Source organism: Nematostella vectensis, chromosome 13 (assembly GCF_932526225.1).
Source record: "Nematostella vectensis chromosome 13, jaNemVect1.1, whole genome shotgun sequence".
NCBI lineage: Eukaryota > Metazoa > Cnidaria > Anthozoa > Actiniaria > Edwardsiidae > Nematostella > Nematostella vectensis.
Window position 1 is genome coordinate 7,522,663 of NC_064046.1, and position 71,156 is coordinate 7,593,818.

Here is a 71,156-nt window from a genome sequence, read left to right on the forward strand (position 1 = left end):
AGTGGTGTGCTGGGTGTGATCACATGTCTTGGTGGTGTGTTGGGTGTGAACACATGTCTTGATGATGCGCTGGGTGTGGTCACATGTCTTGGTGGGGTGTTGGGTGTGAACACATGTCTTGGTGGTTTACTGGATGTGGTCACGTCTTGATAGTGTACTTGGGTGTTTCCAAGTGTCTTGGTGGTGTGCTGGGCGTGGTCACATGTCTTGGTGGTGTACTGGGTTTGGTCACGTCTTGGTGGTGTGCTGGGCGTGGTCACATGTCTTGGTGGTGTACTGGGCGTGGTCTCATGTCTTGGTTGTGTACTTGGGTGTTTCCAAATGTCTAGGTGGTGTGCTCACATGCCTTGGTAGTGTACTGGATCTGCCACATATCTTGGGGGTGTGCTTAGTGTTATAATAGTGGCAGTTGATGACAGCTCACACAAACAAAATCTTTCCTGACGCTTAGTTCAGTGTGTATAGAGGAAATTATTACATGCAGAATAATTAGGGGAGACGATATAACTTCACTTAAAGTTAATACAAACTAAACCAGCCAAATTTTACGGTCCATTTTATTCGAATTTCAACACACAATGTCCGAGTTCATGAGAACACTTGGTTGAGCTGCATAGTGACCCTTATAAATGTAGTTCTCTTGGGAAGTTCTTTCAGTTTTGGTGCACCCACATAAGTACAAGTGGAGCGTACTCCTCCCAAAATGTCCCTCGCCGTATCATTGACATCCCCACGGTACGGGACTTCCACTGTCTTTCCCTCGGATGATCTGCAACGCCATTGGGAGACACATGCAAGGTAAGACAAGCTAATCCAAGTATTCATTCGCTTAATTCTAGTATGGTATAAAAAAAAAACTAAAAAATATTGTTGTTGATAATCTTACTGATAACCTAATTCCAATTAATTGAAAACGATACTTTTCTTGACTGTTATGGTATTTACAATACGCTTGAAGGCTTCTAAAGCCAATAACACATCATGCCGCCATCACAGATTTCAAAGCATATTATGCGATATCAATCGATAAATTCTAGTAACAGTTAACACAGGAGAGGATCAAATTAGTACAAGGAAAGTATATATGACGAGAAGGGAAGTAGATTAAAAAGTTAAAGCACGTGGGCAAAATGTAGACAAATACCAAAAGTAAAAGACAAAAGGGCAATTTGTTTGCACACGGTTTCGAAACATCAAAATGTTACCTTCTTTAAATAAAATTGATTGTATTTATTGTCTTGTATTGTTATATTTATTGTAGCTAGGGTAGTGTAAGAGCCTTATGATTGTATTGTTATATTTGTTGTAGCTAGGGTAGTGTAAGAGCCTTATGATTGTATTGTTATATTTATTGTAGCTAGGGTAGTGTAAGGGCCTTATGATTGTATTGTTATATTTATTGTAGCTAGGGTAGTGTAAGAGCCTCATGATTGTATTGTTATATTTATTGTAGCTAGGGTAGTGTAAGAGCCTTATGATTGTATAGTTATATTTATTGTAGCTAGGGTAGTGTAAGAGCCTGATTGTATTGTTATATATATTGTAGCTAGGGTAGTGTAAGAGCCTGATTGTATTGTTATATTTGTTGTAGCTAGGGTAGTGTAAGAGCCTTAAGATTGTATTGTCATATTTATTGTAGCTAGGGTAGTGTAAGAGCCTGATTGTATTGTTATATTTATTGTAGCTAGGGTAGTGTAAGAGCCTTATGATTGTATTGTTATATTTATTGTAGCTAGGGTAATGTAAGAGCCTTATGATTGTGTTGTTATATTTATTGTAGCTAGGGTAGTGTAAGAGCCTGATTGTATTGTCATATTTATTGTAGCTAGGGTAGTGTAAGAGCATGGTTGTATTGTTATATTTATTGTAGCTAAGGTAGTGTAAGAGCCTGATTGTATTGTTATATTTATTGTAGCTAGGGTAGTGTAAGAGCCTTATGATTGTATTGTTATATTTATTGTAGCTAGGGTAGTGTAAGAGCCTTATGATTGTATTGTTATATTTATTGTAGCTAGGGTAGTGTAAGAGCCTTATGACTGTATTGTTATATTTATTGTAGCTAGGGTAGTGTAAGAGCATGATTGTATTGTCATATTTATTGTAGCTAGGGTAGTGTAAGGGCCTTATTATTGTATTGTTATATTTGTTGTAGCTAGGGTAGTGTAAGGGCCTTATGATTGTATTGTTATATTTGTTGTAGCTAGGGTAGTGTAAGGGCCTTATGATTGTATTGTTATATTTATTGTAGCTAGGGTAGTGTAAGAGCCTGATTGTATTGTTATATTTATTGTAGCTAGGGTAGTGTAAGAGCCTTATGATTGTATTGTTATATTTATTGTAGCTAGGGTAGTGTAAGAGCCTTATGATTGTATTGTTATATTTATTGTAGCTAGGGTAGTGTAAGGGCCTTATTATTGTATTGTTATATTTGTTGTAGCTAGGGTAGTGTAAGGGCCTTATGATTGTATAGTTATATTTATTGTAGCTAGGGTAGTGTAAGAGCCTGATTGTATTGTTATATTTATTGTAGCTAGGGTAGTGTAAGAGCCTTATGATTGTATTGTTATATTTATTGTAGCTAGGGTAGTGTAAGAGCCTTATGATTGTATAGTTATATTTATTGTAGCTAGGGTAGTGTAAGAGCCTGATTGTATTGTTATATTTATTGTAGCTAGGGTAGTGTAAGAGCCTCATGATTGTATTGTTATATTTATTGTAGCTAGGGTAGTGTAAGAGCCTGATTGTATTGTTATATATATTGTAGCTAGGGTAGTGTAAGAGCCTGATTGTATTGTTATATTTACTGTAGCTGGGGTAGTGTAAGAGCCTTATGATTGTATTGTTATATTTATTGTAGTTAGGGTAGTGTAAGAGCATGATTGTATTGTTATATTATTTATTGTAGCTACGGTAGTGTAAGAGCCTTATGATTGTATTGTTATATTTATTGTACCTAGGGTAGTGTAAGAGCATGATTGTATTGTTATATTTATTGTAGCTAGGGTAGTGTAAGGGCCTTATGATTGTATTGTTATATTTATTGTAGCTAGGGTAGTGTAAGAGCCTGATGATTGTATTGTTATATTTATTGTAGCTGGGGTAGTGTAAGACCCTCATGATTGTATTGTTATATTTATTGTAGCTAGGGTAGTGTAAGAGCCTTATGATTGTATTGTTATATTTATTGTAGCTAGGGTAGTGTAAGAGCCTGATTGTATTGTTATATCTATTGTAGCTAGGGTAGTGTAAGAGCCTTATGATTGTATTGTTATATTTATTGTAGCTAGGGTAGTGTAAGGGCCTTATGATTGTATTGTTATATTTATTGTAGCTAGGGTAGTGTAAGACCCTCATGATTCTATTGTTATATTTATTGTAGCTAGGGTAATGTAAGAGCCTTAAGATTGTATTGTTATATTTATTGTAGCTAGGGTAGTGTAAGAGCCTGATTGTATTGTTATATTTATTGTAGCTAGGGTAGTGTAAGAGCCTTATGATTGTATTGTTATATTTATTGTAGCTGGGGTAGTGTAAGACCCTCATGATTGTATTGTTATATTTATTGTAGCTAGGGTAGTGTAAGAGCCTGATTGTATTGTTATATTTATTGTAGCTAGGGTAGTGTAAGAGCCTGATTGTATTGTTATATTTATTGTAGCTAGGGTAGTGTAAGAGCCTTATGATTCTATTGTTATATTTATTGTAGCTGGGGTAGTGTAAGAGCCTTATGATTGTATTGTTATATTTATTGTAGCTAGGGTAGTGTAAGAGCATGATTGTATTGTCATATTTATTGTAGCTAGGGTAGTGTAAGGGCCTTATTATTGTATTGTTATATTTGTTGTAGCTAGGGTAGTGTAAGGGCCTTATGATTGTATAGTTATATTTATTGTAGCTAGGGTAGTGTAAGAGCCTGATTGTATTGTTATATTTATTGTAGCTAGGGTAGTGTAAGAGCCTTATGATTGTATTGTTATATTTATTGTAGCTAGGGTAGTGTAAGAGCATGATTGTATTGTTATATTTATTGTAGCTAGGGAAGTGTAAGGGCCTTATGATTGTATAGTTATATTTATTGTAGCTAGGGTAGTGTAAGAGCCTCATGATTGTATTGTCATATTTATTGTAGTTAGGGTAGTGTAAGAGCCTGATTGTATTGTTATATTTATTGTAGCTAGGGTAGTGTAAGAGCCTCATGATTGTATTGTCATATTTATTGTAGTTAGGGTAGTGTAAGAGCCTGATTGTATTGTTATATTTATTGTAGCTAGGGTAGTGTAAGAGCCTGATTGTATTGTTATATCTATTGTAGCTAGGGTAGTGTAAGAGCCTGATTGTATTGTTATATCTATTGTAGCTAGGGTAGTGTAAGAGCCTGATTGTATTGTTATATTTATTGTAGCTAGGGTAGTGTAAGAGCCTGATTGTATTGTTATATTTATTGTAGCTAGGGTAGTGTAAGAGCATGATTGTATTGTTATATTTATTGTAGCTAGGGTAGTGTAAGGGCCTTATGATTGTATAGTTATATTTATTGTAGCTAGGGTAGTGTAAGAGCCTGATTGTATTGTTATATTTATTGTAGCTGGGGTAGTGTAAGAGCCTTATGATTGTATAGTTATATTTATTGTAGCTAGGGTAGTGTAAGAGCCTCATGATTGTATTGTTATATTTATTGTAGCTAGGGTAGTGTAAGAGCATGATTGTATTGTCATATTTATTGTAGCTAGGGTAGTGTAAGGGCCTTATTATTGTATTGTTATATTTGTTGTAGCTAGGGTAGTGTAAGGGCCTTATGATTGTATAGTTATATTTATTGTAGCTAGGGTAGTGTAAGAGCCTGATTGTATTGTTATATTTATTGTAGCTAGGGTAGTGTAAGAGCCTTATGATTGTATTGTTATATTTATTGTAGCTAGGGTAGTGTAAGAGCATGATTGTATTGTTATATTTATTGTAGCTAGGGTAGTGTAAGGGCCTTATGATTGTATAGTTATATTTATTGTAGCTAGGGTAGTGTAAGAGCCTCATGATTGTATTGTCATATTTATTGTAGTTAGGGTAGTGTAAGAGCCTGATTGTATTGTTATATTTATTGTAGCTAGGGTAGTGTAAGAGCCTGATTGTATTGTTATATTTATTGTAGCTAGGGTAGTGTAAGAGCATGATTGTATTGTTATATTTATTGTAGCTAGGGTAGTGTAAGGGCCTTATGATTGTATAGTTATATTTATTGTAGCTAGGGTAGTGAAAGAGCCTGATTGTATTGTTATATTTATTGTAGCTGGGGTAGTGTAAGAGCCTTATGATTGTATAGTTATATTTATTGTAGCTAGGGTAGTGTAAGAGCCTCATGATTGTATTGTTATATTTATTGTAGCTAGGGTAGTGTAAGAGCCTTATGATTGTATTGTTATATTTATTGTAGCTAGGGTAGTGTAAGAGCCTGATTGTATTGTTATATTTATTGTAGCTAGGGTAGTGTAAGAGCATGATTGTATTGTTATATTTATTGTAGCTAGGGTAGTGTAAGAGCCTCATGATTGTATTGTTATATTTATTGTAGCTAGGGTAGTGTAAGAGCATGATTGTATTGTTATATTTATTGTAGCTAGGGTAGTGTAAGAGCCTTATGATTGTATTGTTATATTTATTGTAGCTGGGGTAGTGTAAGAGCCTGATTGTATTGTTATATTTATTGTAGCTGGGGTAGTGTAAGAGCCTGATTGTATTGTTATATTTATTGTAGCTAGGGTAGTGTAAGAGCCTTATGATTGTATTGTTATATTTATTGTAGCTAGGGTAGTGTAAGACCCTCATGATTGTATTGTTATATTTATTGTAGCTAGGGTAGTGTAAGGGCCTTATGATTGTATAGTTATATTTATTGTAGCTAGGGTAGTGTAAGAGCCTCATGATTGTATTGTTATATCTATTGTAGCTAGGGTAGTGTAAGAGCCTGATTGTATTGTTATATTTATTGTAGCTAGGGTAGTGTAAGAGCATGATTGTATTGTTATATTATTTATTGTAGCTAGGGTAGTGTAAGAGCATGATTGTATTGTTATATTATTTATTGTAGCTACGGTAGTGTAAGAGCCTTATGATTGTATTGTTATATTTATTGTAGCTAGGGTAATGTAAGAGCCTTATGATTGTATAGTTATATTTATTGTAGCTAGGGTAGTGTAAGAGCATGATTGTATTGTTATATTTATTGTAGCTAGGGTAGTGTAAGGGCCTTATGATTGTATTGTTATATTTATTGTGGCTGGGGTAGTGTAAGAGCCTGATTGTATTGTTATATTTATTGTAGCTAGGGTAGTGTAAGAGCCTGATTGTATTGTTATATATATTGTAGCTAGGGTAGTGTAAGAGCCTGATTGTATTGTTATATTTATTGTAGCTAGGGTAGCATAAGAGCATGATTGTATTGTTATATTTATTGTAGCTAGGGTAGTGTAAGAGCCTGATTGTATTGTTATATTTATTGTAGCTAGGGTAGTGTAAGAGCCTGATTGTATTGTTATATTTGTTGTAGCTAGGGTAGTGTAAGAGCCTTATGATTGTATTGTTATATTTGTTGTAGCTAGGGTAGTATAAGGGCCTTATGATTGTATTGTTATATTTGTTGTAGCTAGGGTAGTGTAAGAGCCTTAAGATTGTATTGTTATATTTATTGTGGCTGGGGTAGTGTAAGAGCCTGATTGTATTGTTATATTTATTGTAGCTGGGGTAGTGTAAGGGCCTCATGATTGTATTGTCATATTTATTGTAGCTGGGGTAGTGTAAGAGCCTTATGATTGTATTGTTATATTTATTGTAGCTAGGGTAGTGTAAGAGCATGATTGTATTGTTATATTTATTGTAGCTAAGGTAGTGTAAGAGCCTGATTGTATTGTTATATTTATTGTAGCTGGGGTAGTGTAAGAGCCTTGTGATTGTATTGTTATATTTATTGTAGCTAGGGGAGTGTAAGAGCATGATTGTATTGTTATATTTATTGTAGCTAGGGTAATGTAAGAGCCTGATTGTATTGTTATATTTATTGTAGCTAGGGTAGTGTAAGAGCCTGATTGTATTGTCATATTTATTGTAGCTAGGGTAGTGTAAGAGCCTGATTGTATTGTTATATTTATTGTAGCTAGGGTAGTGTAAGAGCCTCATGATTGTATTGTTATATTTATTGTAGCTAGGGTAGTGTAAGGGCCTTATGATTGTATTGTTATATTTATTGTAGCTAGGGTAGTGTAAGAGCCTTATGATTGTATTGTTATATTTATTGTAGCTAGGGTAGTGTAAGACCCTCATGATTGTATTGTTATATTTATTGTAGCTACGGTAGTGTAAGAGCCTTATGATGGAATTGTTATATTTATTGTAGCTACGGTAGTGTAAGAGCCTTATGATGGAATTGTTATATTTATTGTAGCTAGGGTAGTGTAAGAGCCTTAAGATTGTATTGTTATATTTATTGTAGCTAGGGTAGTGTAAGAGCCTGATTGTATTGTTATATTTATTGTAGCTAGGGTAGTGTAAGGGCCTTATTATTGTATTGTTATATTTATTGTAGCTAGGGTAATGTAAGAGCCTTATGATTGTATTGTTATATTTATTGTAGCTAGGGTAGTGTAAGAGCCTTATGATTGTATTGTTATATTTATTGTAGCTAGGGTAGTGTAAGGGCCTTATTATTGTATTGTTATATTTATTGTAGCTAGGGTAGTGTAAGAGCCTTATGATTCTATTGTTATATTTATTGTAGCTAGGGTAGTGTAAGAGCCTTATGATTGTATTGTTATATTTATTGTAGCTAGGGTAGTGTAAGAGCCTGATTGTATTGTTATATTTATTGTAGCTAGGGTATTGTAAGACCCTCATGATTGTATTGTTATATTTATTGTAGCTAGGGTAGTGTAAGGGCCTTATGATTCTATTGTTATATTTATTGTAGCTAGGGTAGTGTAAGACCCTCATGATTGTATTGTTATATTTATTGTAGCTAGGGTAGTGTAAGAGCCTTATGATTGTGTTGTTATATTTATTGTAGCTAGGGTAGTGTAAGAGCCTTATGATTGTGTTGTTATATTTATTGTAGCTGGGGTAGTGTAAGAGCATGATTGTATTGTTATATTTATTGTAGCTAGGGTAGTGTAAGACACTCATGATTGTATTGTTATATTTATTGTAGCTAGGGTAGTGTAAGAGCCTTATGATTGTGTTGTTATATTTATTGTAGCTGGGGTAGTGTAAGAGCCTGATTGTATTGTTATATTTATTGTAGCTAGGGTAGTGTAAGGGCCTTATGATTGTATTGTTATATCTATTGTAGCTAGGGTAGTGTAAGAGCCTTAAGATTGTATTGTTATATTTATTGTAGCTAGGGTAGTGTAAGGGCCTCATGATTGTATTGTTATATCTATTGTAGCTAGGGTAGTGTAAGAGCCTTAAGATTGTATTGTTATATTTATTGTAGCTAGTGTAGTGTAAGGGCCTTATTATTGTATTGTTATATTTATTGTAGCTAGGGTAGTGTAAGACCCTCATGATTGTATTGTTATATTTATTGTAGCTAGGGTAGTGTAAGAGCCATATGATTGTGTTGTTATATTTATTGTAGCTGGGGTAGTGTAAGAGCCTGATTGTATTGTTATATTTGTTGTAGCTAGGGTAGTGTAAGAGCATGATTGTATTGTTATATTTATTGTAGCTAGGGTAGTGTAAGAGCCTTATGATTGTATTGTTATATTTATTGTAGCTAGGGTAGTGTAAGAGCCTCATGATTGTATTGTTATATTATTTATTGTAGCTAGGGTAATGTAAGAGCCTTATGATTGTGTTGTTATATTTATTGTAGCTAGGGTAGTGTAAGAGCATGATTGTATTGTTATATATATTGTAGCTAGGGTAGTGTAAGAGCATGATTGTATTGTTATATTATTTATTGTAGCTAGGGTAGTGTAAGAGCCTCATGATTGTATTGTTATATTATTTATTGTAGCTAGGGTAATGTAAGAGCCTTATGATTGTGTTGTTATATTTATTGTAGCTAGGGTAGTGTAAGAGCATGATTGTATTGTTATATTTATTGTAGCTAGGGTAGTGTAAGAGCCTTATGATTGTATTGTTATATTTATTGTAGCTAGGGTAGTGTAAGAGCATGATTGTATTGTTATATTTATTGTAGCTAGGGTAATGTAAGAGCCTTATGATTGTATTGTTATATTTATTGTAGCTAGGGTAGTGTAAGAGCATGATTGTATTGTTATATTTATTGTAGCTAAGGTAGTGTAAGAGCCTGATTGTATTGTTATATTTATTGTAGCTAGGGTAATGTAAGAGCCTTATGATTGTATTGTTATATTTATTGTAGCTAGGGTAGTGTAAGAGCATGATTGTATTGTTATATTTATTGGAGCTAGGGTAGTGTAAGAGCCTTATGATTGTATTGTTATATTTGTTGTAGCTAGGGTAGTGTAAGAGCCTGATTGTATTGTCATATTTATTGTAGCTAGGGTAGTGTAAGAGCCTGATTGTATTGTTATATTTATTGTAGCTAGGGTAGTGTAAGAGCCTCATGATTGTATTGTTATATTTATTGTAGCTAGGGTAGTGTAAGGGCCTTATGATTGTATTGTTATATTTATTGTAGCTAGGGTAGTGTAAGAGCCTTATGATTGTATTGTTATATTTATTGTAGCTAGGGTAGTGTAAGACCCTCATGATTGTATTGTCATATTTATTGTAGCTACGGTAGTGTAAGAGCCTTATGATTGTATTGTTATATTTATTGTAGCTAGGGTAGTGTAAGGGCCTTATGATTGTATTGTTATATTTATTGTAGCTAGGGTAGTGTAAGAGCCTTATGATTGTATTGTTATATTTATTGTAGCTAGGGTAGTGTAAGAGCCTTATGATTGTGTTGTTATATTTATTGTAGCTAGGGTAGTGTAAGAGCCTTATGATTGTGTTGTTATATTTATTGTAGCTGGGGTAGTGTAAGAGCATGATTGTATTGTTATATTTATTGTAGCTAGGGTAGTGTAAGACACTCATGATTGTATTGTTATATTTATTGTAGCTAGGGTAGTGTAAGAGCCTTATGATTGTGTTGTTATATTTATTGTAGCTGGGGTAGTGTAAGAGCCTGATTGTATTGTTATATTTATTGTAGCTAGGGTAGTGTAAGGGCCTTATGATTGTATTGTTATATCTATTGTAGCTAGGGTAGTGTAAGAGCCTTAAGATTGTATTGTTATATTTATTGTAGCTAGGGTAGTGTAAGGGCCTCATGATTGTATTGTTATATCTATTGTAGCTAGGGTAGTGTAAGAGCCTTAAGATTGTATTGTTATATTTATTGTAGCTAGTGTAGTGTAAGGGCCTTATTATTGTATTGTTATATTTATTGTAGCTAGGGTAGTGTAAGACCCTCATGATTGTATTGTTATATTTATTGTAGCTAGGGTGGTGTAAGAGCCTTATGATTGTGTTGTTATATTTATTGTAGCTGGGGTAGTGTAAGAGCCTGATTGTATTGTTATATTTGTTGTAGCTAGGGTAGTGTAAGACACTCATGATTGTATTGTTATATTTATTGTAGCTAGGGTAGTGTAAGAGCCTTATGATTGTGTTGTTATATTTATTGTAGCTGGGGTAGTGTAAGAGCCTGATTGTATTGTTATATTTATTGTAGCTAGGGTAGCGTAAGGGCCTTATGATTGTATTGTTATATCTATTGTAGCTAGGGTAGTGTAAGAGCCTTAAGATTGTATTGTTATATTTATTGTAGCTAGGGTAGTGTAAGGGCCTCATGATTGTATTGTTATATCTATTGTAGCTAGGGTAGTGTAAGAGCCTTAAGATTGTATTGTTATATTTATTGTAGCTAGTGTAGTGTAAGGGCCTTATTATTGTATTGTTATATTTATTGTAGCTAGGGTAGTGTAAGACCCTCATGATTGTATTGTTATATTTATTGTAGCTAGGGTAGTGTAAGAGCCTTATGATTGTGTTGTTATATTTATTGTAGCTGGGGTAGTGTAAGAGCCTGATTGTATTGTTATATTTGTTGTAGCTAGGGTAGTGTAAGAGCATGATTGTATTGTTATATTTATTGTAGCTAGGGTAGTGTAAGAGCCTTATGATTGTATTGTTATATTTATTGTAGCTAGGGTAGTGTAAGAGCCTCATGATTGTATTGTTATATTATTTATTGTAGCTAGGGTAATGTAAGAGCCTTATGATTGTGTTGTTATATTTATTGTAGCTAGGGTAGTGTAAGAGCATGATTGTATTGTTATATATATTGTAGCTAGGGTAGTGTAAGAGCATGATTGTATTGTTATATTATTTATTGTAGCTAGGGTAGTGTAAGAGCCTCATGATTGTATTGTTATATTATTTATTGTAGCTAGGGTAATGTAAGAGCCTTATGATTGTGTTGTTATATTTATTGTAGCTAGGGTAGTGTAAGAGCATGATTGTATTGTTATATTTATTGTAGCTAGGGTAGTGTAAGAGCCTTATGATTGTATTGTTATATTTATTGTAGCTAGGGTAGTGTAAGAGCATGATTGTATTGTTATATTTATTGTAGCTAGGGTAATGTAAGAGCCTTATGATTGTATTGTTATATTTATTGTAGCTAGGGTAGTGTAAGAGCATGATTGTATTGTTATATTTATTGTAGCTAAGGTAGTGTAAGAGCCTGATTGTATTGTTATATTTATTGTAGCTAGGGTAATGTAAGAGCCTTATGATTGTATTGTTATATTTATTGTAGCTAGGGTAGTGTAAGAGCATGATTGTATTGTTATATTTATAGGAGCTAGGGTAGTGTAAGAGCCTTATGATTGTATTGTTATATTTGTTGTAGCTAGGGTAGTGTAAGAGCCTGATTGTATTGTCATATTTATTGTAGCTAGGGTAGTGTAAGAGCCTCATGATTGTATTGTTATATTTATTGTAGCTAGGGTAGTGTAAGAGCCTTATGATTGTATTGTTATATTTATTGTAGCTAGGGTAGTGTAAGACCCTCATGATTGTATTGTCATATTTATTGTAGCTACGGTAGTGTAAGAGCCTTATGATTGTATTGTTATATTTATTGTAGCTAGGGTAGTGTAAGGGCCTTATGATTGTATTGTTATATTTATTGTAGCTAGGGTAGTGTAAGAGCCTTATGATTGTATTGTTATATTTATTGTAGCTAGGGTAGTGTAAGAGCCTTATGATTGTATTGTTATATTTATTGTAGCTACGGTAGTGTAAGAGCCTTATGATGGAATTGTTATATTTATTGTAGCTACGGTAGTGTAAGAGCCTTATGATGGAATTGTTATATTTATTGTAGCTAGGGTAGTGTAAGAGCCTTAAGATTGTATTGTTATATTTATTGTAGCTAGGGTAGTGTAAGAGCCTGATTGTATTGTTATATTTATTGTAGCTAGGGTAGTGTAAGGGCCTTATTATTGTATTGTTATATTTATTGTAGCTAGGGTAGTGTAAGAGCCTCATGATTGTATTGTTATATTTATTGTAGCTAGGGTAGTGTAATAACCTTATGATTGTATTGTTATATTTATTGTAGCTGGGGTAGTGTAAGAGCATGATTGTATTGTTATATTTATTGTAGCTAGGGTAGTGTAAGAGCCTTATAATTGTATTGTTATATTTATTGTAGCTAGGGTAGTGTAAGAGCCTTATGATTGTATTGTTATATTTATTGTAGCTAGGGTAGTGTAAGAGCCTTATGATTGTATTGTTATATTTATTGTAGCTAGGGTAGTGTAAGAGCCTGATTGTATTGTTATATTTATTGTAGCTAGGGTATTGTAAGACCCTCATGATTGTATTGTTATATTTATTGTAGCTAGGGTAGTGTAAGGGCCTTATGATTCTATTGTTATATTTATTGTAGCTAGGGTAGTGTAAGACCCTCATGATTGTATTGTTATATTTATTGTAGCTAGGGTAGTGTAAGAGCCTTATGATTGTGTTGTTATATTTATTGTAGCTAGGGTAGTGTAAGAGCCTTATGATTGTGTTGTTATATTTATTGTAGCTGGGGTAGTGTAAGAGCCTGATTGTATTGTTATATTTATTTTAGCTAGGGTAGTGTAAGGGCCTTATGATTGTATTGTTATATCTATTGTAGCTAGGGTAGTGTAAGAGCCTTAAGATTGTATTGTTATATTTATTGTAGCTAGGGTAGTGTAAGGGCCTCATGATTGTATTGTTATATCTATTGTAGCTAGGGTAGTGTAAGAGCCTTAAGATTGTATTGTTATATTTATTGTAGCTAGGGTAGTGTAAGGGCCTTATTATTGTATTGTTATATTTATTGTAGCTAGGGTAGTGTAAGACCCTCATGATTGTATTGTTATATTTATTGTAGCTAGGGTAGTGTAAGAGCCTTATGATTGTGTTGTTATATTTATTGTAGCTGGGGTAGTGTAAGAGCCTGATTGTATTGTTATATTTGTTGTAGCTAGGGTAGTGTAAGAGCATGATTGTATTGTTATATTTATTGTAGCTAGGGTAGTGTAAGAGCCTTATGATTGTATTGTTATATTTATTGTAGCTAGGGTAGTGTAAGAGCCTCATGATTGTATTGTTATATTATTTATTGTAGCTAGGGTAATGTAAGAGCCTTATGATTGTGTTGTTATATTTATTGTAGCTAGGGTAGTGTAAGAGCATGATTGTATTGTTATATATATTGTAGCTAGGGTAGTGTAAGAGCATGATTGTATTGTTATATTATTTATTGTAGCTAGGGTAGTGTAAGAGCCTCATGATTGTATTGTTATATTATTTATTGTAGCTAGGGTAATGTAAGAGCCTTATGATTGTGTTGTTATATTTATTGTAGCTAGGGTAGTGTAAGAGCATGATTGTATTGTTATATTTATTGTAGCTAGGGTAGTGTAAGAGCCTTATGATTGTATTGTTATATTTATTGTAGCTAGGGTAATGTAAGAGCCTTATGATTGTATTGTTATATTTATTGTAGCTAGGGTAGTGTAAGAGCATGATTGTATTGTTATATTTATTGTAGCTAAGGTAGTGCAAGAGCCTGATTGTATTGTTATATTTATTGTAGCTAGGGTAATGTAAGAGCCTTATGATTGTATTGTTATATTTATTGTAGCTAGGGTAGTGTAAGAGCATGATTGTATTGTTATATTTATTGGAGCTAGGGTAGTGTAAGAGCCTTATGATTGTATTGTTATATTTGTTGTAGCTAGGGTAGTGTAAGAGCATGATTGTATTGTTATATTTATTGTAGCTAGGGTAGTGTAAGAGCCTTATGATTGTATTGTTATATTTATTGTAGCTAGGGTAGTGTAAGAGCCTTATGATTGTATTGTTATATTTATTGTAGCTAGGGTAGTGTAAGAGCCTTATGATTGTATTGTTATATTTATTGTAGCTAGGGTAGTGTAAGAGCATGATTGTATTGTTATATTTATTGTAGCTAGGGTAGTGTAAGGGCCTTATGATTGTATTGTTATATTTGTTGTAGCTAGGGTAGTGTAAGAGCATGAATGTATTGTTATATTTATTGTAGCTAGGGTAGTGTAAGAGCCTTATGATTGTATTGTTATATTTATTGTAGCTAGGGTAGTGTAAGAGCCTTATTATTGTATTGTTATATTTATTGTAGCTGGGGTAGTGTAAGAGCCTTATGATTGTATTGTTATATTTATTGTAGCTAGGGTAGTGTAAGAGCATGATTGTATTGTCATATTTATTGTAGCTAGGGTAGTGTAAGGGCCTTATTATTGTATTGTTATATTTGTTGTAGCTAGGGTAGTGTAAGGGCCTTATGATTGTATTGTTATATTTATTGTAGCTAGGGTAGTGTAAGAGCCTCATGATTGTATTGTTATATTTATTGTAGCTGGGGTAGTGTAAGAGCCTTATTATTGTATTGTTATATTTATTGTAGCTAGGGTAGTGTAAGAGCCTTATGATTGTATTGTTATATTTATTGTAGCTAGGGTAGTGTAAGAGCATGATTGTATTGTTATATTATTTATTGTAGCTAGGGTAGTGTAAGAGCCTCATGATTGTGTTGTTATATTATTTATTGTAGCTAGGGTAGTGTAAGAGCCTTATGATTGTATTGTTATATTTATTGTAGCTAGGGTAATGTAAGAGCCTTATGATTGTGTTGTTATATTTATTGTAGCTAGGGTAGTGTAAGAGCATGATTGTATTGTTATATTTATTGTAGCTAGGGTAGTGTAAGGGCCTTATGATTGTATAGTTATATTTATTGTAGCTAGGGTAGTGTAAGAGCCTGATTGTATTGTTATATTTATTGTAGCTAGGGTAGTGTAAGAGCCTTATGATAGTATTGTTATATTATTTATTGTAGCTAGGGTAGTGTAAGAGCCTGATTGTATTGTTATATTTATTGTAGCTAGGGTAGTGTAAGAGCATGATTGTATTGTCATATTTATTGTAGCTAGGGTAGTGTAAGGGCCTTATTATTGTATTGTTGTATTTGTTGTAGCTAGGGTAGTGTAAGGGCCTTATGATTGTATAGTTATATTTATTGTAGCTAGGGTAGTGTAAGAGCCTGATTGTATTGTTATATTTATTGTAGCTAGGGTAGTGTAAGAGCCTTATGATTGTATAGTTATATTTATTGTAGCTAGGGTAGTGTAAGAGCCTGATTGTATTGTTATATTATTTATTGTAGCTAGGGTAGTGTAAGAGCCTCATGATTGTATTGTCATATTTATTGTAGCTAGGGTAGAGTAAGAGCCTGATTGTATTGTTATATTATTTATTGTAGCTAGGGTAGTGTAAGAGCCTCATGATTGTATTGTTATATTTATTGTAGCTAAGGTAGTGTAAGAGCCTGATTGTATTGTTATATTTATTGTAGCTAGGGTAGTGTAAGAGCCTGATTGTATTGTTATATTTATTGTAGCTAGGGTAGTGTAAGAGCATGTTTGTATTGTTATATTTATTGTAGCTAGGGTAGTGTAAGGGCCTTATGATTGTATAGTTATATTTATTGTAGCTAGGGTAGTGTAAGAGCCTGATTGTATTGTTATATTTATTGTAGCTGGGGTAGTGTAAGAGCCTTATGATTGTATTGTTATATTTATTGTAGCTAGGGTAGTGTAAGAGCCTTATGATTGTATAGTTATATTTATTGTAGCTAGGGTAGTGTAAGAGCCTTATGATTGTATTGTTATATTTATTGTAGCTAGGGTAGTGTAAGAGCCTCATGATTGTATTGTTATATTTATTGTAGCTAGGGTAGTGTAAGAGCCTTATGATTGTGTTGTTATATTTATTGTAGCTGGGGTAGTGTAAGAGCCTGATTGTATTGTTATATCTATTGTAGCTAGGGTAGTGTAAGACCCTCATGATTGTATTGTTATATTTATTGTAGCTAGGGTAGTGTAAGAGCCTGATTGTATTGTTATATTTATTGTAGCTACGGTAGTGTAAGAGCCTTATGATGGAATTGTTATATTTATTGTAGCTAGGGTAGTGTAAGAGCCTTAAGATTGGATTGTTATATTTATTGTAGCTAGGGTAGTGTAAGAGCCTGATTGTATTGTTATATTTATTGTAGCTAGGGTAGTGTAAGGGCCTTATTATTGTATTGTTACATTTATTGTAGCTAGGGTAATGTAAGAGCCTTATGATTATATTGTTATATTTATTGTAGCTAGGGTAGTGTAAGACCCTCATGATTGTATTGTTATATTATTTATTGTAGCTAGGGTAGTGTAAGAGCCTGATTGTATTGTTATATTTATTGTAGCTAGGGTAATGTAAGACCCTCATGATTGTATTGTTATATTTATTGTAGCTAGGGTAGTGTAAGGGCCTTATGATTGTATTGTTATATTTATTGTAGCTAGGGTAGTGTAAGAGCCTGATTGTATTGTTATATTATTTATTGTAGCTAGGGTAGTGTAAGAGCCTCATGATTGTATTGTTATATTTATTGTAGCTAAGGTAGTGTAAGAGCCTGATTGTATTGTTATATTTATTGTAGCTAGGGTAGTGTAAGAGCCTGATTGTATTGTTATATTTATTGTAGCTAGGGTAGTGTAAGAGCATGTTTGTATTGTTATATTTATTGTAGCTAGGGTAGTGTAAGGGCCTTATGATTGTATAGTTATATTTATTGTAGCTAGGGTAGTGTAAGAGCCTGATTGTATTGTTATATTTATTGTAGCTGGGGTAGTGTAAGAGCCTCATGATTGTATTGTTATATTTATTGTAGCTAGGGTAGTGTAAGAGCCTTATGATTGTATTGTTATATTTATTGTAGCTAGGGTAGTGTAAGAGCCTCATGATTGTATTGTTATATTTATTGTAGCTAGGGTAGTGTAAGAGCCTTATGATTGTATTGTTATATTTATTGTAGCTAGGGTAGTGTAAGAGCCTTATGATTGTATTGTTATATTTATTGTAGCTGGGGTAGTGTAAGAGCCTTATGATTGTATTGTTATATTTATTGTAGCTAGGGTAGTGTAAGACCCTCATGATTGTATTGTTATATTTATTGTAGCTAGGGTAGTGTAAGAGCCTGATTGTATTGTTATATTTATTGTAGCTACGGTAGTGTAAGAGCCTTATGATGGAATTGTTATATTTATTGTAGCTAGGGTAGTGTAAGAGCCTTAAGATTGTATTGTTATATTTATTGTAGCTAGGGTAGTGTAAGAGCCTTATGATTGTATTGTTATATTTATTGTAGCTAGGGTAGTGTAAGGGCCTTATTATTGTATTGTTATATTTATTGTAGCTAGGGTAATGTAAGAGCCTTATGATTGTATTGTTATATTTATTGTAGCTAGGGTAGTGTAAGACCCTCATGATTGTATTGTTATATTTATTGTAGCTAGGGTAGTGTAAGAGCCTTATGATTGTGTTGTTATATTTATTGTAGCTGGGGTAGTGTAAGAGCCTGATTGTATTGTTATATCTATTGTAGCTAGGGTAGTGTAAGAGCCTGATTGTATTGTTATATTTGTTGTAGCTAGGGTAGTGTAAGAGCATGATTGTATTGTTATATTTATTGTAGCTAGGGTAGTGTAGGAGCATGATTGTATTGTTATATTTATTGTAGCTAGGGTAGTGTAAGAGCCTTATGATTGTATTGTTATATTTATTGTAGCTAGGGTAGTGTAAGAGCCTCATGATTGTATTGTTATATTATTTATTGTAGCTAGGGTAATGTAAGAGCCTTATGATTGTGTTGTTATATTTATTGTAGCTAGGGTAGTGTAAGAGCATGATTGTATTGTTATATATATTGTAGCTAGGGTAGTGTAAGAGCATGATTGTATTGTTATATTATTTATTGTAGCTAGGGTAGTGTAAGAGCCTCATGATTGTATTGTTATATTATTTATTGTAGCTAGGGTAATGTAAGAGCCTTATGATTGTGTTGTTATATTTATTGTAGCTAGGGTAGTGTAAGAGCATGATTGTATTGTTATATTTATTGTAGCTAGGGTAGTGTAAGAGCATGATTGTATTGTTATATTATTTATTGTAGCTAGGGTAGTGTAAGAGCCTCATGATTGTATTGTTATATTATTTATTGTAGCTAGGGTAATGTAAGAGCCTTATGATTGTGTTGTTATATTTATTGTAGCTAGGGTAGTGTAAGAGCATGATTGTATTGTTATATTTATTGTAGCTAGGGTAGTGTAAGAGCCTTATGATTGTATTGTTATATTTATTGTAGCTAGGGTAGTGTAAGAGCATGATTGTATTGTTATATTTATTGTAGCTAGGGTAGTGTAAGAGCCTTATGATTGTATTGTTATATTTATTGTAGCTAGGGTAGTGTAAGAGCATGATTGTATTGTTATATTTATTGTAGCTAAGGTAGTGTAAGAGCCTGATTGTATTGTTATATTTATTGTAGCTAGGGTAATGTAAGACCCTTATGATTGTATTGTTATATTTATTGTAGCTAGGGTAGTGTAAGAGCCTTATGATTGTATTGTTATATTTATTGTAGCTAGGGTAGTGTAAGAGCCTTATGATTGTATTGTTATATTTGTTGTAGCTAGGGTAGTGTAAGAGCATGATTGTATTGTTATATTTATTGTAGCTAGGGTAGTGTAAGACCCTCATGATTGTATTGTTATATTTATTGTAGCTAGGGTAGTGTAAGAGCCTGATTGTATTGTTATATTTATTGTAGCTAGGGTAGTGTAAGACCCTCATGATTGTATTGTTATATTTATTGTAGCTAGGGTAGTGTAAGAGCCTGATTGTATAGTTATATTTATTGTAGCTAGGGTAGTGTAAGGGCCTTATTATTGTATTGTTATATTTATTGTAGCTAGGGTAATGTAAGAGCCTTATGATTGTATTGTTATATTTATTGTAGCTAGGGTAGTGTAAGACCCTCATGATTGTATTGTTATATTTATTGTAGCTAGGGTAATGTAAGAGCCTTATGATTGTATTGTTATATTTATTGTAGCTAGGGTAGTGTAAGACCCTCATGATTGTATTGTTATATTTATTGTAGCTAGGGTAGTGTAAGAGCATGATTGTATTGTTATATTTATTGTAGCTAGGGTAGTGTAAGAGCCTTATGATTGTGTTGTTATATTTATTGTAGCTGGGGTAGTGTAAGAGCCTGATTGTATTGTTATATCTATTGTAGCTAGGGTAGTGTAAGAGCCTGATTGTATTGTTATATTTGTTGTAGCTAGGGTAGTGTAAGAGCATGATTGTATTGTTATATTTATTGTAGCTAGGGTAGTGTAGGAGCATGATTGTATTGTTATATTTATTGTAGCTAGGGTAGTGTAAGAGCCTTATGATTGTATTGTTATATTTATTGTAGCTAGGGTAGTGTAAGAGCCTCATGATTGTATTGTTATATTATTTATTGTAGCTAGGGTAATGTAAGAGCCTTATGATTGTGTTGTTATATTTATTGTAGCTAGGGTAGTGTAAGAGCATGATTGTATTGTTATATATATTGTAGCTAGGGTAGTGTAAGAGCATGATTGTATTGTTATATTATTTATTGTAGCTAGGGTAGTGTAAGAGCCTCATGATTGTATTGTTATATTATTTATTGTAGCTAGGGTAATGTAAGAGCCTTATGATTGTGTTGTTATATTTATTGTAGCTAGGGTAGTGTAAGAGCATGATTGTATTGTTATATTTATTGTAGCTAGGGTAGTGTAAGAGCATGATTGTATTGTTATATTATTTATTGTAGCTAGGGTAGTGTAAGAGCCTCATGATTGTATTGTTATATTATTTATTGTAGCTAGGGTAATGTAAGAGCCTTATGATTGTGTTGTTATATTTATTGTAGCTAGGGTAGTGTAAGAGCATGATTGTATTGTTATATTTATTGTAGCTAGGGTAGTGTAAGAGCCTTATGATTGTATTGTTATATTTATTGTAGCTAGGGTAGTGTAAGAGCATGATTGTATTGTTATATTTATTGTAGCTAGGGTAGTGTAAGAGCCTTATGATTGTATTGTTATATTTATTGTAGCTAGGGTAGTGTAAGAGCATGATTGTATTGTTATATTTATTGTAGCTAAGGTAGTGTAAGAGCCTGATTGTATTGTTATATTTATTGTAGCTAGGGTAATGTAAGAGCCTTATGATTGTATTGTTATATTTATTGTAGCTAGGGTAGTGTAAGAGCATGATTGTATTGTTATATTTATTGTAGCTAGGGTAGTGTAAGAGCCTTATGATTGTATTGTTATATTTGTTGTAGCTAGGGTAGTGTAAGAGCATGATTGTATTGTTATATTTATTGTAGCTAGGGTAGTGTAAGAGCCTTATGATTGTATTGTTATATTTATTGTAGCTAGGGTAGTGTAAGAGCCTTATGATTGTATTGTTATATTTATTGTAGCTAGGGTAGTGTAAGAGCCTTATGATTGTATTGTTATATTTATTGTAGCTAGGGTAGTGTAAGAGCATGATTGTATTGTTATATTTATTGTAGCTAGGGTAGTGTAAGGGCCTTATGATTGTATTGTTATATTTGTTGTAGCTAGGGTAGTGTAAGAGCATGATTGTATTGTTATATTTATTGTAGCTAGGGTAGTGTAAGAGCCTTATGATTGTATTGTTATATTTATTGTAGCTAGGGTAGTGTAAGAGCCTTATTATTGTATTGTTATATTTATTGTAGCTGGGGTAGTGTAAGAGCCTTATGATTGTATTGTTATATTTATTGTAGCTAGGGTAGTGTAAGAGCATGATTGTATTGTCATATTTATTGTAGCTAGGGTAGTGTAAGGGCCTTATTATTGTATTGTTATATTTGTTGTAGCTAGGGTAGTGTAAGGGCCTTATGATTGTATTGTTATATTTATTGTAGCTAGGGTAGTGTAAGAGCCTCATGATTGTATTGTTATATTTATTGTAGCTGGGGTAGTGTAAGAGCCTTATTATTGTATTGTTATATTTATTGTAGCTAGGGTAGTGTAAGAGCCTTATGATTGTATTGTTATATTTATTGTAGCTAGGGTAGTGTAAGAGCCTTATGATTGTATTGTTATATCTATTGTAGCTAGGGTAGTGTAAGAGCCTGATTGTATTGTTATATTTATTGTAGCTAGGGTAGTGTAAGAGCCTGATTGTATTGTTATATCTATTGTAGCTAGGGTAGTGTAAGAGCCTGATTGTATTGTTATATTTATTGTAGCTAGGGTAGTGTAAGAGCCTTATGATTGTATTGTTATATTTATTGTAGCTAGGGTAGTGTAAGAGCCTGATTGTATTGTTATATTTATTGTAGCTAGGGTAGTGTAACAGCCTCATGATTGTATTGTTATATTTATTGTAGCTAGGGTAGTGTAAGAGCATGATTGTATAGTTATATTTATTGTAGCTAGGGTAGTGTAAGAGCCTTATGATTGTATTGTTATATTTATTGTAGCTAGGGTAGTGTAAGAGCCTCATGATTGTATTGTTATATTTATTGTAGCTAGGGTAGTGTAAGAGCCTTATGATTGTATTGTTATATTTATTGTAGCTAGGGTAGTGTAAGAGCATGATTGTATTGTTATATTTATTGTAGCTAGGGTAGTGTAAGGGCCTTATGATTGTATTGTTATATTTGTTGTAGCTAGGGTAGTGTAAGAGCATGATTGTATTGTTATATTTATTGTAGCTAGGGTAGTGTAAGAGCCTTATGATTGTATTGTTATATTTATTGTAGCTAGGGTAGTGTAAGAGCCTTATTATTGTATTGTTATATTTATTGTAGCTGGGGTAGTGTAAGAGCCTTATGATTGTATTGTTATATTTATTGTAGCTAGGGTAGTGTAAGAGCATGATTGTATTGTCATATTTATTGTAGCTAGGGTAGTGTAAGGGCCTTATTATTGTATTGTTATATTTGTTGTAGCTAGGGTAGTGTAAGGGCCTTATGATTGTATTGTTATATTTATTGTAGCTAGGGTAGTGTAAGAGCCTCATGATTGTATTGTTATATTTATTGTAGCTGGGGTAGTGTAAGAGCCTTATTATTGTATTGTTATATTTATTGTAGCTAGGGTAGTGTAAGAGCCTTATGATTGTATTGTTATATTTATTGTAGCTAGGGTAGTGTAAGAGCATGATTGTATTGTTATATTATTTATTGTAGCTAGGGTAGTGTAAGAGCCTCATGATTGTGTTGTTATATTATTTATTGTAGCTAGGGTAGTGTAAGAGCCTTATGATTGTATTGTTATATTTATTGTAGCTAGGGTAGTGTAAGAGCCTCATGATTGTATTGTTATATTTATTGTAGCTGGGGTAGTGTAAGAGCCTTATTATTGTATTGTTATATTTATTGTAGCTAGGGTAGTGTAAGAGCCTTATGATTGTATTGTTATATTTATTGTAGCTAGGGTAGTGTAAGACCCTCATGATTGTATTGTTATATTTATTGTAGCTAGGGTAGTGTAAGAGCCTCATGATTGTATTGTTATATTTATTGTAGCTAGGGTAGTGTAAGGGCCTTATGATTCTATTGTTATATTTATTGTAGCTAGGGTAGTGTAAGAGCCTTATGATTGTATTGTTATATTTATTGTAGCTAGGGTAGTGTAAGACCCTCATGATTGTATTGTTATATTTATTGTAGCTAGGGTAGTGTAAGAGCCTGATTGTATTGTTATATTTATTGTAGCTAGGGTAGTGTAAGACCCTCATGATTGTATTGTTATATTTATTGTAGCTAGGGTAGTGTAAGAGCCTGATTGTATTGTTATATTTATTGTAGCTAGGGTAGTGTAAGAGCACGATTGTATTGTTACATTTATTGTAGCTAGGGTAGTGTAAGAGCCTGATTGTATTGTTATATTTATTGTAGCTAGGGTAGTGTAAGAGCCTTAAGATTGTATTGTTATATTTATTGTAGCTAGGGTAGTGTAAGAGCACGATTGTATTGTTATATTTATTGTAGCTAGGGTAGTGTAAGAGCCTGATTGTATTGCAGTTATATTTATTGTAGCTAGGGTAGTGTAAGAGCCTGATTGTATTGTTATATTTGTTGTAGCTAAGGTAGTGTAAGAGCCTTAAGATTGTATTGTCATATTTATTGTAGCTAGGGTAGTGTAAGAGCCTGATTGTATTGTTATATCTATTGTAGCTAGGGTAGTGTAAGAGCCTGATTGTATTGTTATATCTATTGTAGCTAGGGTAGTGTAAGAGCCTGATTGAATTGTTATATTTGTTGTAGCTAAGGTAGTGTAAGAGCCTTAAGATTGTATTGTTATATTTATTGTAGCTAGGGTAGTGTAAGAGCCTTATGATTGTATTGTTATATTTATTGTAGCTAGGGTAGTGTAAGAGCCTGATTGTATAGTTATATTTATTGTAGCTAGGGTAGTGTAAGAGCCTGATTGTATTGTTATATCTATTGTAGCTAGGGTAGTGTAAGAGCCTTAAGATTGTATTGTCATATTTATTGTAGCTAGGGTAGTGTAAGAGCCTGATTGTATTGTTATATTTATTGTAGCTAGGGTAGTGTAAGAGCCTTAAGATTGTATTGTCATATTTATTGTAGCTAGGGTAGTGTAAGAGCCTGATTGTATTGTTATATCTATTGTAGCTAGGGTAGTGTAAGAGCCTGATTGTATTGTTATATCTATTGTAGCTAGGGTAGTGTAAGAGCCTGATTGTATTGTTATATCTATTGTAGCTAGGGTAGTGTAAGAGGCATGATTGTATTGTTATATCTATTGTAGCTAGGGTAGTGTAAGAGCCTAGCTCACCTGTACTCTGCCACGCCCCCAGCATGCTTCCTCATCGCTGTATTTGAGCTCATTCCATAAAATATCTTGTATTTTTTTCCATCTCTCTCAATAATTTCGCCTCCTGCAAAAGAGCGATAACAGAATTGTAATCTCTTTAACAAGTGAGGTAATTCTTACACAAGTCACGAAAACCCTTTAAACAGTGATCAATTCTAAACTGGAAAAAAAACCTATTAAGTGGAAACATCTTAGGGTCCTGACCCCGTACGCAGTTCTGCTCAAGGTTAAACCAATCAGCTATCGAGCTATGATTTGGGGTTTGCACGGCGCAGATCTGCGCGGTTTGAGCCAATCAGACGTTATAGATCTCGGTGACATCAAGGAGGTGTTGACATACAATAACCAGACTACTCTGTATGGCATAAATATCTGGTTATTACATGTCAACAGGGGTAAAGCCTTTGTTAATTCTCAAACAAAAGGTAAAACAAAACCTCTGAAAGTCTGAACGAAAACATCTTCCTTTGACTAAATACAATAAGCTAAAAAGGAGCGACATTATTTTCACAGGTCCTCTTTTATTATTATAGTTTCTCAAATTGATACTTTTTGTGTTTGATATGTGTATTATTTTTAGCTTACTTGAAGGGTGCTAATTTGGCGGGATTGTTTTGGCGCGTTAAGAACAGTGTTCTCAAATACTGGAACTTCCTTCGTGTATCTCCTCCTTAGAGTTAATCGATTAACTCCAATATAATGCCTTCCTTATTTTCGGAGTTTATGATATTTCTTTGAATACCTTGTATCCCAGAAGAGTCCTTGCGTTATTTTCCAATTTCAACTGGAAGCTTGGCAAGCCTTAATCGGCCACGGCGGACTTGTTACTTTGCTTTCGTTGTAAATGCGTATGCAACCATACAAATATCCATCTTTGGTCGCTTAATAGTAAACTCGGAATGATCAAGCCGGCTATAACGCGAGGCAACGCGAGTTGGAGTGCTTATCATTGCAAGTGGTCACAAGACACAAAGCGCAGTCCTGCGCTTGCATTAGCCAATAATGATACAATTATTCACTTCCTTTAGCGCAGGACTGCTCATGTATCAGCGAATCCCGTATTTAGCGTGATATCGGAACCCACGTGAACTGCTACCTAGCGCCTGGTTAATTAACCTGGTTAATCTACTCGGCTTAGTTTCGTATTTTAACTCAAACATATTGATTAAAAATAAACTTCTCACTATATCCAGAGTACTTTTCAATTATCTGTTAAGGACTCGCTTACTTTGAGAAATTTCGGGCTCGTTATGAAAGTAACGCGAAACGGCAAAACTTGAGCGCAGCCCTGCGCTCGCATTAGCCAATAATGATACAATTATTCACTTCCTGTTGCGCAGGACTGCTCATGTATCAGCGAATCCCGTATTTAGCGTGATATCGGAACCCATGTGAACTTCTACCTAGCGCAGAGCAGCTTATGCCCTTGTACCTGCCACTTGGTTAATCTACTCTGCTTAGTTTCGTATTTTCAATCAAACATGTTGTTTTAAAGTAAACATGTCTATAGTTATGAAAGTGATGCGAAACGGGAAAACTTGTGAGTTAATTACGAGTTTCGCGCACGACTGCACCGTTTTGTGCTTATCTTTCAAGATATTTTTTACTTCACTGTTAGCAAAGCGGCTGTTATCTTATCAAATCAAAAATAACAATAGTATGATAAAGCCGGCTATAACGTGAAGCAACGCGAGTTGGAGTGCTTATCATTGCAAGTGGTCACAAGACACAAAGCGCAGTCCTGCTCTTGCATTAGCCAATAATGATACAATTATTCACTTCCTTTAGCGCAGGACTGCTCATGTATCAGCGAATCCCGTATTTAGCGTAACATCGGAACATATTGATTAAAAATAAACGTGTCACTATATCCAGAGTACTTCTCAATTATCTGTTAAGTACTCGCTTATTTTGAGAAATTTCGGGCTCGTTATGAAAGTAACGCGAAACGGCAAAACTTGAGCGCGGCCCTGCGCTCGCATTAGCCAATAATTATACAAGTATTCACTTCCTTTAGCGCAGGACTGCTCATGTATCAGCGAATCCCGTATTTAGCGTGATATCGGAACCCACGTGAACTGCTACCTAGCGCCTGGTTAATTAACCTGGTTAATCTACTCGGCTTAGTTTCGTATTTTAACTCAAACATATTGATTAAAAATAAACTTCTCACTACATCCAGAGTACTTTTCAATTATCTGTTAAGGACTCGCTTATTTTGAGAAATTTCGGGCTCGTTATGAAAGTAACGCGAAACGGCAAAACTTGAGCGCAGCCCTGCGCTCGCATTAGCCAATAATGATACAATTATTCACTTCCTGTTGCGCAGGACTGCTCATGTATCAGCGAATCCCGTATTTAGCGTGATATCGGAACCCATGTGAACTTCTACCTAGCGCAGAGCAGCTTATGCCCTTGTACCTGCCACTTGGTTAATCTACTCTGCTTAGTTTCGTATTTTCAATCAAACATGTTGTTTAAAAGTAAACATGTCTATAGTTATGAAAGTGATGCGAAACGGGAAAACTTGTGAGTTAATTACGAGTTTCGCGCACGACTGCGCCGTTTTGTGCTTATCTTTCAAGATATTTTTTACTTCACTGTTAGCAAAGCGGCCGTTATCTTATCAAATCAAAAATAACAATAGTATGGTAAAGCCGGCTATAACGTGAAGCAACGCGAGTTGGAGTGCTTATCATTGCAAGTGGTCACAAGACACAAAGCGCAGTCCTGCTCTTGCATTAGCCAATAATGATACAATTATTCACTTCCTTTAGCGCAGGACTGCTCATGTATCAGCGAATCCCGTATTTAGCGTAACATCGGAACATATTGATTAAAAATAAACGTGTCACTATATCCAGAGTACTTCTCAATTATCTGTTAAGTACTCGCTTATTTTGAGAAATTTCGGGCTCGTTATGAAAGTAACGCGAAACGGCAAAACTTGAGCGCGGCCCTGCGCTCGCATTAGCCAATAATTATACAATTATTCACTTCCTTTAGCGCAGGACTGCTCATGTATCAGCGAATCCCGTATTTAGCGTGATATCGGAACCCACGTGAACTGGTAACAGAGACGTGGTTCTTAGCGCAGAGCAGAATTTTACGTGTGTTGCTACTTTGGTCTTGGGACTACACATCTCAATGTTAACCAGAGTGAAGTTAGTTCCTTATTCGCAGTTCCCTTTTCGTCTGTTTCCTTATTCGCTCAGTTCCTTATTCAAATCCGTGGGGGGGGGGGGGGTACTTACATGATACCTTTTAATTCGAGTTGAAACAGTATTTAGGCATAACAGTTTATTCAGAACAAGTCCAACAGCATTTTCGTCGGGTAAATTTGGATGCTTTAACGTGCTCGCTGCTCGAAGCTTGGTGGGAGTCCTTCATTCAGAACGAACGACACAAGTGGCAATGTTGGGAGGCAATGACTGATGAAGAATACCAGGAAGCTGGCGCTCTTGCATTCGACATCAGCAATTTGAAATACAAGGAGCCTCCCCCAAAACAGGAAGAAGAAGACGACCGGATAAATCAGGCAGAGGAAGCAATATTGAGACAGATGAACAAGGAACTAAAATTTGCTGGGGTAATTATGAAACTTCACTTATTTAGTGGAAACTAGCTCTCACAATTCCTGATTTGATTGGTTACGCTGTTGGGTATATATAACAACATTAGAATTTTAGTTTTCTGTGAGTCTCTAGATGGTCACCTAGAGAACGAGAATGGTGATCTAACAATTTTAGCATACATATAGTTTTGACAAGAGCGCGAGGTGTACGGTTAATACGCTTAGGTCTTCGTCCTTAAACTCGAATGATTAGAGTCGACTAGATGAGCATATCAGATTTTGATTACCGTTATAGTTTAATAATTTGTATAAAGTTCTTATATTTTTTGTCAAACAGGTCAAATCAACAAATGCCCCTCCAAAGAAGCCTAAAAGAAGAAAGCTTAATAAAGAAAACAAATGAATGGTGTACGCCGATCTGGAGCTTAGTGGAGAGGACGCTTGTTGGAGTTTATTACTACCGATTGCAGTGTCAAAATGTACCCTTTGGATTGCCGGAGTAGACCAATTTATAGCGTAGCCAGAAACCCCATAGGTATAGAGAAATGGTATATAACTTTGAGACTGAGTTTTTTGGATCCCTGTGGTTTTGCATCGTCTGCCTGCCCGCGAAGCTGATAACCACGCTTTGCTGACACGGTCGCCTTCACAGAGCAGTGCTGCGCTGAGATTGGTTTGTCGGCATTTTGTCATGTTTTATCGATAGAGCTTGTCACCTGTAACTAGGGCGAGCGCAGAACTGCGCACCGGTTCTGTTATCGATTTAACATTTAGATGTGTACTCCCCAGAGCAAAGTAGCAACACTAATAAAATAAAGAATGACTGACAGTGATAATAAGTTTGTTAAGCACTACGTTTTATGATAGAGCTTCTCGACTCGAATACTCTGGATTTTTAATCAATGTGTTTGAGTTAAAATACGAAACTAAGCCGAGTAGATTAACCAAGTGGCAGGGACAAGGGCATTGCTGCTCTGCGCTAGGTAGTAGTTCACGTGGGTTCCGATATCACGCTAAATACGGGATTCGCTGATACATGAGCAGTCCTGCACAAGAGGAAGTGAATACTTTTATCATTATTGGCTAATGCGAGCGCAGGGCTGCGCTCAAGTTTTGCCGTTTCGCGTTACTTTCATAACGAGCCCGAAATTTCTCAAAATAAGCGAGTCCTTAACAGATAATTGAAAAGTACTCTGGATATAATGACAAGTTTATTTTTAATCAATATGTTTGAGTTAAAATACGAAACTAAGCCGAGTAGATTAACCAGGTTAATTAACCAGGCGCTAGGTAGCAGTTCACGTGGGTTCCGATATCACGCTAAATACGGGATTCGCTGATACATGAGCAGTCCTGCGCAACAGGAAGTGAATAATTGTATCATTATTGGCTAATGCGAGCGCAGGGCTGCGCTCAAGTTTTGCCGTTTCGCGTTACTTTCATAATTCCTCAACCCAACATAAACCACTGACACTGTTTTGTGTTTGGCATAAGAGAAGTTTATTATAAAATCACTACAAACTGATAAATGAAAAACTAAAATAATAATAATAAACCTCTCTGCCACCCTTCACACAAAGCCCAGGGTGGGAGGGCGGGAAAAATATGAGCTTGATATATAAACGTTGAAAAGAACAAAGAATTATAGAGTGAAGCTGTGAACGTGTGCTAGCAATCAAGACTAGAGATAACTGAAATACAATATGCTGGCTTGAGCAATTAATCCCTTTAAGCTAGGTGCCCAAAGGGGGGTAAACGAGCCCGAAATTTTTCAAAATAAGCGAGTACTTAACAGATAATTGAGAAGTACTCTGGATATAGTGACACGTTTATTTTTAATCAATATGTTCCGATGTTACGCTAAATAGGGATTCGCTGATAAATGAGCAGTCCTGCGCTAAAGGAAGTGAATAATTGTATCATTATTGGCTAATGCAAGAGCAGGACTGCGCTTTTTGTCTTGTGACCACTTGCAATGATAAGCACTCCAACTCGCGTTGCTTCACGTTATAGCCGGCTTTATCATACTATTGTTATTTTTGATTTGATAAGATAACGGCCGCTTTGCTAACAGTGAAGTAAAAAATATCTTGAAAGATAAGCACAAAACGGTGCAGTCGTGCGCGAAACTCGTAATTAACTCACAAGTTTTCCCGTTTCGCATCACTTTCATAACTATAGACATGTTTACTTTTAAACAACATGTTTGATTGAAAATACGAAACTAAGCAGAGTAGATTAACCAAGTGGCAGGTACAAGGGCATAAGCTGCTCTGCGCTAGGTAGAAGTTCACATGGGTTCCGATATCACGCTAAATACGGGATTCGCTGATACATGAGCAGTCCTGCGCAACAGGAAGTGAATAATTGTATCATTATTGGCTAATGCGGGCGCAGGGCTGCGCTCAAGTTTTGCCGTTTCGCGTTACTTTCATAACGAGCCCGAAATTTATCAAAATAAGCGAGTCCTTAACAGATAATTGAAAAGTACTCTGGATGTAGTGAGAAGTTTATTTTTAATCAATATGTTTGAGTTAAAATACGAAACTAAGCCGAGTAGATTAACCAGGTTAATTAACCAGGCGCTAGGTAGCAGTTCACGTGGGTTCCGATATCACGCTAAATACGGGATTCGCTGATACATGAGCAGTCCTGCGCTAAAGGAAGTGGATACTTGTATAATTATTGGCTAATGCGAGCGCAGGGCCGCGCTCAAGTTTTGCCGTTTCGCGTTACTTTCATAACGAGCCCGAAATTTCTCAAAATAAGCGAGTACTTAACAGATAATTGAGAAGTACTCTGGATATAGTGACACGTTTATTTTTAATCAATATGTTCCGATGTTACGCTAAATAGGGATTCGCTGATACATGAGCAGTCCTGCGCTAAAGGAAGTGAATAATTGTATCATTATTGGCTAATGCAAGAGCAGGACTGCGCTTTGTGTCTTGTGACCACTTGCAATGATAAGCACTCCAACTCGCGTTGCTTCACGTTATAGCCGGCTTTATCATACTATTGTTATTTTTGATTTGATAAGATAACAGCCGCTTTGCTAACAGTGAAGTAAAAAATATCTTGAAAGATAAGCACAAAACGGTGCAGTCGTGCGCGAAACTCGTAATTAACTCACAAGTTTTCCCGTTTCGCATCACTTTCATAACTATAGACATGTTTACTTTTAAACAACATGTTTGATTGAAAATACGAAACTAAGCAGAGTAGATTAACCAAGTGGCAGGTACAAGGGCATAAGCTGCTCTGCGCTAGGTAGAAGTTCACATGGGTTCCGATATCACGCTAAATACGGGATTCGCTGATACATGAGCAGTCCTGCGCAACAGGAAGTGAATAATTGTATCATTATTGGCTAATGCGAGCGCAGGGCTGCGCTCAAGTTTTGCCGTTTCGCGTTACTTTCATAACGAGCCCGAAATTTCTCAAAATAAGCGAGTCCTTAACAGATAATTGAAAAGTACTCTGGATGTAGTGAGAAGTTTATTTTTAATCAATATGTTTGAGTTAAAATACGAAACTAAGCCGAGTAGATTAACCAGGTTAATTAACCAGGCGCTAGGTAGCAGTTCACGTGGGTTCCGATATCACGCTAAATACGGGATTCGCTGATACATGAGCAGTCCTGCGCTAAAGGAAGTGAATACTTGTATAATTATTGGCTAATGCGAGCGCAGGGCCGCGCTCAAGTTTTGCCGTTTCGCGTCACTTTCATAACGAGCCCGAAATTTCTCAAAATAAGCGAGTACTTAACAGATAATTGAGAAGTACTCTGGATATAGTGACACGTTTATTTTTAATCACTATGTTCCGATGTTACGCTAAATACGGGATTCGCTGATACATGAGCAGTCCTGCGCTAAAGGAAGTGAATAATTGTATCATTATTGGCTAATGCAAGAGCAGGACTGCGCTTTGTGTCTTGTGACCACTTGCAATGATAAGCACTCCAACTCGCGTTGCTTCACGTTATAGCCGGCTTTATCATACTATTGTTATTTTTGATTTGATAAGATAACAGCCGCTTTGCTAACAGTGAAGTAAAAAATATCTTGAAAGATAAGCACAAAACGGTGCAGTCGTGCGCGAAACTCGTAATTAACTCACAAGTTTTCCCGTTTCGCATCACTTTCATAACTATAGACATGTTTACTTTTAAACAACATGTTTGATTGAAAATACGAAACTAAGCAGAGTAGATTAACCAAGTGGCAGGTACAAGGGCATAAGCTGCTCTGCGCTAGGTAGAAGTTCACATGGGTTCCGATATCACGCTAAATACGGGATTCGCTGATACATGAGCAGTCCTGCGCAACAGGAAGTGAATAATTGTATCATTATTGGCTAATGCGAGCGCCGGGCTGCGCTCAAGTTTTGCCGTTTCACGTTACTTTCATAACGAGCCCGAAATTTCTCAAAATAAGCGAGTCCTTAACAGATAATTGAAAAGTACTCTGGATGTAGTGAGAAGTTTATTTTTAATCAATATGTTTGAGTTAAAATACGAAACTAAGCCGAGTAGATTAACCAGGTTAATTAACCAGGCGCTAGGTAGCAGTTCACGTGGGTTCCGATATCACGCTAAATACGGGATTCGCTGATACATGAGCAGTCCTGCGCTAAAGGAAGTGAATAATTGTATCATTATTGGCTAATGCAAGCGCAGGACTGCGCTTTGTGTCTTGTGACCACTTGCAATGATAAGCACTCCAACTCGCGTTGCCTCGCGTTATAGCCGGCTTGATCATTCCGAGTTTACTATTAAGCGACCAAAGATGGATATTTGTATGGTTGCATACGCATTTACAACGAAAGCAAAGTAACAAGTCCGCCGTGGCCGATTAAGGCTTGCCAAGGACTCTTCTGGGATACAAGGTATTCAAAGAAATATCATAAACTCCGAAAATAAGGAAGGCATTATATTGGAGTTAATCGATTAACTCTAAGGAGGAGATACACGAAGGAAGTTCCAGTATTTGAGAACACTGTTCTTAACGCGCCAAAACAATCCCGCCAAATTAGCACCCTTCAAGTAAGCTAAAAATAATACACATATCAAACACAAAAAGTATCAATTTGAGAAACTATAATAATAAAAGAGGACCTGTGAAAATAATGTCGCTCCTTTTTAGCTTATTGTATTTAGTCAAAGGAAGGTGTTTTCGTTCAGACTTTCAGAGGTTTTGTTTTACCTTTTGTTTGAGAATTAACAAAGGCTTTACCCCTGTTGACATGTAATAACCAGATATTTATGCCATACAGAGTAGTCTGGTTATTGTATGTCAACACCTCCTTGATGTCACCGAGATCTATAACGTCTGATTGGCTCAAACCGCGCAGATCTGCGCCGTGCAAACCCCAAATCATAGCTCGATAGCTGATTGGTTTAACCTTGAGCAGAACTGCGTACGGGGTCAGGACCCTAAGATGTTTCCACTTAATAGGTTTTTTTTCCAGTTTAGAATTGATCACTGTTTTTAAAGAATTGCGTACTCCCTGTAGCAAATTGCGTAATCCTTTAACAACTTACGTAATCCCTTTAAAGAATTACCCAATCCTCTAACAAATTGCGTAATATCTGTAGCACGTAATCCATTAACAAGTTGCATAATTCCTTTAACAATCCGCGTAATCCCTTTAACAAGTTGCGTAATCTCTGTAACAAGTCTCTGTAATATATAGATTTAGCCGGAGCTCCCAAATACATATTTTTTACAAAGAGACAACTCTATAATATATGAATATTGTCAAAAATAATTAACGCAAAATCAAATAAGCAATAAGCGCAATTATAACTAAACTGGCCAAATTCCATACAAACAGTAAGTTTTTTTAAAGAAAAAGATGAATGTTTTATGCAAACAAATAAGTATAAGAACTAACTCGACATCCAATGTTTCCTCCTTTTGATATTTTACACATCCTCCTTGTTCTATACTTTGATCACATAGATACTTTGATCACATGCTATTTACACTGTACAAAAGAGGCAAAAGACATACACATACCAATACTAAGCCATCACATAAAAATAACATTATTCTGCTCACATATTCTTCCAAATAACTAAGTCACCCAATTTGTTATTCAGTTTTTCCCAGTGAAGAATATTGACCGCAACCAACAGGGAAGAGTGGAGGACTTTAGTTGAGGCCTTCAAGGTGCGTAGAAAATAATTTAATCTTATCATACCTGACTGATCATGGCCCGCCAACATGCCCCCAAGCATAACAAAATCTGCTCCAGCACCTAAATCAAGGATCAAACTCAGTGCAGGGGAAAGAAAATTGACGTGGATTGATCAGGAAAAAGTTAAAATAGCAAAATTGCAGGAAAGGTAGAAACTTGCTGTTATAATGTATATTAGCTACTTACCAAACGCTTTGGAGACATCACCAGGACAAGTACAACCTCCATCCTGCAAAAGCAAACTCACTTTTTAACAGGGAAAATAAATCAACACAGTGGCATGTTTACACCTTTGTGAAACCAAATAGTTTTATTGATGCTTTGAGTATTTGACCTCAGTCAGAACAGTATATATTTCAGCTGTTTTTTTTGAGGGGGGGAATGGAGTACTTATTGCGTCGTACTTGGTGTTGTAGGCGATCAATAGATAGTTGTAGCTGTAAAAATCGACAAAGATCTTTTTATTCAAAGGCAAAAACATCCAAATAGGGTAAATTTAATTGTGCCGTATATTCAACTAGAAGTAAAATTGCAATCGCCAAAAGATTAACTTCTACAGATGGAAACAGACAAAAAGAATCCGATATTTGTAATTTATGCCATAATTTGTGTTAAATATCGACAAAATAATTTGTTTTATAATTTGTTTTCAAACATTATCTAACCAAATTTAGAAGTGTATACATCTTCAAGTTTAATACAGTGGAGTCATGTTTTTTGCATTGAGTCAAGATTTTTTAGATTAATTTCTTATAAGTATCTTTCAATAAGAACATGTTTCCAATTTCAGGCTAAATAGTGTAACACAACCAGTGACTGACATGTATTGTGTGATCTTATGTAAATGGGGTCTTAATTGAGGTTTTTAGGCTAACAGGTTTTTATAGGTGGGGAAGTACTGTATTACACTTACAGATATTATATGCACTGTATTACACTTGCAGATATTATATGCACTGTATTACACTTGCAGATATTATATGCACTGTATTACACTTGCAGATAATATATGCACTGTATTACACTTACAGATATTATATGCACTGTATTACACTTACAGATATTATATGCACTGTATTACACTCACAGATATTATATCCACTGTATTACACTTACAGATATTATATGCACTGTATTACACTCACAGATATTATATCCACTGTATTACACTTGCAGATATTATATGCACTGTATTACACTTGCAGATATTATATGCACTGTATTACACTTACAGATATTATATGCACTGTATTACACTTGCAGATATTATATTCACTGTATTACACTTACAGATATTATATCCACTGTATTACACTTACAGATATTATATGCACTGTATTACACTCACAGATATTATATCCACTGTATTACACTTACAGATATTATATGCACTGTATTACACTTACAGATATTATATGCACTGTATTACACTCACAGATATTATATCCACTGTATTACACTTACAGATATTATATGCACTGTATTACACTTACAGATATTATATGCATTGTATTACACTCACAGATATTATATGCACTGTATTACACAGATATTATCAGCACTGTATTACACTCACAGATATTATCAGCACTGTATTACACTCACAGATATTATATGCACTGTATTACACTCACAGATATTATCAGCACTGTATTACACTCACAGATATTATATGCTCTGTATTACACTCACAGATATTATATGCTCTGTATTACACTCACAGATATTATCAGCACTGTATTACACTCACAGGTATTATATGCACTGTATTACACTCACAGATATTATATGCACTGTATTACACTCACAGATATTATATGCACTGTATTACACTTACAGATATTATATGCTCTGTATTACACTCACAGATATTATATGCACTGTATTACACTTACAGATATTATATGCTCTGTATTACACTCACAGATATTATATGCACTGTATTACACTCACAGATATTATATGCTCTGTATTACACTCACAGATATTATCAGCACTGTATTACACTCACAGATATTATATGCACTGTATTACACTCACAGATATTAGAGAGCTTAAGCAAGTCAACACGAACGGCATCAAAAACGGCGCGCGCGGTCACGAATTGCTGAAAAACGGCGTTGACGTCCGTGACAGGAAATCTAGAACGGCATTTTCCCTATTTTTACGTTCTACGTGCGCGGTCACGGACGTCAACGCCGTTTTTCCAACAATTCGTCAGAGCGCGCGCCGTTTTTGATGCCGTTCGTGTTGACTTGCTTAAGCTTTCTATTATATGCACTGTATTACACTCACAGATATTATATGCACTGTATTACACTCACAGATATTATATGCACTGTATTACACTCACAGATATTATATGCACTGTATTACACTCACAGATATTATATCCACTGTATTACACTCACAGATATTATATGCACTGTATTACACTTACAGATATTATATGCACTGTATTACACTCACAGATATTATATGCACTGTATTACACTTACAGATATTATATGCACTGTATTACACTTACAGATATTATATGCACTGTATTACACTCACAGATTTTATATGCACTGTATTACACTCACAGATTTTATATGCACTGTATTACACTCACAGATATTATATCCACTGTATTACACTCACAGATATTATATCCACTGTATTACACTTACAGATATTATATCCACTGTATTACACTTACAGATATTATATCCACTGTATTACACTTACAGATATTATATGCACTGTATTACACTTACAGATATTATATGCACTGTATTACACTTGCAGATATTATATGCACTGTATTACACTTGCAGATATTATATGCACTGTATTACACTTGCAGATATTATATGCACTGTATTACACTTGCAGATATTATATGCACTGTATTACACTTGCAGATATTATATGCACTGTATTACACTTGCAGATATTATATGCACTGTATTACACTTGCAGATATTATATGCACTGTATTACACTTGCAGATATTATATGCACTGTATTACACTTGCAGATATTATATGCACTGTATTACACTTGCAGATATTATATGCACTGTATTACACTTACAGATATTATATCCACTGTATTACACTTACAGATATTATATCCACTGTATTACACTTACAGATATTATATGCACTGTATTACACTTGCAGATATTATATGCACTGTATTACACTTGCAGATATTATATGCACTGTATTACACTTGCAGATATTATATGCACTGTATTACACTTGCAGATATTATATGCACTGTATTACACTTGCAGATATTATATGCACTGTATTACACTTGCAGATATTATATGCACTGTATTACACTTGCAGATATTATATGCACTGTATTACACTTGCAGATATTATATGCACTGTATTACACTTGCAGATATTATATGCACTGTATTACACTTGCAGATATTATATGCACTGTATTACACTTGCAGATATTATATGCACTGTATTACACTTACAGATATTATATGCACTGTATTACACTTGCAGATATTATATGCACTGTATTACACTTGCAGATATTATATCCACTGTATTACACTCACAGATATTATATCCACTGTATTACACTTACAGATATTATATCCACGGTATTACACTTACAGATATTATATCCACTGTATTACACTTACAGATATTATATGCACTGTATTACACTTACAGATATTATATGCACTGTATTACACTTGCAGATATTATATGCACTGTATTACACTTGCAGATATTATATGCACTGTATTACACTTGCAGATATTATATGCACTGTATTACACTTGCAGATATTATATGCACTGTATTACACTTGCAGATATTATATGCACTGTATTACACTTGCAGATATTATATGCACTGTATTACACTTGCAGATATTATATGCACTGTATTACACTTGCAGATATTATATGCACTGTATTACACTTACAGATATTATATGCACTGTATTACACTTACAGATATTATATCCACTGTATTACACTTACAGATATTATATGCACTGTATTACACTTACAGATATTATATGGCCCTTTAGACCATGGGCAGCATCCCCGCATTCAAGAACAGCACTGATTTGTGGGTAGCCAACACCAGTCTGTCGACGAGTAGTGCATACTGAACCTGATATCAATCATAATAAAAGTACACGTCAAAAGCTCATCAGTACACATGTTAGAAGCACATCAGTACACATACAAGAAGCTCATCAGTACACATGTCAGAGGCTCATCAGAACACATGTCAAAAGTTCGTCAGAAGCTTATCAGTACACATGTCAGAGGCTCAACAGTACACATGTTAGAAGCTCATCAATTTACATGTTAAAAGCTCATCAGTACACATGTCAGTAGCTCATCAAGCTCATCAGTACACATGTTAGAAGCTATATAGACAGTCCCGTGTAGGAATGTTTTTGGTGTACAGTATACAGACACGTGTAGGAATGTTTTTGGTGTACAGTATACAGACAAGTGTAGGAACGTTTTTGGTGTATACAGACACGTGTAGGAACGTTTTTGGTGTATACAGACAAGTGTAGGAATGTTCTTGGTGTATACAGACACGTGTAGGGATGTTTTTGGTGTATACAGACACGTGTAGGGATGTTTTTGGTGTATACAGACACGTGTAGGAATGTTCTTGGTGTATACAGACCCGTGTAGGAATGTTTTTGGTGTATACAGACACGTGTAGGGATGTTTTTGGTGTATACAGACACGTGTAGGGATGTTTTTGGTGTATACAGACAGGTGTAGGGATGTTCTTGGTGTATACAGACACGTATAGGAATGTTTTTGGTGTATACAGACACGTGTAGGGATGTTCTTGGTGTATACAGACACGTGTAGGAATGTTTTCGGTGTATACAGACACGTGTAGGGATGTTCTTGGTGTATACAGACACGTGTAGGAATGTTTTTGGTGTATACAGACACGTGTAGGGATGTTTTTGGTGTATACAGACACGTGTAGGAATGTTTTTGGTGTATACAGACACGTGTAGGGATGTTTTTGGTGTATACAGACACGTGTAGGGATGTTCTTGGTGTATACAGACACGTGTAGGGATGTTTTTGGTGTATACAGACACCTGTAGAGATGTTCTTGGTGTATACAGACACGTGTAGGGATGTTTTTGGTGTATACAGACACGTGTAGGGATGTTCTTGGTGTATACAGACACGTGTAGGAATGTTCTTGGTGTATACAGACGCGTGTAGGGATGTTTTTGGTGTATACAGACACGTGTAGGGATGTTCTTGGTGTATACAGACACGTGTAGGGATGTTTTTGGTGTATACAGACACGTGTAGGGATGGTTTTGGTGTATACAGACACGTGTAGGGATGTTTTTGGTGTGTACAGACACGTGTAGGAATGTTCTTGGTGTATACAGACACTTGTAGGCATGTTTTTGGTGTATACAGACACGTGTAGGGATGTTCTTGGTGTATACAGACACTTGTAGGCATGTTTTTGGTGTATACAGACACGTGTAGGGATGTTCTTGGTGTATACAGACACGTGTAGGAATGTTCTTGGTGTATACAGACACGTGTAGGGATGTTCTTGGTGTATACAGACACGTGTAGGAATGTTCTTGGTGTATACAGACACGTGTAGGGATGTTCTTGGTGTATACAGACACGTGTAGGGATGTTTTTGGTTTATACAGAAACAATGGATGGTTCTAAATTTCCCTAATGCATAAAAGATGAGAGAAATTTAATTTCTAATTTTCCCTTATGCATTAATGTTGACAGAAATTAAGAAAAAGACAAAATAATATTTTGTCTTCTAAATTTCCCTCTACATTAGTGCTTGAGGGAAATTTCCACCAAGCACCTGCTACTTTTTTTTTTAGTTTTATTTGAATTAAAAAGATAAAATAACTTCCAACCCCCCTACTTATCAATCTCCATCGCCTACTCTGAAAGTCAATAAAAGTCCTGGGGTTGTCTCTAGAAAATCATAATGCATACAAAGGTGTCAATTCATTAAACAGTGTTTGCTCATCCAACCTAAGATTTTATGTATTTTTAAGTTTATTTACTTGGTGATCATGGTATTACAAAGTTATAGCATTGCATCTTGGAAAATTAAGTGATTAAATGCCTCAATCATCCCTCGGTTGCAGGAATATTTTAATCACTAAATTCCTCCAGATGCCATGCTATAATTTATAATAATCACCCCAGAACACATCTTAAAACCACATCTAAAAAATTCCACTAAATACAGTGCACATTCAGACAAACTATTAAAATGGTTTTTGTGTTTGTCACTGCCAGCCCATGCCTACCTGGGCCTATGCCGACTTTGACAATGTCTGCACCACTGAGAATGAGCTGTTCAACCATCTCTCCCGTAACCACATTTCCAGCCTGAGGAAAAACAGAATCACTTTTCAGGTTATCAGGTAGCTGCATTTTTTGTAAAAGCAATAAATCATTGTTTAAAGGCTCACTCAAAAAGACAATCCCCCCCCCCCAAATAGGATTGTTTAAAGTACATTTACTGTGGTATATGTGTTTTGTGTTTTATTGGAAGCAGCTTTTTTGAATAATAAACTATAAAAGCTACCAGTGACACTTACGATGATAATGTGCTCTGGAAACATGCTCCTGACTTTTTTAACAAAATCAACAAAATGTTCCGAGTAACCATTGGCAACATCCAGACAGATACCAGGCACTGTTGGGACCAGCTCTAGAATCTTTTGCAACTTTTCCAAATCTTTGTCGGCCATGCCTGCACTGGCAATGGTATACTGAAAAAAAAGGTCTGTTAAGGAGAAAAGTGATGCTTTTAAGCCTATAGTGATGACTTGAAATCAGCCATTTCGGTTCTGTGCAAACTTTGGGGTTGGAACCTATCCTAACGGCTTGCATGCATATGACCTTTGTTATACTCATCTTTTGGCATCAAAAACACCTTAGTGCACACTTATTTCCATGGCTATTCAGAATCTTCTAAGAGATTCAGGCGAACTCCTGGCCCTAAGACCAATAAGAATCTATTCCCAAAGAATGAAAAAAAAATTGCATGACATGATTTATAGATTTCTCTTTAAGAGACAACCCTGAACAGTTTTATTTACTCTCAAGGTGGGTGTGGCTGTTGGCAATATTATAAAACTTGTATTACCACCTAGTTGAGTAATTAAATATCTGATAAACTCCCCTTTTAATGCTCCTAGTTGAGTATTTAAGTACCAGATAAAATGTTCTTTCTGTGCCCCTAGCTGAGTATTTAAGTACCTGATAAAATGCTCTTTCTATGCCCCTAGAGCAATTGAAAATGTTACTTAAATTCTTGGCACCACTGCATGCCTGCGGTTGAGCATGCTTAGCACCTAACAAATTGGCTTACTCACCGGTAGAACGTCTGAATGCTCTGAGGCAAACTCTGCCCAGGCCTCTATAGGGTAATGCTTATGGATTGCTGTTAGCAATTTGTGCTGTGAAAAGTAAGTGTGTTAGTAAAATAAAGAAGATGTTCTATAATATATGCAGTGGAACACCCCAATGTCACAAGTCACAGCCCTTGATCATACTTTTTGTGGCAGAAGGTTTTACATAACACTATTTTAGTGGCTTAACGCAGTCCTATGTAAGTACTGTAAACATGTATGGAAGTAAAGAAAAAACAATGTTCGACATTAAGTGGGAAATTATAGCCAGAGCATGTGGGCACTCGAACTCCACCAAAAATTGTAATCTGTGCTTCCTGCCAGATCTTACAACAAAAGACCAAAGCCCATACAAACAAATTCTTGCTAGGAAATTCATCATACTCTGAATACTGTAACTTGGTAACAATCTGTAAAATACACTCCAAATACGTCCATGGAGAGTGGGGAGCATTGTTTGCCCATCAAAACAAATTTGTAGGTCATGGAAAAGAAGTTCATTTGATCACATTCTCAGGAACCCAGGGCATTGAGTTTAGCGTGACAAGGCAGCCGAGGGGGAAGAGAACGAAGAGAGAAGATGCCCAGGGAGTCTGTTTCATTATAGCCAGTTCTAACAGGGTTCCTAAATCCAATAAGTAAATTTGACATTTTGATATGTTTGACAAATGTAGATAATTAAATCAGTATGTTTACAAAGTATAAAGCCCATATTCTCATTTTCCAGAGGGAAATAACAAGTTTTGGCCATTATCTTATAGTGGCCCTTTTAGGCCCTAGACATGGTACCAAATATAGTCCCATTATCCATGTTGGCCATACAGGACATAGCGACAACAGGTCCCAAAATGATACCAAAACATAGTTCTATAATTCTATGCACCTTGATCAAATGGCGAAAATTTAAGCAAGTACTAATTTTTTTTTTTAAATTACTAAGAGAGAATGATTAACACAGTTACACACAAACACAAGTTATACACAGTTACACTCAAACACAAGTTATACACAAGGCCCGTACCCAGGATTTTTCTTGGGGGGGGGGGTGCGAAATCCGAAAAAGTGGACATAATTTTTCAGGGGGGAGGAGTTCTTTGATCAAAATCTGATAACCCCCGAAAGAACAAAAAGGGATTTTTTTATGCCTTTTCAGCTCCACAGGAGGTTTATTGTTGGATTTGGCTACGTACATGCTTTATAGTTTTGTCTACAGATAGCACGTCTATTGAGAACTGAAAGTGGACTTTTGGTTCTTGTGGAGGGGTGCGTTCGCATGCCCTGCACCCCCCTGGGTACGGGCCTGTACACAGTTACACACAAACACAAGCTCTACACAGTTACACACTAACACAAGTTATACACAGTTACACACTAACACAAGTTATACACAGTTACACACAAACACAAGTTATACACAGTTACACACAAACACAAGTTATACACAGTTACACACTAACACAAGTTATACACAGTTACACACAAACACAAGTTATACACAGTTACACACTAACACAAGTTATACACAGTTACACACAAACACAAGTTATACACAGTTACACACAAACACAAGTTATACACAGTTACACACAAACACAAGTTTTACACAGTTACACACAAACACAAGTTATACAGTACACAGTTAAACACAAAAACAAGTTCTGTTGACTTTAAAATACTTATCACACAACAACTTAACCCCCCTCTTATTTAATCCCCCTGGTTTGAGACTCTTTCCTGTATGGGTTACCTGTGAAAGTGCTTGAGCAAGTTCAAAGGTACCAATAGTGTCCATGTTGGCGGCAATGATAGGAATGACATCATCAGGAAATCTCTTTGCAGCGTAGCGAAAGGTGAAGTGACGAGACAGGTCCACCTGCCAGGAAGATGGCAAGTCATGCTCATGGTGTAATGGAAGGAATAAAATATCTTTACACTTAATTTTCGCGTCACTTTAATTTCACGATTTCAAAAGATTTGCGAAAATAGAGTGACGAGAAATTAAGTGTCGCGGAAATTAAAATGCACAAAAATTAAGTGAGTATACAAGAAGCCTTTGGGGAAATATTAAGCTTTATGGAAACACCATGTCTATTTAATCATCTAATGTACATATAGTACAGTAAAGGAGTTGAGCTGGACTTGCATTTTCATGAAACCAAATTTAACCCATGCATCTTTTGTTACAGATTGTTTTAGTTTGATGATTACAGCACATTTTAATTCCACTTGTTTGCCTCGATGAAAGTCCTGAAAATTGTCACAAATTGCGGCGAAAAAGCAAAAGTAACTAGATTGGAAAATTCTATGTTTTAACTGATGAAAAAGGTTGTTTTGGGGATAACAATCATATAAAAGATTGTGTATGGGTAGAGTGATACTTCAAGTGATGTATGGTTAAAAAAATTTTGTCTTTGCCGCTTAATTTAGAAATAAATAAGAGGATACATTTGACTAAATAATTGTTTCGTATGCATTTCAGTCTGTTTACGTTTATTTTCTGAACTCTTCAGACCCTTTGAATGGTCTGAAAAACAAGACGAATGCCTTATACAGGAGGTACTAACTCTCGAACCATTCAAGGAAAAGAAGGGAAGCATAGGAAGGGGAAGAATCTGGGAAGAGATCTCAGAAAATCTAAACTCACTGCATGTGCCAATTTTTAAGTAAACAAGAGGTCGGTACGAGAGCGTTTCCAGCTGCTGAGCGAGAAATATAAGAAGAAGATGAGTGAGGAGCGAAAAACATCAGGCATAGAGACAGACCTGTCAGAGGTGGAAAGAGGCTTAGAAGAGGTTACGGAGAAGGAAGTGTGGGCAAGGCAAAAAGCAGCTGTGAAAAAAAGCAAGCAAAGGAGATGAGGACGAGGGCGATTGAGGGGATGGCGAAACGAAAGCGAGAAGTAGGCGACCTAAAAAAAAAAAGTCCCGAGGATCTGGTAGAGATACAACGGAGTTTCTCAAAGAGAAAACAAGTATAATGAAGGAGTTAAAAGAAAAAGAGCTGGAAATACAGGCCAGAAATGTGGAAGCTCAGGAGAGGCCTCAACAACAAAGAGCAACATGCTACAAGCTATGCTTCAGCAACAACAGCAACAACAAAAACAAATGCAAGACATGCAAGCAATGATCCTCCAACAGCAGCAACAACAAAAACAAATGCAAGACATGCAAGCAATGATCCTCCAACAGCAGCAACAACAAATGCAGCTCCTTGCAAGACTGTTAAACAAAAAGACTAGTATACCTTGGACCATTTTTTTTACTGTTTGACTCTTTTCAACTCTTTTTCATATATACCATTGTGCATATTATATACTATAAGCATACTATATTTCTTAACTATTATTATCATGACATAATTTTTATACTATTGCATGTACAACTTGTATTAGGAAGAAAATGTAGAAAGTATTTACAGTACAGTATTTACAATTTACAATATCTACAATTTACAGGCAAGCATTTCTTGCCCTTTCAATAAAACAGCCCAACTTTACACAAAATAATATTAATGACTGATAGAAAAAATAGATCTTTGTCTTCAAAAGCAACTGAATACTCGTGTGTATATACAGACAGCTTCATTCTGTTAAGGATCATGTATAAGTAAGTGTGTAAGCACGTCACTGAAGATGGTACCAAAGGCCAGCGTCTCGCCCAGCGGTTCTTTTATATCAGCCACTACAGGTTAATAAAGGGTGGTAAGAAATGGGACTTCCTTATCTGAATAGACAAGGGGTTCACAGTCCCCAATGTAGAGAGCCAGGCTTTTTCACCTCTGAAAAATGTCAATTTAACTTGACCTGGATGGGCTTGAACCCTATGGCCTTCTTGCTTGAGAAGTCAAGCATGTACTACTTAGATTTTGCATCACTCTCTAAATGATGTAATAAAGGTTATGAAAATAATAATTTATGTTATCAAGCAAAGTACTGTTGCAAGGTTGGAGGATCACAGTTAAAAAATCAGATGTCATATTTCCGTACAGGCAGGTCAAAGCATTCCTAAATATGGCAGAGACTAAATACATTTTTCCAACAGAACTTAATGAAATCTTGAGGTTCTTCTTGAAATCCAAAAATTTAAAAGAGTTAAGAATATCTCCAAATAACCACTCTACTGACAACCTTACAGCACTAATGCTTTCATTGAATGCTTCCATGTCGGGTGTTAAACCTCCTGCCCCATTTCTAAATGGGACCTGGAGGTGGACACGCAAAGGATAGGCAGGGTCTCCATAAAGGGCCATTGGCTGCCCTGTTGGACAAAATGCATGTTCTGTTGTAGACTTTGAAGCAGGCCAGAGTCTTTTAACATCCCTGAGTCATGCTTTCGACCCTCTGTGAACATGAACATTATCACTATTATATTACAGTATATACTTTATGCATGTGGATGATATGATTATCATGAACATTACTACTACAATAATAGTTGCAACAGTGATGAGGATTATAGAGGATGACGGAGCTACAAACCATAAATCTTCAAAAAAGAATAAAGCTATACCCCCCCTCCCTCTCACCTCTCCACAACCTTTTTTTGTGTAATGACCCCCTAGGTAGTCTTACTGACAAAATCCTTTAATGTTATTTATTGCCCATTTGTATAGTCTGCAAAACTAGTTGGGAATCAGAGGATTTTAGATTAACAAGTATAAACATCAAAAGGCTGCATAATAATATTTGATAACTTACCTACTGGGCCGTACATATTCGCCACCATTCCATTTGGGACTACTACGGACTGAAATTTAATGGCATGGACACGTTTATGTCCATTATAAACGATGCGTTGATGTACGCCTGGCCTGCATATTGGCCGAACTGTCCCATTGATGAAGCCGAAACAGTTGTCCAGTGGGCTTCCCTTGTTGTAAATGGCCTCTGCATATTGCTGCAGTTGTACAAGGCTAAGAATCTGGTCGTTCCATGTAGTCAGGCGAAGGTGGTGAAGGTTGTAAACAGTGTCAAGTACAGTGTGTTAGATATCATGCTGAGTTCAGGGACAGATCGGTGAAAGCGCTGAATGAGGTCACTGTAGTGACAGTCTTCGCAGCAATATGCAGAGGCCCTCAATCCCATCGCACACTGTTCCTTGGTGGCAGGTATAGCTGTCAGGTAGGCCCATGGCCTCGGCGAGAACAGGAATGTGATGTTTTTTCGTCCGGAACTCTGCTAAGGACTCTACATCATCGATACCGTCTAGCTAAAAACCTCATCTCCGTAGGGAAATGACGGGTTTTTTGGTGTATTTGCATCGTAAAGTAGCATGAACTCATCGTCATCAATGATGTCGTCCATGTAGGCATCGATGACTGCCTCTCCAGCCTGGTGAAAAGTTGCCACGTGAGAGAAACCGAGTGAAAAAAACCTGCAGCCGTCTCAGAGAAATGTTAATGTTTACATTTCGCCTGACGACGGCAATGTCGGTCCCAGTCCGCGTGCGCACACAGCCCGCAGTCGTAGACCCTGCCGTCGTCGGATCTTAAGGTCTCTAATAGCTAGTCTCCTCGCACCAGATTCCAGGATGAATTTGCGACAAAGAATAAACATATGTACATTCATTATAGACTGCCAAAGAATTCACCAAAGATTTTCAGCGTGTACCGACGGCTTATTCCGCAGAAAGCAAATGCCCTGCATGAAAAATATATCTTTACTTATATTAAGTAAACATCCAGAGAACAGAATTGTGTCCGCGTCCAAGACCCAGCTAGTACGTATTCTTAAGTACAGTAATGTTTCTACGACCTGTTGTCACCTCACACTTTTTGTACGTCGATTGTATCACAGTAAAATTAAAGGTAAAGGCGATCACGAATTTGGGACAAATGACACAGATTTAAAATTATTATTAATAAGTAATGAACGTTTGGTACATCTTTATAAATTAAGCTTAAGCGTAAGTAACTTAAGTAAATTCAAATCTTACATCTGCTCGGCTACGGAGCGTACTTCTCTTCGGGCGAATCAACACATCCTTGAAATCAAGTTTGATGCTGTGGTCTACGTGTGGCATGTTGGGTTTGGTACCTCTGAACTGTTAAGTTTCTTGACGAAAAACAGTCAAGAATTTCAAGGATCCCTCCGAGCTCGTGCAAATGGCGCCCTTACTCGAAATTGTCACGTGTTTATGTTGTACGACCCATGCGCAGAGTCATGATCTGATTGGTTAGTAGTTAGTGTCACGCATCACGCAACAAGCACTCGTTGCAAGTTGTTGACAAGGGGTAAACTCACCTGCTTCTCCTGCTTACCAGAGGTCAAAGCCTGTTTGGTTATGGGGGGGGGGGGGGGTTAGGCATGATCAAAAAAAATTCTACAAAATCTGTCTCAATTTCCAGGCATGATATCGTACTATTATTACTTACTTGAAGTGCTATGCCTAGATTTTTAGAATTGCGATTAAAAAAAAAAAAACGCGAGAAATGAATTATCCTCTAGGCGGGGGAGGGGGGAGGGGGGGGGTCTTTTCAAACGAGTGTGTCATAGTTTTCGCGCGCTTTTTTATATGCTTGTTGCAATGCACCCTGGGAACCATGCATCATGGCCGATGGAGTCTACGAGGTAAGAGAAGCCGAATTACTGCTCGCTTTTTACTTGTACGCTCTTGCGGTATGTTGACATTTTTACAGCTATCCTATAGGTAAACACGGTTATGTTAACATAGCTAGCTCGCTTCGTTTGACTCGCCATATCGGCAGAAATATCACGCAGTCCTTGTCTCTTGCTTTCATGTTTTTGTTTGCCAAAAAGAAGAAAACATCTCTCACTTCGCGTGTTTGAGGCTTAACATTTTAGGTTTGCTCGATTCCTCGGATTTCACTTGTAACGGGACATTTTTTCTCTATGGGTTCTCATAGAGAATTCTCTTGTATTTGCAAAGACGTTGTCTAATATTTTCCACTCCTTTCACTTTAGCCACGTGCCTATAGCTAGTAATGCCAATGCACGTTTTTCCGTCTGTCGATTCCGCCTTCCTGGAACTAAACTAAGACTCTGGGATACATCAGTTACACCGATGCTTGTTTGAGTGACAGGAAACACTGACTATAAATAGGATAAAATAAGTAAAAACCCTGTTTTAATTAATTTATTGAAGAAACTCCAGTCTGTAGCTCCAATTCTAGATGGGAAACAAATTTTAATTGTTTCAATTCCTTTTTTTAAGATTAATGAAATAATAGGAAGGCGTATTACACAATCTGGCAAAGAAGAGTACCTGGTCCATTGGAAGAAGTACAAAGTTTGGGAGAGTACGTGGGAACCCTTGGAAAACCTAAGACCCTGCCTGGCAAACGTTGCGGAATTCATTCACAAGGCTTACCCGATTCCAGGTGAGATCTCCCCATTACAGGCGATGTCTATAAAAATTATTGCTGCACAATTCACAATTTTTCTATTGTACAACGACCTCAAAAGTTGTGATGTTCTTCAAGTTGTTCTTTTTCTTTGGAAAAAAAAAGTAAAAGGCTTATTTTATTACATATGTATAAAGAATGTCCTATTCTGAAACACAAGCTTCTAGTAAGCTCACATATCTTCAACAATTTAAATTCAGGAAATAAAAAGATACTATCCATTTCTAGACCTGGAATCGAACTGATTCAATGCCCTTATACACTGACACGCTAACACACTGGGCCACCCGTGATTCAAGTCTATAGTACAAAGACAGCTGTTGTGAAACATGACATCTCTATTCTATATATCACATGTTGACTGATGTTGTATTGACAACAATTATTACAGGTATTTATTTGATTTATCAAACTTAGCACCAAGGCATAAAGGAACAGAGCTAGAATTTATTGAAATCTGAGAGTTTCCAATGAGGCAACTTCAATCATTTCCTGGAAATTCCTGACTTTGGAAAGAGGATCTGGTCAAGATATTTCAAATTAGCTGCTTGGGTCCACTGATGGCCATTGTTTTCGAAGCTTTGTAAAAAAGATATAAGTATGAAACTTTTCTCTTTCAGAAGGTTAATGTTACGGGGTGCCTTGAAGTGAAAATTCTATCGAAAAAAATATTTTTGCATCTTTAAATTCCCTACTACATTACCTTTATTATAGCAAAGAAAAATGTTTGGATTTTTATTACCTTCTCTATATAATAAGAAAAAAAAACGAATTTTGCTTGAAGACTTTGTGTAAGCATCAAGGTGTTTTAATCCTTTAATCCTCTTATCACTTACTGGAACCCTGTGTCCCCTACATCCGGGTCCTTCGGTTATAGTTAATTAGCATACTATCTTTACCCGTAAATCATGACTTCAAAAATCTCAAATTCAGTTCCTTTGTCTTGCGGAAAGTCATCAAAAGCCGAACACAGTTTGGTAGGTGTGTGTATATGGTAATTGACATAAGCCATAAAACGTAAAGATCTGCTGGATACTTTAGACACATTAGGGTTTTTAAGGGATGTGATTGGCTGAAAACAAACGTGTGATTAAAACCCATTAAAAATAAAGCATTTCATCAAACCCAGAAACAAATAGGATTATCATATTTCCCGTTTATTAAGCTTTACAATGACATATATCATGAGCATATTCGATTTAACCTGAGGTGCGTATCAAAATTTTTCCTGGACACTTTGGGTTTTTCAGCGTCCTGCAGGCTGAAAGCACCCTGTAACCTTAAATGCTCTAACTTGCTCAAATATTAATCTAATAAGCAATTGACAGTTATATTGCCGATATTTCTACCTTAAGTGAGCACATGCATAACAAAAGAATCAAACATTCCTGACAAAAAAACATTGTCCCTACTGTAGTGTCCCCTTACAGTATATGTATTGTGATACATTTACTGTATTTTTGTGTATTTATCGCTACAGTACTTCCTTTAATGCAGTGCATTAAAGATACAATATGAACAATTATGCTAAAAAAAAGTGCAAGAACTTATGCTTCATTCACACCAAAACCATGTTAAACAAGGTTTTTATTTGCCTGATAACTTGCCAAGTTTCTCATTGAATTCTTACCAGCTAAATGATCACTTAGTAACATGTACAGCACAGTCTATTCTGTTTTGTTCTTTGTTCTGTCCACTCTTGGGAGATTATTAAGCCACCTTTAAACTGGTTTAAAGCCGCATTGTCACCAGTTTACTTCCGGAGGTCCGACGGAAACCTCAATCGTTAAAAGACAAAAGAATCTATTAAAATCTGAGATATTAAACACGCCATCCGCTCTAAATTATCAATCACATCCTCACACAAACTTCCAATAAACACACTGCTTTCAATATTTTGAAATATTTTTCGCGTTTTCCGTTAAAAATCATCGGATATTGTTACGTAACCGACCGGAAGTAAACTGAGGACAATGCGGCTTTAAGTGCTGGTGTGAATGCGGTATTTCAGTAGACTAACTGTAAACAGAGCAATTTGACTAAAAAATGCTAATTTTAACAATGGGCCATTTTGTGTGATGTGATTTACCAGCTATGTTTTACTTTTAATAATGGGCCATTTTGTGTGATGTGATTCATACAACTACATGTATGTTTTACTTCTTCAGGACTTTATGCTTCTGAGATTCTTCACCTTAAACCCAAGTTAGGAGGACATCTATCTCAGCCAAAACTAAAGAAAATCACCCAGGTAAACAAGAAAAAGTTAAGAGCGACCCATCACAAAGCTATCTTGGACGAAATTATGAAAGAAAAGGCCAAGGAGATTGATGTTAAAAAAGAGAGAAGCACTATAAGCAGACGTGGCAAGAAACGGGAGCCAGAAGTCACACGTTATGTCCTCAGAAAGGATGATCAAACTGTTTTCAATGGACAAACTTTAGATAAAAATCAAAACTGTAGAATATTAAGCAGTCCAGAGGCAAGACATAAGCGTAGGAGGTACAATTCCATGGATGACAAACATCCCATGAGGGCAATGTCCCCACGTAAGAGCAAAGACCATGCTTTGCTAGCTATGGCAAGCGCAAATATGAAAAATAATCACTTTAACTTCCTTGGCATGGATGAGCACACTAGTGAACCTGTTAGAACAACAAGGACGCATGGCCAGCTGCAGGAGAGTATTATGGTCTGTCAGGAAGGAGGTGTTCTCAAATTGACTATTTGTAATGAAGCAAAACAGAATGCATTAACAATTGAGGTGAGTGATATTAGTATAAGATCATCTCTTTTTTTTTACCAAGAAATAATTATTTTCTTCTATAAAAAAACAAGCTTACTGTACAGTATCTCCATTTGGCGAGTTGATGGAGAGAAAGATTGTTTAAAAAAAAAAACTCTGGAGAAGGCATGTTCAGGAACAGTGGCAGTAGTGCTTGTATGGTAGTAGCTTGAAAAAGCTGATCCAGATATCACACAAAGCTGATCCAGATAACACATGGGACACACATATCATATAGGACACCGGGATCACATGAAACACACATATCACATGGGACACACAAATCACATGGGACACACGAATCACATGGGACACACGAATCACATGGGACACACGAATCACATGGGACACTCGAATCACATGGGACACACGAATCACATGAGACACACAGATCACATGGGACACACAAATCACATAGGACACACAGATCACACGGGACACATCACACGGGACACACAAATCACACGGGACACACGGATCACACGGGACACACAAATCACACGGGACACACGGATCACACGGGACACACGGATCACACGGGACACACGGATCACATGGGACACACGGATCACATGGGACACACGGATCACAGGGGACACACGGATCACAGGGGACACACGGATCACAGGGGACACACGGATCACAGGGGAAACACGGATCACACGGGACACACGGGACACACGGATCACACGGGACACACGGATCACACGGGACACACGGATCCCAGGGGACACACGGATCACAGGGGAAACACGGATCACACGGGACACACGGATCACACGGGACACACGGATCACACGGGACACACGGATCCCACAGATCACACGGGACACACGGATCCCACAGATCACAGGGGATACACGGATCACAGGGGAAACACGGATCACATGGGACACACGGATCACATGGGACACACGGATCACATGGGACACACGGATCACATGGGACACACGGATCACATGGGACACACGGATCGCATGGGACATACGGATCGCATGGGACACACGGATCGCATGGGACACACGGATCGCATGGGACACACGGATCACACGGGACACACGGATCACACGGGACACACGGATCACACGGGACACACAGATCACATGGGACACATGGATCACTTGGGACACACGGATCACATGGGACACACATATCCCATGGGGTCTGCGGATCACATGCATAGCAATTCATGCTACAAACTTTGATCATCATTTAATGGTGCATGGTAGTAATTAAGTTTTCTATGTCTCAGATGTGTGAGCAACTTGTAGCAGCTCTTCATGAGGCCTCTAAAGATGATGTGAATGTTGTAGTTATCATTGGTGCTGGGAAATACTTCTGCAGTGGTTTGGATTATACCTGTGTTTTTACAAGAGGGCCTCAGCAAAAGCAAAATACAAAGTTGCTAGTAGAAAGATTTAAGTAAGTAAACAGCTGGACATCTCTTTTTCCTTTTTATGTTGCAATTCAATCTTGTCCCCAAATTAACTTTATTTTAAAGCCCCACTCCACCACAGGATTTGAGTAACTTTTAAGGACCCCCCCCCCAAGGTTTGGAGTATTTTTTTAACTATGATGTGTTTTAACAGGCTGCTGGTGGAAGTCATCATTCATTGTTCTAAGCCAATAATAGCAGCAGTCAATGGGGATGCCAAAGGCTTTGGCACATCACTTGTTGCACTCTGTGATATTGTCTATGTGTGTGAAAAGGTAGAACTTTGTTACCATCTTTTTTTAAAATCCTTGTTCTTCAAATACTGTGAAAATGCTTTTGTGTGTATAATGTACTTTCAAGCAAAATAAGCTAAATTGGTTTCTACAAAATTAGATTACCCTTTTAAAAAAAACTGTCTGAAGTCTTTGAAAGAAGCCCAATTGGTGCGTGTGTTAAGATAGTGTTTTTAAAAGGCTTGTGTTCTTCCAATTTCTAGATAAACCTGGAACTTTCTTTCACCAAATGGGGCCACACTCCTATTGGCTGCTGTACCTATACCTTGCCACAGGCTGTGGGCCATGCTGGGGTGAGTAAATGCCTATTGGCCTGTGTGTAGATACCCTAACTGCTTCAAAATGAACCTCCCCAAGTACCTCACCTTAGAGGAAAAATAAAGAATAAGCACCTCCCAGCTAATTTGCAGCTTTTTATATTAATTTTAAAAGTGGGACTGTATAGGACCTGTTGGAAAGCTTGGATACCCTGACTAGGTACAATGGTGTTTACCTTTGACTCCCATGTGCCTTCTGTAACACAATCATGAGCTTTTAAGTTTACTAAATGTGATTTACAGTCTGGCTGAATTCACCTCTTCTCAAACCCCATTTGTGGACAAGCATTAGGTTGTGTTAAAATTATGCATGGAAAGAATGGTCACAATGAGTCATAATAATATAATTCAGAATAAGTTAAGCAAAATTCAGAGACTTGAGAACATGAACTTAGAACTTATCTGAAATAAGGTAGACATATTGTATAGAATTTCCTTAGCAAAGAATTTAGGGTGAGCAACGTTTCTTAATTTTTTATTGGTTTTCATCAAAAATTAATTAAGCTGGTCACAGCTTAACTTCTAGTTACCTGTATTCAAACCTTTCCTTTCCAGCCTATTGGAGAAAAGGGCTCATACTTTTCAAAACTGCTTGCTAAAATTGCCAGAGGTTCTGAAACAATCTGTCTATTAAAAAAAAGAGTTTTACAAAATTTGCTGAAAAATTGCCTTGATGTACCTGTTTGCAGGCGTATGGGATGCTTCTTTTTAGTACCAAAATGTCTGCTGAAGATGCATGGATGAATGGGCTTGCATCAGAAACCCTGGACAGCGACTCCTTTACAGACATTGTCTCACAAAGAGCCAAAATCCTGGCTGCAATGAACACAAAGGTAACCTTGGAATTTTCCTTGGATTTGTGAATAAAGTTGCTCAATCCCACGTTTTTAAAGAAGTGGACATTTATTTAATAGTTTATAAAAATGAATAGAAATAAATGCATCAATGCTTTATTCAACATTTGGGATCAGATGCCAGTTACAAATAAAAGATCTACACATATATTTTGATTAATGGATGTCAGTCGTGTTAAAATTCTCAGCTATTTCTTTTATATTGCTGGTTATGTAAGCGATTGTTGTATGTTCTTAGAGTTTATTAACCAGGACCTCAAAAACACATGAGATCTTACAAGTAGAATAACTTTTCTAACAGGACAAATTTATCTTTGCTGTAGTGTATACAAGACACGAAGTCCCTCCTACAAGGAGAGAATCAGCAAAGACTCAAAAACATCAATGCAGAAGAGTGTAACCTGTTACAGAAATACCTGCTGGACGAGAGGGGTGTTGCCGCGCTTGCCACAGCATGGAAAGAGGATGTCATGGGGTAGGCATCATCCCAGATAGGAATTGGAGATGGGATACAGCATCCAAAGGAAAAGGGGTACACCACTGAAAGGTGATGGGGTGGTGTCTAAAGGGTGGGGCACACCACTCAGAGGTAATGGAGAGGCCTAAAAAAAAAAGGGGTGAGCCTCTGAACTGGATGGGGTGACCCCCTTTGTATATTTCTTTTTCTGGTGGTGATACCTGTTTTTATCATATTTGCAGAATATAATTTTCAGCACTTATCTTTATATAATCACTGTATGTAATATATAATTTAACACCTTTTAGACATAGATTCTTTTAGTATTGTGAATACATTTTTAGAAATAAAATTTGAAAAATATAATTTGTTTGCTGTCATACTTATCCCGTCTTTTTGCAATTTTCTTCCCTACATCTTCCCCCTCAAAGTGACTATTTTACCCTCACACACTGCACTATCCTAGAACGAGTTGCGAACGGTTCGATGATTTGTTTAGGGGGAGGTACACGAGGTCCCGTTGCCACACCTTGTCATGCCTATAACTGTTGAGCCCTCCAAACCCAGAATGTGCCACGATGACAGGCATTTGACAATATGGGTTAGGGACCTCCCTCTGTCATTACATTATTTGTGCGAGCCCCCTAGATACGTCGGTCGCAACCATTTCCAGACAGTCTGCGATGATAAGAGTGGGTACGACCATATCGCTTTGACCGAATCTAGCAGTACATTATTCGGGCTTTCTTGGAACGGTTGTTATTTTGTATACATACACATCCTTCCATTCGGGTGAAAAGCAAGCGCGTACGTGTAAAACTCTACAGGTTTGCTCGCAACGAATTACATCCGTTCCCTTGGCGTTCCTTGACGTCAGTCATATCGGCTAGCTTGCCCCCCCTTACGGATGTATCTGGTCGGATTTTGGGCCTGCCCAGGCAGCTGCATATATCGCAATTTTTACCCTTTACTCCTTGGGGTACACATTGACTATTACAAAGTCCACGTTAGTCCGGGGGGGACTGGGAGGTTTCAGAGGAACTAGTGGGAGGCGTGGATCGCCCCTCCGGGCCTCCCAGCCCCGTCTCCCGTCTTAGGCCTGGGAGACGCGAATCGCCCCTCCGAGTACCCCAGCCCCGTCTCTATATATCAAGCGTATAATGTTTCACGTACATAAACAATCGGCGATCGCTAATGTAGGCCGGATCGATTTCACGTACATAAGCTTTTGGCGATTGCTAATGTAGGCCAAATCGATTTCGCGTACGGGGCGATTGCTAATGTAGGCCAAATCGATTTCACGTACATAAACAAACGGCAAAAGCTGATGTAGGCCAAATCGATTTCACGTACATAAACAATCGGCAAAAGCTAATGTAGGCCAGATAGATTTCGCGTACATGAATAGTCAATTAGGGCTGCAGGTGTTTCGCGTGCATGAATCGATTAGGGCTGCAGGTGTTTCGCGTGCATGAATAATTAGGGTGTAGGCCGGGCGCGTGCAAGCCCAAGGACTTGCGCGTACGCGACTTTTTGGGGCAAATAGCGATGGGGCCGCGAAAACGAGGAGGGCCGCCAACCTACGGGGTGTGGAATAACCGTTTTTCGGCCGTAAATTCAAAGCCGCTGGCGTGGCGTTTAAACCTGAGTTCTACTTGAACACCTCGCTCCCGAACTCCTCGCGAATTTCTCGCAGTCTCTTCTTCATCTTTTCGCGTGCCTCCAGGGAGGGCCCTTTCCCGCTTTTTTTATCACGCGGCGCGAGGCCGTGTCGAGCTCTGATAGCGGCCTTGAGCGCGTTGTATCTCTCTTGTTCCTGAAGTATTAGCCGAAACTCTTCGTCTGAGATACGCCCGTCTTGCAGAGCCTTAGAGACCAGCTCGCTGATCGAGTTTTTCTTACTCTCCGCTAAAACCATCGTGTCTTCGTGTTTAGCCACCTTTCTCGTAAGAACCCTAGAGACCACCCCCGCGCCCGCGCCCACGACACCGACCAGCCCAGCGACCCCTGCCAGCGGAGCGCCGATCAGAGCCCCTATCCCACTCAAAGAGACTCCCAGCCCAGCGCTGGAGAGCTCCCCTGCAGCGATGCCGGATGCCACAGACACAGCATGGGTAACGGCGAAGGCGCGCTTATACTTCTTCCGCACCTTCCGTCGATAATGTGTTATCTCATTGTCTAGACCTGCCTGATTGTCACGTATTACCTGGAGTCGGAAGCTTTGCACGTCGCCGCCGGTGCTCGCCGGAGCGGTAGGCGTTTGCGGGGGGCAGACGCTGGGAAGCGGGGGGTATATGCCACCGCTGCTAACGTCGCTGTTCGCCATGCCTGTTATGTCGGGCCTAGGTTAGCTTAAATACGAGGCGAACGGGCTTGCCCTTAAAGTCCACCCGTCTACCGCGGTCATCCCTGATCCATATTCGGATACTCGAGACAAACTCAGAGGAAGACACTGCGACACAAACGGGGATGTCGGGCCCATAGACGACTTTCTCGTGCGGCCTCCCGCGGGTTTCTAGGCAAGCGAGAACGTTTGAAGGCTCGTCTAAGGCGAGGCACTGCGAGCTGTCTACGATGTCGCAGAAGATGTAGAAGGCCTCTATTTTCGGCAAAGTCACCTTAAGTGGGGGGGCCCCAAGGGCAGTGCGAGGCCCCGCTTACCCATCTGATCGTCTTTAGCCTCTAGGCCAAATAGTGCGCAAAGCTCGGCGTTCAGGAACACAATGCCTGTGGACACGAGCACGATCTTCCCGGTGAGGGGATCCAGCTTCGCGGTCAGAATCTGGCTTTTAGCGTGGTTGATCGTTTCCACGATGGACTTGGCCGTGTGGTGCCCGGCTGGCAGAGTAGCGATGGGCGGGAGGGAGGCTATAGTCGTTATCTGCTGCTCCCGCTCGAGATTATACCAGCTGTTAAACAGCGAGCACTGCCGGAGCGCCACAAAGCGTGGGCGCCTTATCGGCTGCTCGAAGAAGAGCGTCAGTTCACCTCCGGTGAACACAGCGTGTAGGACTACCATTGTGTTGAACATAGCCCGCCTTCGTGTTTAATAGGGCTGAGCATGGATTGGGAAGGCTGGCAGATGCTGAACGAGGTCCCCCGAAGGGAGGAGGAGGAGACGAAGAAGGCGGCAGTTGCGGCGGGAGCCTCTATAGCCGAGCATATCAAACACGCTATAGCCGAACAAGTCAAAAAACCGGTTTCCCTAGGTCTCTGACCCTCGAGCAAAAGCTGCTCTACGCCGTGCCCGCGACCCCCGTGGAGAGCACGGCCTCAGACATCACCCCACTACTCACGCAACTGGAGATACACGTGGCTGAGGACAAATCATTCACGACTAGGGTCCGAGACATATTCAAAGAGACAGTAGTCACGCACAAGTCCGCCAAGGAGTCTCGCCGTTGGCTAGCGGAGCCTTCCTATGGGTGCTGGCCACAGCAACTCAACTTTGCGGTCTGGTGCGCAACCGCCGGATGTGGGGTGTCCCTAACTGACCCCACTTTCGCCACGCTCCCCTCTGTCATCAGGGGATTTCTAAGGTTTCACGTCTACTTTACCACCCGGAGGATACTCTACGAACTCGGCGTCCCCCTGCCTGGCGACAGCCCGTTCACGCAAAAAGGTAACCCCTACAAGAAGGCCGCTTTCGAGCGTCTATGCATAGAGTTCGGTTTGCCGCGTAAGCCGGACTTCCGATGGAAAGGCGGGCGGAACCACGGGCTAGGCGATGTATTTGTGTTCTACCCGGGGGAGGGGTATCGCAACGTGCACGTGATCCGTGGCTACGACACGGCGGCGGATGAGTACCCGAGCCACCTCAATCTGTTTAGCGACGAAGGTGGGACGTACAATAGTGGGAAGCAGGTGGGTTACATACGCAACGACGAACACGGGGGCGTGCAATATAGCTGGTTTGCGCCTCCCAAAGGTGAAGGGCTGACAAAAGCAGGGCTAGAAAGACTCGACCGCTCGGTCGAGGCGTTCGTCTACACAGTGCTTGGCGCGCAGGTAAACGTCCGTTCCTCTATCAAGGGGGCCGGCGGGCGGGCCGGCCATTAAGGCGCAGGCGGAGTTCACAAAGCTGCTTGAAGATGCGATCATAGAAAACGACATCGCTCAAAGCGTGCAAAGGTACCAGTTAGCCGTGCAGGAGGCCAAGGTGAGACTGAGTCTTGCGGTTGCACCAGGAGTGTGGCTGATGCCGAGCGATCTGGTGATAAACACGCAAAGCGTCGTGGGCTACAACAATAAGCTGCAGAAAGCCACGGACTCCATAAAGCTCGGCGCAAACGCGATCAACACCGAGACAAAGCCAGTCGGTGCTCATAACATGGCCAGTGGGCATCCTAGTGTGCAACACGCGACTGACCACGTGCCGCCCCGGCGGCAAAGCGCCCCTGCGAAAGTGCACGCGGAGGGCGCGGCCCCTACCCCCGCTGCGCATAGCATGTCGGGCGAGAAAAGTGACCACACCGCCCTCAAGGCGGGGCTGTCGGCGCTCGCGGTGGCCGCGGCTTATTACTTGTTCCGATGACTGCTTTGCATTCGACGGACCAAGAACGCGGCTACGGCTAGAATGAGCAGCCACGCATTTTCGCCAAGGAATTTCACCGCTTCCCCTGCAGCCTTAAACACGAAGTTCGCGATGCTGCCTACTAGCCCGGGGAGAAGTTCGCCCAGCTTTTTCCCGATGGCCTTAAGCCCGTTACCGACCCCTGTGGCCACGGAGGAGAGCGACGTCACAATGGCCGCGATCGTCGTCGCTACGGCCAACCCGATAGCGGTGACGGTAAAGCCGTACTTTGTGAAGATGGCTTTGATGCGCTCTCTTAGCGGCTTTTGGTTCTCGAGCTCTCGGTTTTCGCGTTCTAGTTCGTCAATCTCGGACAGCCTCTCCTCGTTGCGCTCACGGGCCTCTTGGCGGCTACTCTCTGACGTGTTAGGGTCGTCGATGGTCTCCCTGTCTGTGGCTACCACCCCTCGCAGCTCTTGGATCCGTTCTGTGTTCTCCTGGATGACCGCGTCTACCTCTGCCACGGACCCCATCGCCAGCTTGAAGCCTCTCAGATTTGCAACGTCCTGTCGGACGCCCCCGTCCTCGTTGAACAGCTGTCTTGGTTTAGACCAACCCCCTTTGTCGAGGTTGCGAACCCGTATTAGCGTCTTCCCCCTCTGGTCTGACTGGAACCGTATCAGATTCTCGTTAAGGTCTGGGTATTTCTCCCTGAGGAACTGGAGACCGAGTCTTGTCGCTGCACCCTCTGTGATGAACAAGGTTTCAGCGCTTGCCGTTCCGGCGGTTTGCGTTGCGCTTCGCGTAGCCATGCTATGCGCAGCATGCATACGCGATGACGTGCTCGTCATTGGGATCGACTCCCCATCGTCGGGGTCGAACGGGATAAGGGGCGTCGTCTCGTCGTCCCCCGCCCCGCGATCGGCGGACGCGCCCGGCAAGGTATCGTCAATGTCAACGTCAACGTCACCCATGATGCGTGCGCATAACTCGTGCTATGCTATATTAGACATGTCTAACAGTCTGCACCATAGCCACGCGGCTTCGTACTTTATGTGCATACACGTATACGATGTCAGTCAGCGATAAACTCGACCCCCAGCGAACACCCAGAATCCCTCTGGGGTTGAAAGCTGAGAGAACTGTTCACCGGGTCACTCTCAACCCGTCGACGGCCTCCCCAGACCAGACGCTATATGTGGCGATCCCAAAGCTATCGGAAGGCGTCACGCTCGTGCCTGGCTCCTTGAGGGTCGGTCTCGATCTCTCCGTCTCAGGCCATGCGAAAAATACCGTCGTGAACAACGTCGGCCGAAATCTCGTGAGCCGCCTGAAAATCACGTTTGCAGGAGAAACGCTCCAGGACACCAACCGCTACGACGTCTTCAAGACGTATGAGGAGCTTTACCTGTCCAAGGTCGAGAGAGAGGACCGCCTGGAGCAGGGCATACAGTCAGAAAACATGCGCAAGCTTCGCTCCAAGGCTGGCGATAAAGCGACCAGTAACGCCAAGGAGAACGCTCTAAGCGCCACCCACGGGGCGAGGTACACCATCCCGCTAGACCATTCTCTGCTGGCGGACCACGGCGTGCTGTACCCAAGGGCACTCTCCGAGGCGCTGCTCTTCGAGATCACGTTCGCATCGGCTGACCAGGTAGTAGTCGGAACCGATGCCACCAAATTATCCTATGGCATCAAAAATCTAGAGCTGGAGTACGAAAGCCTGAGGGACGACAACCTCGCCCGGTCTGCAGCCGTTGCCTACCACAACGGCACAACGTTCTTCTACGAGCAAGTGAACCTTCACAAGACCTTCGTTATTAGCAAAGGGACGGACATCATAATCAACGAGAGTGTCAACCTGCCGCGAAGGTCTATGAGTGGTCTGCTGCTCCTCTTCGTGGAGCCATACACGGCAGGGACTCGCGACTCTGAGAAGTTCGTGTACCCCGACATCAAGAGCGTTCGCGTTACAATCGACGGCATGCCAAACAAAGTCTTCAGACAGGGCCTGTGCCCCATGGATTTCTGGAGGGAGGCGAAAAGGCGGTTCGTCCGCCCCTCCCCGGGGGGGGGGGGGGCACAGCGGAGCGCTTGACGCCCCGGCAGTCGGCCCCGAGTCGTTCTATGGCGATAACAAGTTTGCTCTGTGGGTCGACCTTCGAACGACGGACGACAGTGCTATCAATGGGGGTGGTCTCCGATTGGTCAATACCCGCGACGGTGTGAACCTCGAGATAAAACGCACGGCAGGCGGCTCGGGTAGCGTAAACTGTCACGTGTTTGTGGTGGCCGACGCCCAAATGAACCTTATGAACGGACAGCTAGAGTCCATACAATACTGAGCACATACGCCGGAGCGGTATGGACCCGAAAAACGTCCCATTTAACGCACTCATCATGGGCCCGACGTCATGCGGGAAGACCCAATTCGTAGTGGACCGGCTGCGTGGCCCTTTCCGGGGCAAGTTTGACTACATCGTACTCATGTGCCCTACCTTTGTCTACAACAAAACATACGACGGCTTCGGCGAGGGCGACAATCGTCTGTTTGTCATCGCACCTGAGGCGGGTCGGATCGACATGCTGCTGAGGTTTGTTTCCGCTCTCTTCGAAGGCACTAATACGCTAATCATAATCGACGACTGTGCGGCCTCGAAAGACGTAAAGAGGCGCTCTGACCAGCTCGTCAACTTGGCGTTCAGCGCGCGCCACGTGGGTATCAGCGTGTGGGTGATCACGCAGCAGCTCACCAGCATCACGAAGCCGTTCCGCGAGAACATCGCGGCCCTGGTGGTCTTCTATACCCCGAGCAAGGCGGACATGAAAACTATCCTGCATGACTACGGCGCGGAGCTTTCAGAGGAGAAGATGAAAGAGTACATGAAGGCCCTCAAGACGAAAAAGTTCTCGAAGTTAGAGTTTTGCTTGCGTCACCCTTATACCATCGCCCTAGTTGAACGGTAACCACCGCCCTAGGGCATAACGTATATGCACCTTAGCCACGGCATGATGAGCGACGAATACTTTGAGAGTCTTCTTGAGGGGGACGCCGCAGGCCTCCCGGCCGTCGAGTCGTTGGACTGCTCGACGCATCCTGCCGGGACGGCAACCGGAGGTGAGCAAACTGGGATAGCACGCGCGAGGGAGAAACTCGCGATTCTCGTTGCCTCGGGGAAGTCGGAAGAAATGGTAGGCAAGGCGCTGACTCACGATGACGTCAAACGCATGAGCGCCGAGGAGGTGAGGAAGTACGAGAGGCGATACGAGACCGCTATAGCCAGCCGGACTACAGACGCCCTGGCAGACAGCTTTCTGAAGCTTACGACCAAGCTAGTAGGCATGGCGCTGCCGATAGACAGTGTCGTCGATCTTCACAATGACCTAGTGTCCGACTACATCGTCAACAACGAGCTCCGCATATTGTGCGGAAGCCTGGCTCTACGCTGCGGTCGTTCGATGGCTTTAGCCGCCGGGGCGTTACACATAGCACGTCATGTGAACACCGCCGGAACGGCAAGCGCTGACACGCGGTGTCAACAAGAGGTAGTAGCCGCGGACGCCGCGCGTCAGCCGGAACGGCACACGGACAATGGCGAGTCTGCCATCCCAGAGTAGACGTTCATTTGAAAGCTCGCCACTTCTTCTACCACTTGGTACCAAGTAGTTGACGCCGCGTGTGTGCTGATGGAGGAACCTCAAGGAAGTACTAGTGCCCAGCCTGCCGGAACGTCAGCGGAACCTGCTCAAGAACCTGCACGTACGCCTTTGGCGTTGGCGGAGAGAATCACGAGCCCCGAACCACCCGCGACCCGGCCTAAACACCCTGGGCGAGTCGAAGCTGGAATGCGCTTGGCAAAGTGGAACCGAATTAACAGAGCGAAGAAAGAGGCACCTCGTGTCGCGCAGTCGCCGGTAGCCCCGGGGCCGAGCGAGCCGCAGGGCTTGCGCGCCGACGATGCGGCAAGCGCTGGCATCGCACACACACCAGTCCCGGAAAGCAACTATGCCTGGTCGGCTAGCTCGGTTATCGGGCTCGCTGGTCTCCTAGTGTCATTGATCGGCTTCTACACACTCTAGGCGGGAGCTGGCTGCCGCGTTCACTCGTACACCAGCTGTTAACCAGCGAGCTACCGAAGGTGCCGACGGCGTGACTCAGCCCCCAGGGCCGCCGCTGGCGGCCGCACAGCAGACCAAGGACCGCGTTCCGGCGACAGCGCTTCGCGCTCCCGGATCTCGGCTGTTATCCATGGAGTAGGCAGACATTTAGACACGAGGGCCCCACCCATATCCGCACGATGTCGACGACGCAGCAGAGCAAGATCACAAAGACCACCACCGACGGCGCAGTCATAACCGGCCCCTTCGCCGGAATCGGCTGGGTTGGGCACAAGGTCTTACGCGAGGACTTCACCAAAGACCCCTCCGCGAACGCCATGAACTACGCAAAAATGACTGCCGCCGTTGCAGGTGCTGTCGCTTTGAAGGGTTACCTTGAGGACCAGAAGATCCTGCCCATGTAGTAGTGTAGGCCGTGTATTAGACTCGTGCGCGCTTTGCGCATACACACAGCACGCGAAGTGTGCTTCGCACAAACATGGCCTCTATCGCGATTTTGGTTGGCGGCGCCGTCCTAAACGCGACTACATTCGTTGGTGGCAACTACCTCGCAAAGTTTCTGTCGAACGATGAGAGCCCGGCCTTAGCTGAGAAGGAGAGGCACGACAAGGCCCTAGAGAAATACCAACAAGACTATGGACGCTACCAACAGCGGCGACAAGAAATCCTCGATTGGCAAGCTCAAAGTCGCGAGAGAGGGGCCCTCGCAAAGCAGAACTTCACCGACACCGACTACGCGCTCAAACTCTACAACCAGACCTCCCTGGAGTCAATGCGGGCCCCCGAGCTGTCCGACTACTACGTCCCCAGCAAAACGCAGAAGAACGCCGAGTTGGCGTACATAGGCGCCGGCGCTCTCGCCATCGGCTACGCAGCTAGCCGCTTCCTGTGATGCAGCTGCCGTCGAAACGCGTATACGTGCGTATGCGTCTAGGCGGCCTTTTTTCATGCTGCGCGTATACGTACGTATACGTACGCCGAAGGCGTAGCAGACGGCATCCGCCTGTTGGAGACTGACTCCCCCGTCGCGATACGCACGTAATCTTCGCCCTATATACTACGCCACAGGTGGCTTCCAGGGAGTGACCGCTCTGCATGCCAAACTCCCCAAGGGCTCAGCCTCCATAGATCGAGTGCGCAGGTGGGTAAGCTCGCAGCCCGTCGGGGGCTACACACAGACGCCCCCTCCTCCGACTACCTACGCCCGCTTCTTGGAGCAGATACCAAACCGTATCCACCAGTCGGACCTGCTATTCTTGCCAACCGACCGCGGGTACAAGTATGCCCTGACTGTCGTTGACGTTGCTTCACGATATAAAGCCGCCCGCCCATTGAGGACTAAGAGCGCGGCCGTCGTCTCCCGCGAACTCGCTGGCATCTATGAAGAGGGACTTCTCACATGGCCTAAAGTCCTCATGGTTGATGACGGCACGGAGTTCAAGGGTGCTACCACGAAGCTCCTAACAGACCACGGGGTGGAGGTCCGATGGGCTGAGCCAGGGCACCACAGGAGCCAAGCTTTCGCCGAGTCTTTCCATCGCTGGCTGGCGCAGCGCCTATTTCGTGCGCAGTACTCGAAGAAGCTTGCGTCCGGCAAAACAAACCGCGAGTGGGTTACTGCTCTGCCAATCGTCATCTCGGACATGAACACAACGAAGACTCGCATGACTGGCCTTGCGCCTGAGGGTGCCCTAAAGCTGAGGCGCGTGCCTCTCAAAGCCAAAAAACCTCCCCTAGAGGTCCCCTTAGATGTCAGAACGGAGGTGTACATCGCCGTAAACGAGGAAGACCTTCAGGACAAGGGCCGACGGCGAGCGACGGACCCGTGGTGGACAAGCAAGGCGTACCTAATACTAAGGACAGCCAGTGTTGTATTACACGGCGTACTCTAAGCACGGCTTCACGCGATCGCAGTTGCGTAGCGTGACGACAGCGCGATCGAAAAAATCTTCTGGTCGCGCTAGCGTCACCCTAGCGCCACGCTAGCGCCACCCTAGCGTGATCAGCGCTTGTGCCTTCTATTGCAGCTGAGGCACGTGAGTCTAACATTCCACTTGTAGTGACCCTGACTGTCGTCCCGCCGGTCGATACTGAAGCATTGGGAATGACTCTTGGTGTACCCCTGAAGCAGAAGCTGAGTGCCACAGAGCGTGCACTTCTTTTCCGCGTCAGCAATCATGCCGAGCACGTGGTCCACCGTCAGAACGTGGTGCGGCCCCGTGTACTTCGTGCGACCCTTTTGCCTGTCGTCTATAGCGTATCGCTTGATTCGCGCTATAATGAGCTCTTCACTGGGCGTAGCCTGCAGTCCTGTGGGAACCAAGGCACCTGGGGTGTCATCGGGGGGGATCACGCGGACTATCTGGTCGGCGAGCCGCACGCGGGAGATGCCGGTGTACACAGCATTCGTGATCCAGCCCTCTAAGCTGTGGTCTATGATAAACAGACGTCTTGGGTTCTGGATGGTCTTGCCATGCACCCGGTGGACTGTCCCCCAGCCCGCGTATTTCCACTCGAGGGGAAGCCCGTTAAGGACCACGCCGAGAGGGACCTCGACTACCGTGCCTTTGTACGCGTCGACCTTCTCGCCCCTTTTGCCTGGCACGGGCACCGGCCGTCCTTGCTTGCGATAACGATGCGCGACGCTAGGATCGGGGTCAAAGCGGATGGTTGCTGGCAGTCGGGGGTAGTTTTTCCTGTGGTGCTCTACCAATCGCTGCTGGACAAGGGCCCCCATCTTGTTGGTCGAGCACACCCACATACCGCTTGGGTGGGCCTGCTCGATCGCCGCGTCGAACCTCACCCCATCCCACTCCTCTCGAAACACCTCAAGCTGTTGGTAGTCTGGCTGACACCAAATCCGGCCCTTTATGTCGTGGAGCCTGGAGGAGAGGGCGGCAGAGCCGCAGTCGCATGTACTGTACGGCTTTCCGCAGTCTTCACACAGGCAGCGGTATTCGGACTCGAACCAGCGGATGTTCCCTTGTGCCCACTCCTTGAGCATATCGTGAGGCCCCTCTTTATCTCCCCAGGGCGGGACCTGCCCATAGTCGCCACAACACACTATCTGACACGGCCGCGTGGCGAGATACCCTAGGATGGCGCGTAGCACTTAAGTCTGCACCTTACAGCACTCGTCAATAATGATTACTTCTGCAAGACGGTCGAGTTTGTGCCCCAGCTCGGAAGGTCTCCACTCCTCTATCGGCTTCTCCGCTGGTATGCAGAGGTAGTGGTGGTAGGTTTGAGCGCGCACCGCGAGGCGCGGGTTGTTGCGATGGTCGTGGGCAAGGTCGTTCTCGGGGGTGAGCACGACAACGTTACGGCCACGGAACATGCTCACCGCCCACTCGGTCTTCCCCGATCCTCCCTGGCCGGCTAGATACATCCTCGCAGAGGTTGCGGCCACCAGATCGCACGGCAGGCTCGGCGCAGTGCCTGGCTCCCTAGCCAAACACCCCGACCTCTTCGGACCCCAAGCCGCTTCGGGCCGCCACTCGTACCCAGGCCTCTTATGGCGCCACTCTCCATACCTCGGATTTCGCTCCACGGGCTCCACACCACTGGGCACCGCCTTTGCGTATATGGCATCTGTGCACACTCGGAGGACGTCTTCGCGAGGGAACCGCCTCAACATGCGTCGCAACGCTATGTTTGTACGCCAAGACGAAGGCCCTGATATGGTACCATTGTGAGCGCCGGACTCCGTCTTTGTATTGGATCAGATGAGCCCCGTCGGCATGCTCGAAGTTGAGTAAGTGGTCGGTGCCCGCAAGGAGGTTTGTCAGATACGCGGCTTCTTTACGGTCGCGGACTACGATCGAGGACTCGTCGCCATGGCGAGCGCACTTGCCTACGAAACGGACAGCGAGATCTCGACCCTGCGAGTCTTCGCCGCCGGGGCCGGAGTGGGGGAACTTGATGGAGTCCTTTTTTCCGACGCTATACAACACCTCCCACGCCGCGGCCATGGCGAGGTCACCCGAGTCTAGCTGGTCCTTGAGCTCTGGCGTGGTGATCCAGCCCTCGTTTTGTTCCAAGTGCTGCCCTACCCTCCCGGAAGTGTAGGGGTGGCAGGCCTCAGAGAACCCCTACTCGGTCAACTGAATGGCCCCGGTCAGTTGAAGAACCTCGCTCAATGGCCGTCCCGCAACATCCGCGATACGATACACATTCGTAGGGAAGCCGTATTTCCGTACCAGATCAATGGCATCCGAGGCGCCGCCGAAGACACTGTCCTCGCATCCTAGGTACGCCGCACGCATGTCGATGTGCACATGAGGCTGCGCCCCTAAGTTTTCCTTGCTATTCCACACTTTGGGCTCAACCTGCGCCGCTCGCCAGACGTCCCTGTATTTAAGAGGCGTTGGCCTGATGTTTTCTCTTTGGGTCCACTTCTTGAAGCGATACCCTATTGCGCCGCCCATCGAGTGCGTAGCCTCGATGTACTCTTGGTAGGCTGGGTGATCATCAGGGAGCCATCGAGGATCATGTCCAGTCTCGTCTGTAAACGCCCTGTCGATAGCCCATCCGTCTTGTCCCGATCGGCGATCGGTACAGTTTGCCTTCGTGCGTGACTATAACACGCCCACACAGCCAGACCCTCGTGCTTCTGGGGATCGCCCTGTTTATGAAGCGGATGAGCACCTCTCGCACCTTCGCCTCGTGCGTTTTTGCGGCGGCACTGGTAGCGCGTGGCGCCGCTTCTCCCTGGCATAACGAACGAAGCTCCATCTCAGCCTCGAAGTCTAGGCCGTGGACGCTCGCGATCGCAGGTGGTTCAGTCGGAAGCTCCGCCCAGGCGTGGTTATTGTGGCAAGGGATGGTGATCCTCGTCTTAGTCCCGTACTTCCCCGAGTCCCACAGGACGTTACCCAGGGCGTCCACGGCTACTAGCTTTACCTCGAGCTTCCTTTCCATCTCAAAGAGGTCTTCTTTGGTGCATCACGTGGTGGCCAGCTTCTTGTCAAATCGCTCGAGGATCTTACCTCGTGTCTTGGTTAGACCAAGGGAGCGCGAGGTGCCGCGATTCCTCAAGAAGTCGGCAACATAGCTCACAACACAGTTAACGAAGGCGTCACTCCCCTCTCGCACAAACATTGGCCCAGGCTCACCATTTTGCTCAGGTAAAGGGCGAAGCTCGTATCTCACGTAGACGAGGTACTCTCGCCCTTTCTCCCAAATACCCGCATCGATGCCTTCCAGGGCGCCGACTGCGATTTGGCCCCCCCTTTTGACTAACGACCCACCGATCTTGTGCTCCGAGCGCCCTTCCTCCTCTGCGATTGGCGCCAATGGCTCTGCGGGGGCCTTACCAACGACCGTGAAGAGTCTGTAACGCCGGTCGGGGTCTACCATCTCGAGCACCAGCGGAGTTCGCCCGCAGACACTCTCGCTCGTGCGAGACCCACCACACCTAGCCGTCGTCATTAATATCGGGCCCCCTCACAACCGGCTTTAGAGCAATCACACCTGTTCCACCAAGATCTCGCATCTCCTGGTAAACACTGGCGCTTACGTCTTGTCCCCGTAGAGTGGCATCCACGCTTGGGAACCGAAGATGGGCGCCGCCGACGAAGAGAGAGTAGTACGTCTCGGGGTCTAAGCTCTCTGGGCCCTCTTGCCGCCGTCCCGGCAGCAGAGGGTCGAACTCGCGCCAGACCTCCTCCGTCCACACCCTCTTCGGTACGAGCGGCTTAAGCAGCCTGTGTTTGACATCGTCGGGGATGTCCTCGTCCAGGATGTTCTGGACCAGCCCTGCCAGTACGGCGGGCGCCTCTTTGTCACGCATGCTATCGAGAATCTCCTCTATGTAGGCGTCCATGTTGGGGCACACCTTGAGCCACCCAGTCTCTAACTGAGAGTTTGGGTATGCCCTGCGCCACCCAGTCTCTAATTGACTGCACCGCGGGCTGCGATGTCAGACAGGACGAGTGCGAACCATTTCCGAGCGCAGACCCCGCACGGCACGGGGAGGGGGCTGCCCTTACGGAGCCTTTGGAGGTGCACCTTGCAGTAGGTGTCCAAGCACCTCCGGCCGCACGTGTTTGCGTGGCCGATTGCAAGGCCAACGCCTAATTAATTATTCATGCACGCGAAACACCTGCAGCCCTAATCGATTCATGCACGCGAAACACCTGCAGCCCTAATTGACTATTCATGTACGCGAAATCTATTTGGCCTACATTAGCTTTTGCCGATTGTTTATGTACGTGAAATCGATTTGGCCTACATCAGCTTTTGCCGTTTGTTTATGTACGTGAAATCGATTTGGCCTACATTAGCAATCGCCCCGTACGCGAAATCGATTTGGCCTACATTAGCAATCGCCAAAAGCTTATTGACGTGAAATCGATTCGACCTACATTAGCGATCGCCAAAAGCTTATGTACGTGAAACATTATACGCTTGATATATAGAGACGGGGCTGGGGGACTCGGAGGGGCGATTCGCGTCTCCCAGGCCTTAGACGGGAGACGGGGCTGGGAGGCCCGGAGGGGTGATCCACGCCTCCCACTAGTTCCTCTGAAACCCCCCAGTCCCCCCCTAGTCCCAGCCCACTCCATTCGGTTTCTGAGTTACCTGTGCGATTCCTCCCAAATGGCTTTCATTCTTCCGGAGGATAAGTCAAGTTCAAATTCTTAGGAAAGTCGTTGGCAGAGAAAGACGTGAATTTATGTTGTTTTCAACGCCTTGTTGGGAAAACGACGCCCTTTGTTATCGCAGTTCCAGCTGCCCCTTTTTCCGGGTAAATTGAAGGGAGAGCTACGCGATGAGAAAGCATATTAGAGATTCTTGGATGACTGGCAAGGCACCCTACCTTGGCTAGAGGAGCGTCATAAAGCCATTAAGCTGATTTTGGATGCCTCTAACTCGGGTTTGACTCATCGTGTCGGATGTTCCTTTTGTGCTTCGAGATTATTGGATGGCTCATTACGTGGATACGCATATTGGCCTTAAGGAAGCCTCCGCACTTCAGCCGACCTATCTAGCTGCAGGGGGGGCGTCTTCGTAATGCTCGTGTGGACGCTTTTTCCCACGGCCATCCGCTTGTCCAGCTTGGAAGAACCAGGGCAAGAAGCCCCGCACTCACGGAAGCTGTCAAAGTTATATACGAGACAGCCCTCGGCTTACACTGTCCACTACGTGCCTTCGAAAGAGAATCTGGCTGATACGCCCTCCAGGCTGTTATCTTCATGTGATTGTACGTTAGCACCCCAGGTATGGGGAATGTTGGAGAAGTTATGGGGCCCGCGTAAGGTCGACTTGATGTCACTGGTTGTCATTGAGTTAAGACTCGATATCGAGGGTAAACCCTTGAAGCACCCCTTGGCCTATTTTACACTGCGCGGGCGTGAACATTTTCTCTCAGTCGCTGTCTAAGAGTGAGAAAATATACGTCTTCCCCTTTCTTGGTAGGCCTAGTCCTCCTAGCTTTCATTTTCCCTTTCACCATCGGAGGGGAGGTGGCTGGTAGGTCCGGAGACTGGGACGCACGTCCGATCGAGGAATC

General features: G+C 40.7%; 2 protein-coding genes across 2 annotated transcripts; one reads left to right on the top strand and one right to left on the bottom strand.

Moving 5' to 3' along the window:
• Positions 1-539: 539 nt before the first annotated feature.
• Positions 540-47,641, bottom strand: LOC5502773 (GMP reductase 2). Its single transcript, XM_048720934.1, has 10 exons — positions 47,442-47,641; positions 43,256-43,381; positions 41,473-41,556; positions 40,693-40,866; positions 40,399-40,480; positions 38,110-38,216; positions 34,261-34,303; positions 34,078-34,134; positions 24,258-24,360; positions 540-769 (listed from the first exon to the last, which is right to left on the bottom strand). The coding sequence occupies exons 1-10, from the start codon at positions 47,526-47,528 to the stop codon at positions 589-591; spliced, it is 1,044 nt and encodes a 347-aa protein (XP_048576891.1). The 5' UTR covers positions 47,529-47,641; the 3' UTR covers positions 540-588.
• A 353-nt stretch (positions 47,642-47,994) lies between these two features.
• On the top strand, positions 47,995-55,377 carry LOC5502772 (enoyl-CoA delta isomerase 2). The gene is made up of 8 exons (XM_001623881.3): positions 47,995-48,076; positions 48,681-48,846; positions 51,039-51,634; positions 52,908-53,077; positions 53,245-53,365; positions 53,587-53,676; positions 54,390-54,533; positions 54,878-55,377. Exons 1-8 carry the CDS (start codon positions 48,056-48,058, stop codon positions 55,031-55,033), a joined length of 1,464 nt encoding a protein of 487 aa, XP_001623931.2. The 5' UTR covers positions 47,995-48,055; the 3' UTR covers positions 55,034-55,377.
• The last annotated feature ends 15,779 nt before the right edge of the window (positions 55,378-71,156 follow it).

Excerpts from the sequence above, each read along its gene's own strand:
- LOC5502773 (XM_048720934.1), bottom strand. The coding sequence starts at position 47,528 with ATGCCACACGTAGACCACAGCATCAAACTTGATTTCAAGGATGTGTTG. Across the intron at positions 34,304-38,109 it reads TAAAGGGCCATATAATATCT|GATGGAGGTTGTACTTGTCC; the intron begins GTAAGTGTAATA and ends TTGCTTTTGCAG. Across the intron at positions 34,135-34,260 it reads TGATGTCTCCAAAGCGTTTG|GTGCTGGAGCAGATTTTGTT; the intron begins GTAAGTAGCTAA and ends TCCTTGATTTAG.
- LOC5502772 (XM_001623881.3), top strand. The coding sequence starts at position 48,056 with ATGGCCGATGGAGTCTACGAG. Across the intron at positions 53,078-53,244 it reads TTGCTAGTAGAAAGATTTAA|GCTGCTGGTGGAAGTCATCA; the intron begins GTAAGTAAACAG and ends GTGTTTTAACAG. Across the intron at positions 53,366-53,586 it reads TTGTCTATGTGTGTGAAAAG|ATAAACCTGGAACTTTCTTT; the intron begins GTAGAACTTTGT and ends TCCAATTTCTAG.